General features: G+C 38.1%; 3 protein-coding genes across 7 annotated transcripts; 1 reads left to right on the top strand and 2 right to left on the bottom strand.

Moving 5' to 3' along the window:
• Positions 1 to 1,628: 1,628 nt before the first annotated feature.
• IQUB (IQ motif and ubiquitin domain containing) lies at positions 1,629 to 29,606 on the bottom strand. Of its 4 annotated transcripts, XM_075742977.1 has the most exons (12): positions 26,184 to 29,606; positions 24,479 to 24,948; positions 23,162 to 23,323; positions 22,881 to 23,056; positions 22,488 to 22,643; positions 20,352 to 20,562; positions 16,183 to 16,358; positions 12,165 to 12,335; positions 10,563 to 10,739; positions 8,719 to 8,967; positions 4,662 to 4,847; positions 1,629 to 2,439 (listed from the first exon to the last, which is right to left on the bottom strand). In XM_075742977.1, the coding sequence occupies exons 2-12, from the start codon at positions 24,912 to 24,914 to the stop codon at positions 2,272 to 2,274; spliced, it is 2,268 nt and encodes a 755-aa protein (XP_075599092.1). In that variant the 5' UTR covers positions 24,915 to 24,948; positions 26,184 to 29,606; the 3' UTR covers positions 1,629 to 2,271. The 4 variants fall into 4 exon arrangements, with proteins under 4 accessions (XP_075599092.1, XP_075599098.1, XP_075599108.1 ...); XM_075742983.1 differs by lacking the exon at positions 8,719 to 8,967; XM_075742993.1 differs by lacking the exons at positions 24,479 to 24,948; positions 26,184 to 29,606 and adding an exon at positions 23,420 to 23,854.
• A 141-nt stretch (positions 29,607 to 29,747) lies between these two features.
• On the bottom strand, positions 29,748 to 34,657 carry NDUFA5 (NADH:ubiquinone oxidoreductase subunit A5). Its single transcript, XM_075742994.1, has 5 exons — positions 34,519 to 34,657; positions 33,614 to 33,658; positions 31,336 to 31,452; positions 30,540 to 30,605; positions 29,748 to 29,958 (listed from the first exon to the last, which is right to left on the bottom strand). The coding sequence occupies exons 1-5, from the start codon at positions 34,609 to 34,611 to the stop codon at positions 29,857 to 29,859; spliced, it is 423 nt and encodes a 140-aa protein (XP_075599109.1). The 5' UTR covers positions 34,612 to 34,657; the 3' UTR covers positions 29,748 to 29,856.
• Positions 34,658 to 38,262: 3,605 nt separating this feature from the next.
• ASB15 (ankyrin repeat and SOCS box containing 15) lies at positions 38,263 to 53,354 on the top strand. Of its 2 annotated transcripts, XM_075742972.1 has the most exons (11): positions 38,287 to 38,402; positions 38,798 to 38,892; positions 43,932 to 44,060; positions 45,288 to 45,340; positions 45,439 to 45,570; positions 45,997 to 46,155; positions 48,574 to 48,819; positions 49,459 to 49,630; positions 50,031 to 50,601; positions 51,185 to 51,338; positions 52,835 to 53,352. In XM_075742972.1, exons 3-11 carry the CDS (start codon positions 43,945 to 43,947, stop codon positions 53,005 to 53,007), a joined length of 1,776 nt encoding a protein of 591 aa, XP_075599087.1. In that variant the 5' UTR covers positions 38,287 to 38,402; positions 38,798 to 38,892; positions 43,932 to 43,944; the 3' UTR covers positions 53,008 to 53,352. The 2 variants fall into 2 exon arrangements, with proteins under 2 accessions (XP_075599088.1, XP_075599087.1); XM_075742973.1 differs by lacking the exon at positions 38,798 to 38,892 and having other exon boundaries at positions 38,263 to 38,402; positions 52,835 to 53,354.
• Positions 53,355 to 55,649: the final 2,295 nt, after the last annotated feature.

The following is a 55,649-nucleotide window of genomic DNA, read 5'->3' as shown; positions in this document are numbered from 1 at the left end:
CTTAAAATTATTTTAGTTATTAAGAGAGGCTATAATGGTGACATAACTTGTATTTACATTCTAGTCCTACCCATTTGTCTGGATTTATACATAATTTCTTTCACAACTGTATGCAATCACATGTCCCACATATTTCCTATGCTGTCAAAGTTGAAATATGTGACTTATAAAAATAGTAGGGAGAAAAGACCAAGGTGATGGAGGCTTACTTTCTTTTGTTTATGAATCTTTTTAAGAAAAAAAAAAAAGAAAAAAAATCCTCTCAACTTCAGAATTCTACATTCCTGATATAAAAAATTTTGAATAAAAAGAAGTGCGAATGCCAGATTTGTGTAGGATGAAGGTAAATTTAGGACTGCAAGTCAGGCTAAAAGAGATGACTGTTGTAACAAGGACAATTTACAGTGCAAGATAAACCAAAAGAGCTATCTCTAGACAGGTGACAAAAATAAGTGCCATCAGTTTTGCATGCAAATGGGATTCTTGAGCGATAGGTTTGGGAGCTAACATGGTACTACAGCAGCATATTAAAGAACCTCTTCCTTCAGCTCAGATAATAGGCATATGCAAATTTAGGCTCTTTAAAAAAAAAAAAAAAATTAAAAGAATCCAAGATTTGGGTGATTATTTTTTTAAATCATAGTTACTGTTAGTATCATTTCCTATTGAAAAAATATTTTCCACATGCCAAACATTGGTCAGAACTACTTTGCTACCCTCACATATTTTATTTATAATCCTTTTTATCACTTTTTACAATCATTTTACAATTTAAGAAAGGAATTCATGTTTTGTTCATTGGGACATCTCTTTGGGACAAGTAGGTGGAAGGAGCGATTACTCTGAGTTCTTCCTTTGAGACACAAATAGGGAAAATTACATCCTGGAAAAAGCATGGACTTTGCTCTTGGGAATGGGGAAGTAAAACGTGTGGTGTTTGCCAAATTATCATGTTACCCACTTGTGCGTGTGGGAAGCAAGCTGGAACTTTTCCCTCTGGAAATGGATTGCCAGTGGTGTTGGAGGTGGGTAGAAGGCAAATTCTGCTTCATGCTTGGAGTCCTGCTCACAAAAGAGTGCTGTGAGGTAAGTTGCAGGGGAACGACTCAAAATTTGCTTCAAAAATCCTTTTATCCCAACCTTACCAGCCATTCCTATCTTAAGGCTCAGATCCTGGAAAGCACATAAATCAACCTGAATGCTCATGTGCTGCAATTCTATAAATAGTTCAGTACTGAACTAAAATCCAGGATCTGAATTTAATGGTAAAATCAATGGAAAGACTCCACTAATGTTAGGATGCACTGGACAGTCAGGTACTGGTTCTACAGTTCATGTTCTGTTGATGGAGTCAATCTGGTTTCCAGCTGTTTGCTGCCAAATATATGCTTATTTCTCTTTGTAAATGCTACTGCTTTTTCCTAGACAGTTGTCAGAGCAAAAGGCTTTGTCCTGAGTCACGTCTAGAATAGAGGTTTCAAGTACAATTTTGCAACTTTCATTAGGACTTCATTGAATCTACATCATATCATATTTTTCTCTGTAAATATAATCAAACATAAACTTATTTAGATATGTTTATGGAGAGAATTGACTTCTACCTTAAATAACACAAGCTCCTCAAAAAAATAAACGTTCCAATCAGTCTGGGTTGTGTATTTCAAAATATAAGTCTGATTTACAATAATTTCAAGATCTTGGATGCAATAATTACATGCTGGCAGTTCCACTATGACCATCAAGATGAGCTATAAAAAGTAAAGTTATTCTTTTGCACAAATGTTTTCAAGGCAAAGCAGCTGTACTTGCAAGGGCATGTCAATTCTGCTGTTCTGTAGAAATTTAGGGTTTGAGGGTTTTTCTGCCTTATACGCTTAAGATGAGAGAAATAATTTAATACAGTGTTTATAGTATTATTTTTCTAATTAAAAGGTGACAAGGAATTAGCTAAATTTCCCCAATGGGAATATTACACTACAGACAGAATGTTCCAAGCAACACAGGCATACACAGAAAGACAGTCATTGCTCTAAGAATTTAGTTTTCAAAGCTCATCAATAACACTTTACTTTTTAAATAATGAGGTTACAAAACATCAAATGCAGTTATATTGAACAGTCAAGATCAAATTATTTTATCCTCAGAAGTTTATTTTGATCTGTGTAATACAATTAAAGTATTGATGAAAAAGTACATTTCTTTAAAATCAAGCAATTGTATTAATCAATAATTCAGTTAACTTCTTTAACTTCAGTTAATTTCGCCCAAGAGTTATGTTTTTGTAGCAGTAGGAATAGACGTAGCTATTAAAAATTCATTTGCATTAGCCTGATTGTCACTCCTATTCAAAAATGATGTCATCAGTGGAATCTGAGCAAAGTAGTTTTTTGCCCGGATATGCTTATTTTTTATTCTCTGAATAAATGCTGCTTTATAAGCCTGAAAGGAAAAAAAATCCAAATCTCATTAAATACAATTAAAATATCCAACAATCTACATGTTCCTTCATACTTTAGACAGTATAAATAGTGACCCCTTAATAAACTAAGTCAAATAATTTATTCATATATGATACATAATGAAATATTTTGTAGTTCTATACTGCTACCTTATGGCCCAATAGAGAAAATTACTAACCACTCCTTGTGAAATATTAGTCATCTTTTAAAAACAGAAAAACTTCCAGCATTTTTTTTTATCTGTTCAAGATAAAACTTATTTATTTCTTTTCAGGTAAGAACATTTGCACTTATCTTTGCAAATTAAAAAAGGCAATGCTTAAGTATCAACATCTGCAAGGTGATGAGTATAGGAAAATTCCTTGATAAGAATCAGAGTGATTATTTACAAATAATCATGGCAGCAAGCATTTTGCAGCATTTCAGTCAGCCTTTGCATTCAGTGGTGACATTTTCCTAAATTTCTACTGATTAGTAATAGTTAATAGGATGTAAAAAATAACCAGAATATTTAGTTGAAAAACCACTTTGCTATCGCTATAGTCGTCGTTACGAATAACTGCTTTTAAAGAAAGTGCTTGAGAGGCCTTTTTTTGTTTCAGTGAATGAAAAACAGTGATCCAACTTACGGCATTCTAACTTTGCCTCATTTTCCTTATTTCACACTCATTTTGGTTTTGAAACAAAGCTTTGACCATTACCAGAGAAGAAAGGTGACTCCTCACTATGGCTGGTCCACAGCTAAGTGAAAATACCTTAGAATTTCTAGGCAAGCTTGCACACCTTACCTGTTGCTCTTCTGGCCTAAGTCCCACCTCCACTGAAGCTCTGGACCTAATCACGTTAATAGCATCTATTTGACCAAGACATCCAGACTTATGACATTAAACCAGATAAGTGCGTAATCAGAATCTTTGCCTGCCATAATGACAGTAACATAAATTTATGGATGCAGAGAAGCATCGCTAGATTCAGACTGCCTGAACAGCCTTGTTGACTGAAAGTGAGACAGAGGTGTCAATAAAGGAATTTCCAGTTTGAAACTGATTTTACCTTTTAAAGTTAATGCTCACATAAACATGTGCCTGCTTGAAGACACAAGTTGAGTGCACACACACACACAAATATCATGGATGGCAGAATTCCCTTTACCTTTAGAATTCTCTGACTGATATATTTCATCCCCAAAGCAAACCTTTCATTAAGAGAGCAATTAATTTTCTCTGTCAGTTCAGTTATCACATGCTCTCAAGACTCCCCAAAAGAAGCGCAATGCGTCACAGCTGAAGTTGCATTTGTGATGTACACATATTGTGCTAGAAATTGAATTAAGGACACCCCGAACGAAAGGACACTATACAGCAATGACCTCAATCACTACTTAAACAAATCAATAACCTAGAGGTGAAAGGCTTGATAATCCATTACTAATTGCAGGACAAACACAGCTCACAGGATTCTCCTGTGCCTTAGAAAGCTAAATACTCTACCATATGATGTCCAGTCGAGTGAGATATTTACCAGATTACCATGTTTAGATATGGAATTTGGGGGGAGTGGTGTAAAAATACACAATTACTTCTTTAAATTCTTAAGTTTTTTTTAAGTCAGAACAGCAATTATGTTTTTATTGCTTAATTGCAAACTATAAGATTACATTGTCGGGGTACTTAAATAACATGTACATAAAAGTAAATTGAGACAAATTTTATTATGACAAATGGGTAAGTTCTAGAAAAAGAGCCATTCTGTTATTTGATGAGAAATTTATAAGGCCAGAAACTAATGAGGTCAGTGACGTGCAAGAGCACAGGACCACAATTGTAACAGTATTTATGGTCAACCTTTAGCATGTTTTTCATCCAGGCCAGCTCTGGTCTGATCTCAGCTGAGGAAAGAGCGTAGGCACAACACTGTTCTCAGCTGGCAGCATGGATGAGGCCACTTAGCTTCTTCTGTTTTGGGAGGGAGAATCAGGGCAAGACAGAGTTCAGGTACATGGATGTGAGTTGTACATGCCAGCTACCCTCTGGACTAGTGCCTGTTTTCTTTAATAGTACAGACGCAATCATTTAAATGGTCACAATGGGCCAATTTAAACACGGATGAGTGTAAGAACTAAATTTGGCCAAATATCATTAGTCACATTATTCTATTAAAACATAAATATTGTAAAGAAAAATTAAGCCTATCAAATTTTACCTTCTGAAGGTTACACAGCTTAAGGTGTGCACCTGCCTCATCTTTAGTGAGGAGAATAGTGTTCCACGGAGACCACTCATGCTGCTTATCCCATCTGACCATAACCAAATCGTGGAGGTCACTGCAGGCACTGAGAGCTGACTGACAGCCCCATATGTTCTCAATCATGTACTGCAGATCTTGGTGCTGAAGTGGAAAACAGGGGTAAGAAGGAAGAAGTATGTTTCATTCAATGACAAAACTGTTGTAACCATATAAGAATCCAAATACAGCTTTGAGTAAAAAAATTTTCTATGGGTGTGTCATATAATCACTTGGTTAAAGAATGCCCAGACAGACACATCTTCCTTTAGCATGGTGGGGCAATTAGTAACTGCATTTTCCTTGTATCATCTCTAAACCAGTACATTCTCCGATTGTCTCTGCCAATGGCAATTCATATCTTCCGTTGACATCCTGGTTGTTTAACTGCTCTTATAAAGCTTCTTAAATCTCACGGGGTTTTTTTCCTCACACAGCATACTTAAGCCTGTTCAGACCTTTTTGGTTAATAACAATAATCCATGAGATGACTTCACCATTTCATTCTTGGATTCAGAATTAATGTTATTACACTACTAAATTACTTAAATTTTACTTATAATCAGAATAATCTGGCCTGGAAAATGCAGAAAATTAGGACAGGAAAAACTCCCACCTGTGACAGACCCCAAATCAATGCCTGCTTTGCTTTCTTCCCCTCACTCTGCTGTTGACATATGGAGAGTTTATTGTGCTCATGATACTGTTTTGATTTTACCAAACGAGATTGTAAAATCAAGTAGCTATGCTACAATATTAACAAAAATTAATAAAAGGTCTGTTTGTAAAGGTTCTCTAGTACAGAAAGACCTTTAAATGTACTTTTAACCTACGTCTAAGGCTAATTTACATCAATCTTAATTTGTTTAATTTATTACTAGCCATCTGAAATCACTATTAAATCTTGATAAAAACAGCCTCTTCAATGAAAAAAAAAAAAAAAGAAAGAAAGAAATTGGGATAGCAGTTACCACTTCAGTTTGGTAAGTTTTTCTGTCACCCTCCATTAATTCTTCTCCATATTAGTTATGGAAAATTATTAGAAGATTTTTATCTACAGGATTCTGTAAACAACAGACTTTTAAATACATTTTCCTCCAACCTAGCCATTTGAAGAATATTTATTCCTCTAAAAAGAAATCTTAATTAATTCCATAACACTATTTGCGTGTTACTTATTAAATTTCTGACAAAGGATGAAGGAAACTGTACCAATACCGTGCTTCACTGAAATGCAGCCTCATGTATTCTCATCCATCTTGCTTCCAAAATCCAGGAGCCCATGTAAACTCTTGCCGGGGAAAATGTATGATAAAAGCTGGGCTTAGAACTTCCACTGAATAATAAATCTGTGCCTACTGGTTCCAGGAATATAGGACTGCTCCTACATCTGGTCTTAAATCTGGTCCTACAGGGCCTCCTTTATTAGGTTGCGCTAATTGGCTTCTGTTTTCAATAATTCCTCCTTTTCACAAAATTTCAAATAACTTCTCTATCTTCTTAAAAGTCAGAAATTTGCAAGCAGACATATTAGCAACTACTATCAGCTTCTTGCTAAGCTACACATCTCAAAAGTTACCAAAACTTGCAAAAATCTATACTGAGTTATATAAGCCCACATAAAATGGATTCATAATTTGACTCTTCCTTTTTCCTGGATTACAATTTTTTTTTCTGCCAGAAAAATAGGCAAACACTTGTTCTATGTTAAAACTTCTCTGGTTATGGGGAAGAGTTTGAGTTAAGAGACTTCTGTACTTTCTAAAGGTAGGCATGCATTTTGCTGTGAAATTTTACATTTAATTAATTTCAAATGATGCTTTCCCTCTCCCTTCTTCCCCTCCCCCATTTTGTTCTGTGCTCACAGGAAACAGAAACGGCCTTCAAGCACTGTTGTCTAATGGGTTGAGAGCAAGTATCATCGCAGTTCAGCAGCTGAGACTGGGAAACAAGGGTAGGCAGCAAACCAGTAAAGGAGTTAAGTGAACTTCACGTGAATACGACATTCCCATTAGGGTGTTGCTCACCAAGAAAAAAAGTCAAAGCCATAGTATGTACCATTGATTCTAAGGAGCATGGCATAGGTAAGCCCTCTGAAAGAATAAAAGGCAGCCTCATGACTTGTCATATTTGCTGAACTAGTTTGTTTTGATACCAAAAAGGTCTTTAGATGCAGTAAGCAGAATTTAGTGGAATCACCATAATTCTCACCAACTGCTTTTTGCCTTTTAAACCTTAGCAGCACTCATATAGGTGGTCAACCCAGACATAGAATCAGTATACAAGAGGTTTGAAGAAAAATCTTTTATCTGAAAAGAAATCTTTTATCTTCTTTCAAAAGCCTTGTGTCTATCCACAGATAATACAGAGCCAGTAATGGTATCGCACTGCACAATGAATGAAGCTGTCATAGCTGCTGCAAAAGACTTTTAGTTGTGCCCAAGTAATTTCTAGATACCTCAGAGTTGTTTTCTGGATCTAAGTGGAGTAGGGGACAGATAGTTTTTTGAGAGGGGAAGAAAAAAAAAAAGTAGCTCATAAAAAAATAATATTTTAAAGAAATGACAGGAAAAAAACCCAACAAAATTAGTGATTTAAGATACAAACCTCTGATGTTTATATATTTGCAACTCTAAAGAGAAGAACTTGAAGTTAATTTGGATGAAAATGATGCAGTATGTTGCAGTGGTAGAACCACAAATGGAACTGCAAGTGAGGGCTTTCGGTGTCAGCAGTTAAGCAGTCATGTTTCAGTGCACCAGTGGCCATCAGCCATCACAAGTGATGTGATGTCAGAGAGGTACAAAAAATTTTGGAGGATATTTATATATTAAGATAAACTAAGGCATAGACAAAAAACTTTTCAGCTTAAGTGAAAAATCAATATGGATGAACGACATCTACAAAATCCAAGTTTTTTGATAATAGTTCTTAACACAGGCCTGATAATTAGAGAATTGCAAGCTTCCTTTTGGCAGCTGTTATTGGCAAAGTGCTAAACCACAGCATGGCTTGTTTTGGTAGCAGTGGGATATTGATGACTGACTTTTGTTTGCTTGGTTGTTGTTTCAGACATACTGAAAATACAGTTCAAAAACTGCTCTATGAATGTTGATGCTGTAGAGATTTTTTTATTACTAAATCTCAGAAGTTCAAATAAATCTCAGCTGTTCAATATTTTCAATAAGTAACACTTGCGATTACCTCAGATTTGAAACTTTCCTAGTGGATATTGGATATCAAATTCTTTTGCTGACAAAATAAGTAATAACAACTAAAAGAGAGAATTTGCTGAAGACAGGGGCAAGAAGTTTTTGAACTGAGTTGTTCCAGTAATGTTTCTTAATAATCATTAGCTACTTAGTAATATTGCAGAAGATTACAGATTATTACAGATGATGGTAAAAATTTTAGAAAATCAAAATATTTAGTGAATCTCTCTCCTAATAAATGCAAAACAGTAAAACTTCCAACTATAAGGATATTCTACTGACATAGAACAGGAATGTCGAAACCTCAGCATCGTTATTTCTTTCCTTCTGAGAACACGAAACAATTTAGTTGTATTACTAAAACAATCAAAATAACAGGGCTCAAAATGTTTTACTAGCATTATGTCTTGAAGGATATTGCAGTCGCAAAAACATTATTGTTGTTTTACAGATGATGCCAGTATCTTTAAGCAATAGGACGGCCACAGGAGAACCGGAAGAATTTGGATCATCTGATTCTTTGACCTGTCAGCTAGACTTCTACTTTCTTTTAATGTACAGCTTGTAACCACTTTTGAAAGTACAGCTATACTCCAAGAACTTAAGTCCTTCTTCTTTATGGTATGGAACATCCCATATCACAGGAAGAAGTTTTTGTAGCTTTTAGCCTATTTCTCCACCTGTCAAAAAATACACAAAATAAAGGAAAAATTATAGGCAAAGCCTCTGGTTCCCATTAGCAGTAATGCTCTTTCAGACAGTACCTGAATTAAGAAAACAATCTTAGCATCATCCTGATAATCAGCTTCAGACTTTCTGAGATTTTCTAGTATAAGTTTGTACTCCAAAAACGTTTCCCGACGCCGAGCCTCATTATCAAGCTTGCAACACAAGCGACATCTGCCAATGGTGCGGGAATTAGCAGGAACAGGAAATTCAGTAGATGGTAAGTAATTTTCGCAACTATGACAGAAGTTAACGTTTTTATAAAGCTTTAAGGGATCTGGTGGAACCTAAAAGATTTTAAAAAAGAAGTTAATTTACCATAAAGTATCTTTGTTTTACTTGTGTGTCACCCTAACTCTATTGGAACACATTTTACATATGCTTATCCATGTATTCTAATATGTAAAAGCCAGTAATATTTATTTTAAAATCTCCAATAGTTGGGGTTTTTTTTAATAGAAGACCAAAAGCCACTCTATTTTCTTACTGTATTTGTTAAAATCAGTTATACAAATCAGTCAATTTGTTTTTAAGCTATATGAAGATCCTAGACATTACGCTTCAGTGCTCTTGATGGCGCTTTTATGTATGCAGATTGTCAGCCATTCTGGAAAGATGACAACACAGATACAAGAGAAACTAATTCTTCTGCATTTAATTTTTCATATAGAATCTGCCCTTTGTGTCAAAGATAAAACCCTGAGATTATGGGCATATTAATAGTTTGGCATAAGAATATAAAATCATCAGAGCCACGTGTCCAAAAACAATATAGGGGAAGATAAACTAAACTTGCTAATAACCTCTTCACTCTCATATTACTTCAAGGGTTCTGGAAAGAATATAATGGGGTCTGTGCAGAGGGCCCAAGTCTGTAACTGGGTAGTTTGAGTAGTCTGATAATCCAGCTGCCTGTTGTGGTCATCTGTCATCTGAAAGTACCCTGAAGATTTGGTCACTTTGACTGTCTGTTGATGAACTGCCATCTTTTTTATGGTCTACAGAAGGTTACAAGATTCAAATACAAATACAGGTGCAATTTAGCCTTCAACTCGAGGTACAGTTAACCAACAGCTACAGAAGACAAAGATCTCCCATCTCCAGTCTCTGCTATAACATAAACCTGGTGTAAAGTAACTGTTAGTTGGTTCTAAATCCCACTAACATTTACTAACAGATTTTTTATTCCTGAGATACCATCAACCACTGTAAGAGGCATCCTCTTCTGATAGACGCAGAATACATGTTGCTGCTTAAAGCAGCAATATATGATAATGAATCATATTTTTAATTGTAATCTGTAGTCAGAAAATAAAAACAATCACACAATTTGAGAGGTGTCTACCACTATCTCCATTTCATACCTATAACTGCTTCTCATGAAGTAGCAACTGGTTGTAAAACAGTTTGTAACAGTTCTCGCTTAGATGCAAGCTTATTAGACATCACTATGACGATGTCAATGTTCTTCCTTTCTGGATGCATGGGATGCTGCCCCTTGTCCAGTGGAAAAAAAGATAATTGCTCTCTCTATTGGTTCCCCATTTGCTATTATATTTTACTGTTACCATCCCATAAGATCTACCATTTATAATTCTCAGATTTTTTTTTATTTCATACATAGAGCTCCTGCACGCTCTCAGTACTATCAGCCACTTGTCAGGTTCTTATACCCAAGTCTATGCCCCATTCTTCCTATCTGACTCTATAAGCTTCTTTGTGTGAAGCCTGTGTACCTGCTACATTTTAATTCTTGAGGAACTCCTCCAGCAATTCTACAGCAAAATGTAAAATAAAAAAAGCTTTCATTGTTTTCCATTCCCCTTCTCCAACATCCTTAGATTGATGGCCACTATGTCAGACTGCAAAACAGGAATAATACCTTAAGTATCCTAGCAACTTCAGGGTTAAACTTTGGAGTTTTAATATACTGAAGAAATAATGTACAAATTCTTTTCCTCAGTCCTTCTAAGTTGCATTCTTTCACCTCTCTCGACATAAGATCAACTTCCCTGTCAATTAATTCCACTATTTCCCACGTTAATTTACATTCATGTTCCTGAAAGAAAACACAAAGGAAAACAAACAATAACAAAGCAAACAAACAAAATAATTCTAACGCAGGTATGAAAGCAAACTATAGATTCTATGCCAATCATCATTTGTACCTCTGTATGTTCTTGTAAGAACATGTTCATATAAGAATCCCTTAGTGTCTCAGGAAAAAAACCTCCAAGGAAACTAACATAAAGAACTGAAAACTGAGAATGCATACAGGTTCTGATTTAAAGGGGCCTGTATATATACACCAAAGCTGTGAGGAACTGTAAACCTGGCGGCATTAAAAATGCTAAGCAGAGGCACAGAACACATGCAAAGTTTTCAGTCTCCAAAAGCCCCCAAAAATACATCCCTAAGCTTCCCTCGGCTATGCGATAGGAGATGTAATGTATGTACACAGTAGATGGTTAAAAAAAAAAAATCAAATCAAAACAAAAAACCACCACCAAAAAAACCCCCAAACACATAAAAGGCATGGGGGACTTTATGAGTATGCTTGGAAATTAGCCATTTCAATAGTTCAAATGCTTAGCAGGAGATTCTCCAAAGAGACATAAGAGGTGAATGAGTTCAATGTTTTCTCACTTAAAATACAGTGCTTAATTTACAGAAATTCTACAATTTGTTCACTACGGCAATGTTGACTTATATTAAGATGGGCAGGAGTTCATAAACCTGCAATGCTCCCAATGCTATATTGGCTTTAGATCAAATTCTGGTACTACCAATGCAAAGAGCAACATGTTTATTTGTTTTAATAAGACCGGGAAACAGCATTCTATTCTAGTTTGTCAACAGCATCATCCTGACAGTACCTTGACACTCATATTATTCTTTTTGTACATGAATTAAATAAAAAAAATAAATAAAAAAAAGAAGGACTCAAAGAAATGCAACCAGCTTCTAACTCCCTGGGAACACAGGCAGCAGCAGTAGGGGTGAGGAGGGAGGGGAAAACAAAACCAAAAAACTCAGTATTTGTCAGCCATAAAAGTGGTAACCCAAACCAACAGAGAGATAAGGTTCTAGACAGACATTTTGAAGAACTGAGACAAAAGAATAGTAATAGCCTCTTACATCTCTACCATGGTTTTCATCAAGCTGTTATAAACATTAAGCTAAACTTTGTACTAAAATTTTATTATGTATTAATATACGAAAAAATCTAAAAGCATGGGGTTAAGATTCTAACACAAGCTGAAGAAAAAATGTGCACAAAGTGAAATATGAATTTAGAGTATATCTGGAATGTAAATTACACTCTCATGCCAGGTGATACAGTAGGCTTTATCCTGCTGCCAGCTGATCATCCTGGCACCTGTTTGCCAGAAGAAGTATTGCAGATGTGTCAACGTAATTAAGTGACTGTATCTTTGGGAAGTAACAGCTTGAAGCTAAACATAAATAGAAAAATAAAACATACCTTCACTGTACGTCTGAGTGTTAACAGCACATCTATTCTCTCATCTTTTGGGATGTCATTCATGCTAATGCTTCGGTAGATTTCAAATAGTTCTCTGGCACGAAGTGTGTGCTGTGTATCCATTTCAGTGATTTTTCCATCATATGCTTTCCATCTCTTAGGCTGGGCACACTTCAGAAACAATTTGTATAATTCGGAGCTATTATAATCTGATCACCAGCTGAACAAGGCCATTATGTTACATCAAGTTTCACCAGAGCAAATAGGGACTTACCATTAATGCTTGACTAATACAAAAGGCTAATTCTTATACTGTATTTAGTATTTATACAGTACCTTTTCCACCAGAGCAAGTATCCAATGGCACACTTCGCTTAAAGTTGCAGGTCATGAAAATTTTGACCTACAGTATATTAAAAGTAAATAATAATCTCCTACAGAGATATGCTCTACTTCTTTAAAACAAATCTACTGACAGTAGTGTTAGAATACATTTGCTCTCTATTTCATCTTGCAGTCATAAATCCCTCTAAACTATCAGTAAAAATCAATGGGACTGTTGACTGTGTAAAGATTGCAAATTTAAGGCCTCAGAGTCTACTGCAGTACAAAATATCTCCAGGGAACTGTTCTATTTATGCTAGCTATACAGATGGATAGAAGGCATAGACTTTGTTAAAGCTGACTAAGGCAGAGTACGAGTTTACAGCTTATCGGATACTTCAGCTAGCTTCTTGTTTGCTAACTTAACCACATACCATATGCCTTCTACTTCAATTGTCTCTGCGTGTCTTTAACTTCCACAGACAGCGAGAAGTTACATGGTGTCAGCTGCACCACTCAGTTTGAAAAGTCCAGCATTCTCCTCTCTGTTTTTTTTGGTTTGGTTTTTTTTTTTTTGGTTGCAAACCAGACTGTTACACATGGGGCCAGTTCACTGTGGAGGTCAGTATCTAAATCCAATAGATACTATTCAAAACCTAACTCCATCATGACCTAACTCCACTCTCTTTCCTTAATTGGGACAGCTATTTGGAACCTCACTCTGTGTATTAATTACTCTGTTCACTGCATTTGGAACTTGAGTGTTCATAAATACTCGTGAACTTCACTGTGCAATCTCAGCGTGAGTTAACTACAGCAACAATTCGTGCAGCGTTCACATGCTGAGCAGTTTTCTGGATATGGCCCCAGTACTGACATAATCATTACTTTGACCAAATATACAGGCTTGCTATGGTGATAAGTCATAAAAATACCAAGGGTATTAGACAGTTAGAACAGATATGACTAGTTATCACCACAATTAAAATAATGCTTTCCTCACTTTTAAATAAATAAAGTTAGGTTAGCAAACAAAAGACAAAATAATTGAAAAAAGGACTTAACACTGAATAACTGACATTTAATTACATTATCAGTGGGGGTGAAACTCTAATTAAAGGAGGTATTGTTAATCAGAGATCACAATTCAGAGCCAAAACTGATTAAGAAATGCAATAGCAAAACCAGACATCAGAAAAAAATAAAACTCTTCATTCCTTAGTGAAATGTTTGAACTTCAGCAAAACTAGAAAAAGCTATTTTCTCTCTGTCATAAAAAGAGAGGATTCTACTGTAACTTCATGACTTTGTTTCACGATCTTTGTACAGTACCAGAAATTCTTAAAAAAAAAAAATAAAAAACCAAGCAAATAACAAAAAACCTCACCAAGTTAGAAGCTATATCATGCTGCACCTCTTCAATGTAATCACTTATAAGATAAAAAGGTCATTTGCTTATGCTAGGGTGAGTCCATGGGCAGAGTTTACCCTAGGAAATGGTTATTAAAACTAGGTTCTGCTGATAAATTTGCACAACCCATATATGAGCAGTCTTGGTATTCCACTCTGCAAATGACCCTTAACACAGACCAACTATATTATTATAACATTTAAATTATTCAAAGCAAGATGTGATATCTGTAATTTCTGTAATTTTTCTTACTACCTCATCATAACTGGGTATTAAATAAAATAATTTAAAAAGAAAGAAATTATGCAGCTTTTTACTGGGGGGGGGGGGGGGGGAAGAGGTCACATCAATATGAAGATTTCCAGTATTTCAGAAAGAATCACAAGTTCTCTGATTTCAAGTCTATTTTCATATATTCAAGATTGATGCAAGAAAACTAAAACTTCCAGATTTTTTGCCAGCATTTTCTTGCCTTTTAGTCTGCTGGCAGTGCTGCGGAATTCACAATAATCCTGTTATCTATATTACTTCAGAGAGCAAGACTACTGTAACTGCACTCTGCTACTAATGAATAAAAGCAGAAAGAAGCACCTGAGGAGAGAAACACACCACCACAGATACAGAGAGAAAAAGGTAAGAAAAGTAGAAAAAAAAAATAATTAAAAATAATCCATAGGATGGGTGCAGAAATAGCACAAAGCACGAAAGGTACGAACTGAGCAATAGTTAATAATTACACGAATTCCTTTGAGAAAACATGATTGCTATATAAAAGCTTAATCAAATAGTTCCTCTTCAAAATACAAATGCTGAAGAAGAAAGAGCTCAGCGCAAAAAAAGAACTACCTGGAATGTAGTGCGCACACAACCAGTAGCAACCACTGTAAAAGCACACATGCATGAGGAGGTATATGCTTAAAGTAACAAAGCAGGGCATAGAAGTCTCTTTTGGACAAAACTGTCATTTTTTTCTTTTGAGCAGTAAATAGTCAAAATTTAAAAAAAAAAAAAAAAAAAAAGACAGTGGAAAAACTATTTCTGTTGCAGTATTTGTTTTCACAATTGTTTCCACATACTATGAAAACAGCCAGAAAATAAACTATTTCTTTTTTTCTGAGGGGATGGATTGCTGCAACATCTACCTAAAAAGGATCTCTTTTTTGTATTTTACATTAAGTTGCCATTAAATCTACTGCTATTCTAAATAATTTTCATGTATGAATGAATTCTCATCTTAGTTTTATAGATGAAAGCCTGAAGAACACTTGCATTAAATTTCATCCCCAAGATTATACAAGAATAAAATCTCAAGTTAAAGTTCTAATGCAACTGAAACTAGTGAATTAATAACTGAGTTCAAGGTGATGTAAGATTCAGTCAAAGCTCTTCTGGGTTTCTATCCTGTACATGAAAACAGAATAAATGATTTATTTAAAGACAGATATATGGTGACCAGAGGCCTGTGTGCAATGGGGAAATAAATGACAAATCTAGTTCCTGAAGGATAACGTTTCTGAGTGAAGAAGGAAAAAAAATTTAAAAAAATCAATTAACCTATTCTGCAGAATTAAAGTTTAACTTTACGAATACTTGCTTAAACATTTGCATTTAATTTTAAATGCAATAGCAAACTTTTCACTATAGATAGCAATGAACAGAACATACCAGAGGGAAAATCACTTAGTCATTAGATTTGATTAGTGAAACTGAGTATTTTTGAAAGAGAAGCTAATAGGCAGATTTTTAAAGCTTCAAAAACAGATTAAGGAAGGGTATAGTTTCATGCATGAATTCCTACATCACTGTAAGGCACACAGTACAAAATACTGTATTTCGTATGCAATGTTGTGTTGCTTTATAACCTCAAATTAACCATTCTGAATTGTTAGAATTTGAGCCTTTAATGAAGGCTGTTAACAGTGCCATCAGAATCATGTTCTTTATGCAGAATACTTACATAATACAAAATTCATCTACTTGGTGCTATTTTTTTATATTATATACACACACCTGAGATTTACCATAGATACAGGTAGTTAATAGTTTTAATGATGCACTGTTAGTCCTTCATTAGTCAGAGCTAAGAAATTCTCAACTTGGAAAAGAAATTTACTGAATTGTATTGAAATCAACAACTAGATAATTTGGATGTTTATAACATTAGCATTCACGCAATTAACTGCTAAAGCTACAGAAGTTACTTTTGGCGGGTAGTTTGCAGATGTCTTTTTTGTTCCTGTACTTTGGTATTCTTTATGTTCAGCCCAAAATTACATCACTGACCTTATTCAGAAAGCGCAGTATTGCTTTTTGTTGATTCTCCTCATCTGCATTTAGTTTGTGTCTCCCAATTGAAGCAATCAGCTGTGCCTCTTGTTCCAGAAGTCCACAAAACGCTGCCTTTCTTTCAGCTCCAGTAAGAGTTCCATTAATGCGTTCCGTCTCCTCCTGCCTCCATACTACAGATATAAATATTTGGGGTATTTTTTACAATATGTTTTCCAGTGACATTACTACTTTCGTATTTAAGAAATAACATAATTAATTTTCAATATTCATTAAAAGCCAGTTTCCATGTTAGGGAATTGATTGTTATGCGTATTTTCAATACGCACAAAATGGCCCAGAAATAAATGTAAATTATACAGATGTTCTGTGAGAGTATGTGTGCGTACATCAATTCCAAACTGGCAACTCGTACTCCAAACTCAAAGGCGGGTTAGGAGGAAAAGGAGCTTTATGTGAGAAAAAGAATTTCGCTCCTGTGGAAATGTGTGATGAAATGATTTCTTCACGATTTTGCATCTAAAATAACTGAGTCTCAAACCGCTCCAAAAGGTATGAGCAATAGGAACTTTTTAAACAATTGCTCATCTTTTCATCTTTTCACAAGAAAAGATACCATGGAGATCATCTCAACAGATTAAGGACAGCATTTTACTGTGGCACCACTAGTACTCAGTGCTGAGAATATTACTGCTTCTCCCTGCATAAATGAGTAAAATCTAAAGAAGCTCAAAGTCCTCCAAAACTGAGATAAAACTTGACTGACAGTCACGTTTAGCATTCCAGGTCTCACACTGAATATCTGAGCGGTATCATCTTTTGCCATCTAAGGCAGATGGATGCGCATTAATAATTAGACAGTCATTGCTTTTTCCTCTTCTACAACAGAACCCTTCAAGAGGAGGGAGGTGGCATGCGAACCACAAGATAATGATGGTGGCAGCACGTGAATCGGCACATGCGGTATAAGAGTCTGATCTTCTGACCCTAATGGTCAAATCGCCAAATCACGGGAACCTGCTGCACTTGTAAGTTAGACTACTTAATGACAGATGTATCCATACGTGCCTATCACGGTTTATTTTGCAGTACCCATTTTCTTGACTATAAGCGCTGATACACAGCCTGTATACCCTTAAAGAAATCTGTTAGTAAAAATCAAATTGTGTTTACTGAATAGTGTTTTCCTTTGCATACACTGTAACAATTCTTTGCTTCTCTGAAGAGTCTGTTCCAATACCTCTGGAGTTTTGTAGGGAATTTTATAAGATCCAAAACTTCAACATTCCTGAATAATATCTCAAAGTGGTGTTATTGTTCCAGAACAGTTATGCAAAAGCAAAACCCAGTGTAAAAGAAAAAAATCCACTATGTGATGCACACTTACTGAAAAAGCCTGTAACATCCTGTATCAGGTAAGATTAGAGGCAGGAGGAGGAGGGAGAGGAGGAAGGTTTATTTTCTGCCTGTGGCTTCCTTATCTACAATACCTTATGTTTTCCATTTGAAAATATTTCATTTGATTTCCTTAAGGCTCTCCAAGCTTTGGTATTAATGACAGCTGTCTGACAAGTTCTGAGTACCCAAAGATACATTTTTAAATAAAGCCATTTCAGCAAACAAAAGCACTGTATAGAATTAATTTACACGAAGCTCTGTATGCCTGAAGGGGGCAGCAACTTCAAAGGTAGAGCTAATAAATACAGTAAGCAATTTTGTACTTACAGAAATTAAGCAGCTGTCAGTTATCATCAATATTGACCTCCTAATTCACCATATATACATGCAACCAAGTTAAAAACATTCCTCTTAGATTATCTGTTCTACAGGCAGCGATGTTACTCCTTACAATTTTTATTCCAGTTAATGTAAAACAAAGTCGTTCGTACTTTTCCAATAAGCAATGAATGTCTCTATATGCAGACACACAGAATATATAGATATGTCTCATTTGCACTACACAGTCAACAGGCAAGTTTTTGTACCAACAGGAACTGCTTGTACTGGCTGACCCTGTAATAGTATCCCCCTGTTGTGATCAGCAGCAATAACCTTCACCGATCTCTGGAGGACAATAGTCTTATTCTATTACTGTCACAATGATTTAGCTTGTGTAGACTGTTGACACTATAAGAATGTAAAAGTAGTTTCAGATGCAGGTAGAAAAAGAAACTTCCCAGAACCACTAAGCTCTACTAAAATAAAGAGCATGACTGCAAGTCTCCACGTAGACAAGCAACTAGTCAACACCAGTAAACAAAAACAAAACAAAAAGATTGATACCAGACCATTATTTTTAACAAAAATGTTAAAAAAACATTTCAAGTACTGGAGTTTGTTCTGTTTCAGTGGCACATGCTTTTTCAGGTTGCCTAGATATTAAATCCTGAACATGCACAGCTGAAAGTTTTATTATTTGTGAATCCAATGACATTAAATTAAGCACAAGAGACACTTATATGATCATGTATTAACTCTAAAAATATTGGGAATATCAGCAGTCATTCACAACTTTAACTCAGGTTGTTGGGTATTTTTCCTGTTGCAAATAAGACTCTTCACATTTAAAAAAAAAAAAGTGGATCATACATTTGATACCACATTAACTAGGAAGCAGTTTTTTAAAGAAAATATTGCAGGAATTCAGATACTAAATAGTAGTACTTGCCATAAGTGGAAAAGAAAATACTATTGAGTACTTTGGCTTTTGATTACCTAGTCAGACACACCTTTAGAAGGGCTTGATTCTTGTGAAGTGAAAAGCTAACTATCTATGAAGAAAAAGAGGGGTGGGGGAAACAACCCCTAACAAACCACAAATCTCATGAAGATATCATTTCCAAAATTCTAAAGTTTAAGACTGGTAACAATTTTTACATTTGTCACAAACAGTAATATTTATAAGTCATTTATACATTCAACGTGATTTGTTCAATGCCACACAAGGTATGACAGTATTAAAAGATTAGCGTATAACTTGGGAATTCCTGAATCATGATCCTAAGCTCTATGAATAACACACGCCACCAAAGTTATGCTCAGTTTACCACAGAAGAAATAGCTGAGATGGTTCAAGGTATGTCAGATGGCTTTGCAATGAAGCCGGTAGTCCATTAGGCCAGTTCTGCTATAGGGACAATGATGTCCAAACTGCCAAAGAGTTATACCATAAGCAAGCACTGTAGCCTGAATAACATGAGCTGTTACAAGTCACAATACAAGCATCTTGCTTAAAAGGAAACATTTTAAAAAGAACTCTTGCAGTTTCACTATATGCTGGTACAATTCCACCGCTTTCTATTGGTTTTCTTTTTCCAAAAGAACATACTTTAGGGTTTTTATTACATTTGCAACATTACTCTCCTGTAGTGTTCTATGTTAATTATCTGCAGTATTCAGCTCATTGTTCCAGGAAAGTTTAGAGGTGCTTGCCTGTATTAGACACCATTGACTCCAACAGGAAAAGTCTTTCAGGATGCCCTGTAGGACTCCTAACAGATTTTTAAAATTTTGACAACACAGTTTTGTGAAACATTGAATAAATTAAAAAGGAGAAAAAGCATCAATAAAAGATGACTAGGACAAAAGGAATAACCTCAGCCATATATTGTAAAATTCTGGGCAAAAATTTAATCCATTGTAAAAAATGTTTATATTAAATGATGAATGATGGATCAAATACTAACTTCTTTATGGCATTATTTGCAGTGTCTTAAATGTAGAGTAAAAAGATTAAACTGATCCAAAAATGAGTTCCTGTTCCTCTAGCTGACCTTAACATTAGAGATCAATAAAAAAAAGTAATAATAAAACTACCTAATAGCACTATTCTACACGCTGATTACTTCCCGAAAAGGTATACTGGTTTTGACTGGAATAAAGTAAATTTTCTTTATAGTAGCTTGTATGATCCTATGCTTTGGATGTTGATAACACAGGGATGTTTTAGTTATTGCTGAACAGCGCTTACACAGCGTCAAGGCCTTTTTTTCTGCTTCTGGTAATATATGAAAGTCAAAGAATTATTTAAATGAAAGAAATTCATTTTACATACTTTTAAAAAATAATCAAGGAAGTATCTATAGAAACACATCAAAAACATGTTTGTTTTAAACAAATTGCACTATTTTGCTGATATAAGAGTATCACTTTAAGAAAAAACTTACATTCTAAATCATGGTACAGTAGCTCAAAGTCTTCTTGTGTTTTAGCGTTGAGTCTGCGTTCGTGCTCCCTTCTCAGTCTGTCTTCTTTCTCTTTTTTTCTCCGCAACTCTTCTTGTGCCTCCCATGCCAGCCTTAACCTCTTTTCTTCCCTCAGGTTTTGTACTACATTTATAGCAAGCCAACGACGGAAGTATGTCTGTAATACTATTACCTATATGTGATACAATACCAAAGAACTGTGAATTTAAAACAAAACAGCATAATATTTTGTTCTTAACTGCTATTTTTTTCTAGCTACTTAACTATAGTTTCTAAGATTGGTGTTGTATTCAAACTAATTTAAATGTTACAAAACCAGTCATGTACCTATTAGTCTAAACACTAGCATGCTTACTCATTTAGGTAACTAATGAGTTAACCAGGAGTTTAACCAGTGAGTACAGTGGAGAAACTAGGTTCAAATAATCAAGTTAAAATATAAAATGCAATTATGAAATTCATTTTTCCTTTTAAAATCTCCCCTTAAAAAACATCTTTTGCCATGCATTGGTTTCATTCTTTTCTCTTCAGCTTTGTAGGCAGAGGTCCTCATCTTGCTATCAATTTACACAGTGCCTAGATTGGGAATTTAGACATGTATTTGCAAAGTTTCTTTTGAATTTCTAGATACAAAAATCCACACATACACACAAAATTAACTGCATTTTATTTGTAAACAAATAATGAAAGTGAAGTTACCAATGCTATTATGAAGGAACTTAGAAAAGAAAATTAAAAAATCCACCTTCCAAAGCTGTGACTATTAAAGACGAGGGCAATGTCCACAGTATGCTAAGGGAGCACAACACACAAGCCTGAGCTTCTGCCCGCAGAGTTAGCACTTGCACCACACACAGTTTAGCTAGGTCAATACCATGACCTAAGAATCATTGTTCAGCATTGAAAGTTATCAAGCACAAAACCACACTAATACAGTTACACTGTCTCTAGAGATATCTTAACATTTCTCTTGAACATGTCTTCAGCTGGTATTTCAATACGGAACTACACTACACTGTGTGAATCCATCAACTTGAACCAATACCAAGCTAATACCTCTCTACTGTGCATTATAGATTACCTATAGATACATTACAGATGTCAGTAAGTGGCACTAATAATCATAGTAAAACCGTCCCAAGGAAACTGTTACCTATTTGGGTTCCACTTCTATAAGATGCTTATTGCCATCAGCTGATGCTGACCAAATAAGAAGTTCTTACAGAAAACTTCTAGGTAGAAGATTTCAAAGCATCTTGCCAACCGTGTCAATACAATTATCCTACTTAGACACTTGGGGAATCAATTGTTTCTCCATTTAGTTAGATTCAGACTGTCTTTTTTAAGCAATCAAATTAATAACTAGAGCATTTACAAAGCAATGCCCTGCCAAACACGATGTTGGGTGTACTTAAGTGAGGTGTCACTGAATATGTGGTTTTCAAAAAGCAATTGGAATGCCTAAATGGCATCCTCTGCACAATGAATATTCAGAATCTGTCATTGGAACCACCTGCATGAAGCAACTCAGGGTGCCAGAAAACCCCACAGACCCATTGCATGTGTTTGAACAGGCAGGTTCTACCTTAATGCCAAAGCAGGTAGCTTGAACACAATCCAAAATGGATAGGTTTGCCAAAGGTAACCTACCAGGTCTGTTCAAACAAACAAACAAAAACCTCCAAAACCCACAAGACCCAAAAGTTGAATACAAGTCTCCTAAATCTTAACCCAATACTCCATCCATTTGAGGTCATACATCAAGCATGTAGCTTAGGTCCTTCCAAGGAGATCATGAGAATGCCATAGGGGCAAGCCTGTTTTAATCCCTAATGTTCTATATGGAAGTTTAACTGTCACTGTAAGATGGAAAACAGTAAACTCAGAATTCTTAATATTTAAGAAATTGCAAGGTCTCAAATGTCACTAAAAACACAAACACACATTTCCTCCATATCTGAAAGATTACAAAATGTGAAGCAGACATTTTAAAGTTCACTTTAAATTCACTCTTTGAACACTCTGAACACTCACTGAATATTCAGATAACATGTACTACTTTGCTTTACAGATAGTTTCAAACAGATAAGAACTTACTGCTTCAAGTCTACGTTTATGGTATTCTTCCGCTGTGAGATACTTTCCAGGACTTAGTAGTTTGTCAGACACATTTGACACATACAAGCCAATTTTAGTCATCTGTGTTGATGTTGTATTTTTTGTTTGTTGTGGCTTATTTTTTTCAAAAACAGTCTGGTGAAAAAAAAATGCATGTCAGTTTATAACAATTTTTTTTTCCTCATTACAATAAGTGGCAAAATGACCTATCTGTAACAAAAATCACAAGACTAATGACATTCATCCACCAAATACTTTCAATTGCACACTTATTTCTGATCCACTTCCTCATTCCTATTGGAAATAGTTGTGTCAACATTCTATTCCATTTGACAAAAACAACATTCTAAAAAGACACTACAAAGCCATTACCTGTGTTTCCCTACAAAATAACTGAATTCCTTTGTCAGGTCTTTTTTTGGGTATGGTCTGTGATCCTGCATTATGAAATTCCGCTCCTGTTATCCTGTTCTTAAATCCACCCAGAAATGGTTTATGATAGGAAGGTCTTTCAATTTTTACAACTACATCTTGGAATGAATCAGGATCTGTTAAAATGGAAGTTCCAAGATAGAAATAGTGTTTCTTTTAGTAACAGATTGAGATTATAGCATGATTATATATATTGATACATGCTTAAAAACAGCATTTACCTGTTTGTACTCTGACAGTTATGACATCAGGCATGTGGTAAACCTGTTGAACTGCTTTCCCAGGAGAATGTTCCTGATCAGGACAGAACTTCTCAGACTGGATAGTTTCATCAAATTTAGCCTTAGTCCTCCTAAGAGCTTCATCATCCTCAATCATGCTTCCTAAAAATAAAACCAAAATTAATTCCTGATATGCTTCTCAAAAAACAAAACAAAACCCAAAACCAAACCCCAAATAAAAAAATAAGTCAAGTTTACCCCAAGCTGCCTTTATTGAAACACTGCAACACAAAATTATCACAGATTTTTGTCTGGAAAGACAGTCTACTTGAAAGCTGAAACAGTATTATCACACACTTTTTAAGATATCCAATGTAATATTGTCATCACATAAAAAGTCATTCATATTACAATTTTTGAAAAGTTACTGTAAGTAAATGTATTTATTTGCAAATGCATAACTTTAAATCAAAGTTACCCATTTATACAGCAAACTTTTATTGAAAAATTTTCTGTAAACCTGCTCCAATTAAGACCGATCAGGTTGGCCGAATCACTGTTACCTTTCACACAATACTTGACATTGTGGTGTTTATTCAAAGAATATGTTCTGAACCAGATCTACTTAACTTGAAGCTCCAGAAATTACTTCTTTTTGATTTAGAGATAAGAGTCTATCTGGCTTTGGTACAGCACCCTAACTAGGACGCGATCGCCAGCTACTCAGACCGAGAGCACCTGAATGCAGCCCAGAGGGAGGGAGGCAGCAGCTCCACGCTGCGAGGGGCCGCTCACCACACTCACTTGCTACTTTCCGCTCTGAAGACCTAAGAAAACGGGGCACTGAATTGGGAATGGAAAGGAACAAGTGCAGGAAACGATGGAGTGTTTCAGGGACTGCAGGAGAAAGGCACGGATAAAGGAAGGGTGGCAGGTAAGTTATAGGAGAGACTAAGAGAGGTAAAATAGTAAGGTGATTGCTATGATCTAAACTGTTAGTAGCCCACGTGCTCATGTGAATTATACACTGCTGGTTTTCAAATGCATGTACCGGACACTATACCTCCTCACACACGTTTCTGGAAATGAAGATCATGCCATAAAATGCCGTATTAGTCTATAAATTGCTACTGCAACTTCAGATAAAGAATACATCCCTCACCTTTTCAAGCATGTTTTATATGAGAATATAAAAAGTCACTTCAAGACAAAAATCCAGCAAACATGAACAGAATGAGGCTGTGGGGGGTGCAAGAAGCCCCCCCCAAAAAAATCTCCTTAAAGCCCTAATGTCCAACATTCCAATAACTTCTTTACCTGTTACTGTCCCACTTCCTGAGTTCTCTGATAGTACTGAGGTTTGACATGTTTGTTCTTTCCTTTCTGAACTTCTTACTTCAGGTAAAGCAGAATAATTCTCATTGGTAACAGGAAATATACTCTCAGATGATCCTCTGAATGGGGCATCTGGCTCAGATACATCTTGCTCATTATTTCTGATCACTTCTCGACTGCCTAGTCCTTCGCTGGGTAATTCCCACTGTGCAGGACTTGACTGCTCCAGAGAAGATGGCCGCCTGCAGCCCTCCTCTGGCTGTACAGTGCCTGTAGCTTCTGGGAGCAGCGGCTTCTCTGCTGGGTCCTCGCTCTTGGCCTCTCCGACTGCTCTTCTCTCTGAGGATGCAGATGGCTGCTCTGCACCTGACCTTTCTGCGACAACAACTTCAAAGCAACTATCCCATGGGTCTTCCATTTCCTAAAGGATCGGTCACACGGTTTTAACCTTCCTACAAGAATAATCACAGTATCTATTTAAGATTGCATACTAGCACATTTCTCCTACCAAATGGATGGGTGACATAATATTCTGAAAAGCTTTTTCTGTATGTATTCCCAAAGAGCCTACTTGGAATAGCACGAGGTGCTTGCTTCCACCAAACGCAATAAACTTAACATCTTCTCACTGGTGTTTAACAAACGCAACACTCCATAGCACTGCCAGCAGGTAGTCAGCACAATTCTTTCTTCTTTATACAGTTATAACAAGAATTTCCAGAGTATTACCCGGAGACAGCACACCTTTAAGGTTTTCCATGCTGCCACCAAAATGACGTGGGCTGGAAGAATCCGAATCCCATCTTCATGAAAAACGTAAGCCAAAAACAAAGAGGAAGAAGCTCCCGGTAGGAGCCAGACAAAGGGGCATTCCCTACCGAGCACCCATGGCGGTGCGCGGCCACGACGCGACAGCCGCCCTTGGCCCGGGGCGCACGGGGGGCCGGAGGGTTGCAGCCGCCGCTGGGCGCACGGACGGACGGACGGACGGACGGACGGACGGACGGACGGACGGGCGGGCGGGCGGGGCGGGCCCGGCCCCCCCCCGCTCCGCACCCGTTACTTCCCCCACGGCTCCGCAGGGCCTCCCGCCCCGGACAGCTCTCGGCGGCGTGCCGCGGTAGCTATAGCAACCGGGACTGGGCGGTGCCTGGGGCCGCAGGGCGGGGAGGGCCGCGAGCATGCGCACTGGGGGAGGGATGGCCGGGGCGGCCCGGAGGCGCAGAGCCGCCCTGCGCTCATCGGCGCGCCCCAGGGACGAGGAAGGACAGAAAAAAGGGGGGGGGGGGGGAAGGAAAGGAAGCGGTGAGACAGGGCGGAGCCTGGGAGGCCTCCCTGGCTCCGTTTTACCCCACCGCCGTTAACGGAAGCATCGCAGCACCTGCAGCAGCTTGGGCTTGCTGCTGCCTGGCCTGGCCTCCGTGAGGCTGGTAACAACGGTCCTGACAAGTGCCTTGTCCTGTACTGTCATCCATGGCAGGGCGAGGGTCAACTCCTACCAGCTTACAATGACGTTAACGTAAGAAAACACCATTTTCCCTTTCAGTTTATATTGTAGATAGCAGCAGAAATTGTGCTAATACCCAAACCAGTTTCCTGGATTTAATGAAGAGCTGGTGTGTTCGGATGTTGATAACCCTCGCTGTAACCCTCGCATCATCACTTCCAGCTGCGTGTCAGCACTGACCTGTGTGATGCGTTCAGCCCAACAGTGGCTTTCTCCCCTGGAAGGTCTGCGGTTCTCGTGTCAGGACTGAGGCTGCAGAGTGGAAATTAAGACACTGATACCAGAATTAAAACCATATGAAACTGAATTTCCTGGTATCTGATGTGTGATTTCTGAGACAGCTCTTGCAAGTGTTTCAGCATGCTACAGGAAAACTGAGACTACGCTCACTCCACACAACCATTTTAGATGTGAAATATACAGTTCTGCATCACAACTCTGGAAGAATCCTGAAAAAAAAAAAAAATTGTATTTCAGCAGGCATTGAAATTATGCCCATATTCAGTAACAGTATGCCATAATAAATGCTGCCACATTCCACAGGCATTGTTTAGTGTTTGAATGTGGACCTGCTTGTCATCAAAAGGACAGAAACTGCCCATTACCACTGGTAATGCTCTTTTTTCCTAAAACCTGGATTGACCATGAACTACGGGTAGAATAGGACCTGCAGTAACTCCATAGATATTGTCAGTTTGTGTCACTTTGTCATTATGATATTGCCGACTTGATTAAACATTCAAACTCACTTTCGGTTTGTAAGATGATTTTTCCATTTTTTTCCCATGAAATAGCACATATGATGTAAATAAAAAAGCAGCTTTCACTCTTCTCCCTTTGAAAACAATCAGAAATTATGCCAAAGATGAAAATGGTGTCCTGTGCAGAACACAGCCACTCAAAATAGGTTATGCAGCACAGAGAGCATTTCAGGAATAAGGAAACCCTCAGTACTGCTGCTACACTGCAATCCCAAAGTTGTTTTTCTGGTTTAACAGGCTCTGCCTCTATTAGGTCCCATCCTTAAATATAGGGTGATTTTCACTTGCATAATGACTGCAATCAGACGATCTCAAAAGTGTTTTAAAGATCTAAAGTTTGTTAATTCTAAGGCTTGCAGTGATTTACCTTACCATATTACAGCAGATAATGATAAAATCTTTTGCATCATCACGTATTTCCAACAGTTAATGGAGAAAAATCAAGCAAACATCGTCACAGTCAGTCTCCAAATTATGCCTTGATAGCGTATTCATCTTAAAATAAATTATTTGCAACATAGTACTCCTAATATAGGCTCTTGCCTGTAAAATACGTGTGTACTGTTTTGTTGCTACAGTGTGGCTTTAAATGTCAGATATATAGTTACAGAGTTAATAGCAAGGTAAAAATTACTGTTTCTCTTCTTGGCAAAGATGTATTTTTAAATTAGCCAGGAACAAGGAGGATATGAACTAAAGGCATACACAGTTACATCTCAAAACTGTAATCCTTTTTCTTTCCTTCCTATGTTCTCAACACCTGCTATTTAAAGTTGATGCTACAACATAATACTAATTCATTTAGTAATCTTATGTAGCATAGATTCATTTATGCTAAGGTAATGAAACAAAATTTAACCAATGATAAAATAATGAAAATAAATCATAACACATTCTGAGAATTTGATAAAAAGCTCAGAAAGCTGAAAAATTCTTATTAATGATTCCTAGAGTTAGCTGGCTTCAGCAGAACCTTTTTAAGACTCAAGTTAATTGATTCCTCAGTTAAAGCATTTGTAAAGTCTACTCCAGTGTTTTGGATAGGAAGATTTAGAAAATGATCCTATTTTGAGTCATGTGAAAGAAATGCTTTAGACCAGAAAAATCACTGAGAATATAAACTAGGAAACATAGCTCTAAAAATAAATCCCCTCAAGGTAGTAAACAACTTATATTAGGGTCTGTACCAAGACATATCTGTGCATTTGTGAAAGGGAGAAGACATGAGTACGCTTTTGATCAGTGAAACTCAGTTCTAAAGGACAAGATATCAAATTTCAGCAGCAACGGGCCAAGAAAAAGAGACTCTCCTGCAACACAACTCATGAGCTTATGGGAGAGCTATTATACGTCACATGACAAATATGGCTTTAGAAGGGGAGAAAATAATGGAGCAAAAAGAGAGTTCAACTGATGTCTCAGTTATGAAAGAGTAGAAACAATTCCAATAGTTGTCACCATATTCTGGCAACTTTTCCCCCTCCCCTCAAGTATTACATGCCAATATCATTAGTACTAGACTTCAGGGGGGTTTATTTTTTATTTTTTATTTTCCTCTCACATCAGCTCAATGCTTACATCTTCATTTCTCATCTGACATCATTCACCCTCATTCAAGTTTGTAATCCTTTAATACTTCTCAGGTAAAAATTGTTTGTTAACTTTAGCCAAGTCCTCTTCTGGAATGCCATCTACTGGTTTTATCTCAGAAGAGACCAGCTTCTACCTTTTTCAAGACTGAAAAAGCCTTCAAAACCAACCAATGCAGGAAAATATATTCTACTTTTTCAATATCTAAAAATTTCTGCAATTATAGTAAAAATAGTTGAAAAAAACAATGCTAAAGAACGCAGTGAAAATAGTTGCTAGAGTCAATGCCCTCGGTATACTTACTGGTTTTCTACTGTCCTACTCTCCAAATAGCTTCATTGTATGAAATATTATACAAAGATGTAATTAATCATTAATAATAATGATACCACAAGTAAACTTCTAGGCCTAATGACTACGAAAAACAGCAATAACAAAGTTATGGAATGTAATGTAGTGCAGTGGCACTAACATAAACATCTAAGAAACTGAAGATTTTTGTCACACAGCTATATTCTTATCTTTCAACTTGCAAGAACTTTATCAGTGGTACTGAAAAAAATATGAGTAAAGGCAAACTTGCACACTATCCTTAGATCTAGTTCGGATATTTTAATTGGGGCTTATAGCTTAAATCTGTAAACAATTTTTTTCAGAAGAGGCAGACACTGTTTCCATTTAAATGTTTGAAAGAACTTAGCCAGATGTGTCAAGAAAGATGTTTTTCATATTACTAAGTAATATTCAAGGTCTGAATCATTAATAGACAAATAAATCTATAAAGTATACATTTTTATATACAAAGCCTTTATAAGGCCCCAATACTACAGTCTGTGCCATGTGTGTTATGCTAAGTATGGTAACCTACCTGCTAACCAAGAAACCTGCTGTCACCTTAAGGGGTGGTTGTCCTTCTCCCCCTCACCCCTCCAATCTTGGGTCTTCCCAGCACTTCCCCCGAGTGAGAATTAGTGTTTATGTGGCAGCCAAGTCAGACAATTCAAGACAGTAATTCAACTGAAACCTAAAAAACTGTTACTTTTGGTAAGCATAGTTTTCATTACATCAGACCCCTGATCTCAGTATCTGCATGGTTATAAGGACCCTGGCAGCGGCTGGCAAAAATACACAAGGTGGGAGCGAAGGGCGGGATCATACTTTGCTACAACTCTGATTTTGATTTCAAGTGGCCTGCAACATAAAATATAACATAAATTTAAAAAAAAAAAACTCAGAATGAGGCACAAATACCCTGTTAATAATAAATTACAAAAGGAAATAAACCAAAGGTTGTATGTACAACAGCTGAAAAGAATTTTCTTAAAACTATTTTTGCAAGAAGTTGGAAGCGGTCTTTAGATTGCTAAATGTAAGTGGACATTAGGACAAAACATGTTTTTATTAAGTTATTATCTTTAATTTAAAGACAACTGTCAGTAACAATAGATTAATAATTAACTTCTTTTTTTTATTATTTTCAAGAGGTTACACCATTTTGAAAATTAGACTGGCCATCTCCACTGGTCAGAAGGAGGTTCTTCAATTAGAGGCTCCCATGGTTTCCACTGTAGCATTTTTCTTGCCAGGGAAAGCTCATTTTCAGCCTGTTAATAAACACCATCCACAAATTCAGAAATTCTATACAATTGCCAAAGTATTAAATTACATCTATTTCAGTTCATTATCTCAGTGATGTCACTACCTATCATGGCTAGGGACTATCACAAATTTAATTTATAAATATCAAAAGGAACTGTGTGTTTTGGGGGTTTTGGTATTTGTTTTTAAAAAACATACTGAATCACCTCCAAATAGCCAAACAGATAGTCTGTTCATCCAGTCATTCCCAATGATGACTACATGGTATTTTCCAGTCTATTTGGATTAACCCCCAATATTATTAAATCACCTTCTGCCCTTTCCACTGATTTAGACTCTATAAGAAACAACGTAGGTATACGTGGTGTATATATATAAACATAATAAACACACGTTAACTGTGTTAGGTTTTAGCATGGTCATCCCAATCACTTCATTTTCAGATTTTTTTTTTACTGTTTGTTCGGTTTTTTTGCAGCAAAGGAGGAAATGGAAAACTGCCAATTTTCTGAACAGAAGCTCAGCCAAAGGAACACTGAAAACCACTGCTCCCTTTTGTACCCAACCTTAAATTTCCCCGCTTTACCTGTACAATGACTTCTTCTATGTGACCGCTATTCAGTTTGTCCTGTAGTTTTTGCACATCAGTCTCCTGTGTATTCAAATACACAGAAATCAACGTTTAGTTTTACTGAGAAGTAGAAAGCCCAGATAAAGCATAAAAACAATAATTTAACCAGATCACACTCTAGTCTTCCTCAAAACTACCATCAAATTAGCTGGTTTCTGTTATTTTACATTACCAAAGAAATCTCATACACTTTTCTTATTGGAAAACAAACATCAAATTCTCAATGATAAATACAAAAACAGAGTACTATTTAATGACATCCAAAGAAGCATTACCAGCTAAGGGCTTTAGTATGCATCTTGAAAGAAAATTTTCATCTTAGCTTTTTATAAAATGATATGCAACCTTCCAATTATCACCTTAAATAAACTATGCAATACTGGTATTGTGTAATGTACCAAAAAAGTGTTTTAAAATGTCGAAGGCAAGGATTGTGCCATATACTACATTGGTAAGATCACATGCATTTTTTGTGCAAGTGTGTGGAAATTACCACTGTTCTACAAATCTTCAAAAAACGTTTTCTTCTAATTTTCACAGAAAACATCAGTAAGAAATTAACAATTCTTTTTAATATAACATCAAAATATTCCAGTCAATAACAAAAATAAACCTCAAGACTTCAATTACTTCTGAATTGATACCTGAAAGCTACATATAATCCTGCAAAAAAGCCAGTCATTTTGAAAATCATTCTTCTCATCCTAAAATCTTTTCATGTGTAACATTTACGAAACAGCACTGTACTCACCGTTTGCACCAAATTAAACCGCTGATTTACAATCTGCTCAGTGTATTTCCTATATGCTGCATCTTTGGGAAAGTTTTGCAGGACACCAAGGATTTTTGTGTACAGTATTCGCAAGCGCTGAAGTGACCACAAGACATGGTTAGAATACACAACTAGAATACACACTTTTTGTCCTACTTAACCTACTAACTAACTATCTATACATAAAATATAGAGGTTATGGTATTCAATCCAGAAATGTGGGATTAAGAAAATAACTGAGTCTGAACCACAGAACTCTGTCTTGGGTAAGACTGGGATTTATCAGGACTGGGACCTTACCAGTGTCAGATTCCTCAAAGAGGAAAAAAAAAAAAAAAAGAAAGAAGAAAAGAAAGAAAAAAAAAAGAAAAAAGAAAGCTGCAATCTGAACTACATTTGATGTAAACCGGAAACAATAAAATCTGTGTTTCTAATACTGACCATACTTTTAAGAAATGAGGCACATTCATTTCTAAACTATCAGTTTCTGAAAAATTACATGGAAAGATATAAAGAAGCACATAAGCTACCAAAGCATAACTAGATTAATTTTTTTGGCGCCTCTCCTCATGCCAGCACAAAGTTCTGAGTGACAGGCAGATTAAAATTAAACTAAAACCTGAACATTTTTATTGCTGGATTTAAGGGCAGTGATAAAGGACAGGCTGGGGTGAAGAAATTGCAGCTTTCGGACCTTATGTTGGCTGGGTAACTGTATCTAACTGAACAGGAATGGATGTCCTATAGGAATGTCGTGGTTTAACCAGGCTGGCAGCTGAAACAACCACACGGCCATTTGCTCACTCCTCCCTGCCCCAGTGGGATGGGGGAGAGAATTGAAAAGAAAAAGGTAAAGCTCATGAGTTGAGATAAAGACTGTTTAATAGGACAGAAAAGGAAGATCAACTATAATAATATACAGAACAAGTGATGCACAGCACAATTGCTCACCACCTGGAGCTAATGCTCAGCTAGTTCCTGAGCCACACCCCTTTCCTGGCTAACTCCCCCAGTTATATACGGAGCATGACGTCATATAGTATGGAATATCCCTTTGGCCAGTTGGGGGCAGCTGTCCTGGCTGTGTCCCCTCCCAGCTTTTTGTGCACCCCCCACCTTCTCGTTGGCAGGGCAGTATGAGAAGCTGAAAAATCCTTGACTACTTGGCAACAACTAAAATATCAGTGTGTTATCAACATTATTCTCATCCTAAATCCAAAACACAGCACTATAGCAGCTGCTAGGAAGAAAATTTAACTCTATCCCTGCTGAAACCAGGACAAGCAACAATAAGAAATGGAAGCAGAAGACTGTAGTCAGAAATACAAAGAAGAAAAAAAAAAAAGGCAACAAAAAGGGGACTGGCACAGAATCTATAGTTCAGCTAAAACACTGTTGATTTCTTCACTCCTGGCTTTAAATCACTGAAAAAACCCAAAATTTATTAAGTTCACCCAGAATGTGTCTGACAAGGCTGTAGACTGAGATAGAATCATTTGTACAGAACAATAATGATTTTTTCCAATGGTTCTTTTTGACACTATTCCTAGTGGCAAAAGCATTTTTTAAATAGAATCATTGCATGGTGGGAAATTTCAAAGCACGGAGAAATAAAAGAATTTGATTTCAAAGCATTAAGAAATCAAAGAAGTCCTTTCAAAGCTCATGCTTCCTGAATAAGCAAGCAAGATGTGGCAAACATACTTTCACTACTGAGCCTGAGGACGTAAAAAGCACCCAATTGCTACAAGAACCACTGAAGTATTCCAATTTCAACAGCACTTGCCATCACAGGGCCTTGATGTGGCTTTGCACCACACGGTTGGTCTCTATCATGTATGACTAGCCTATCCCCTTAATATAGGTATAAGTTATTTCAGTACTTGTTGGAAACACAACATAGCAAGGCAGCAAAAATCTGTATATTTGTGAAGTAGAAATTACACTTATGAAGAACTGAATTCAAAAAGTTCTTTGCTTTTGCATTGGAGAGGAGAGACAGAAACCAAAAACACAAACAATGGTTTTGAAATCAGCGCATGCAACAAAAAGTATATGTGCAAAATAACTCCTAATGATACAAATTAAACCTTTAAGAACTAATTTTCTTCCTTAATCACTTTGGAACAGTCTTACACTTTCATTAAGTTGGCACCGCTTTAAGGTACATACTGTACCTACATATGCAAATATATAACAAAAAGCTTTGATCTCATCAACAATTTCTATTAAATACAGAACAAGACATGTGACATACCTCATGAGGGTTTTCAGCTACAGCCAATCCTACAAGCCCAGTGGTCTGCACAGAGAGCATAAACATATTTAATGTACCTAAGCATCTATTCCTGTGCTATCTGATTATTTTGTTTTAGCTCAAGATACACCTGACAGGGACCATTATAGAATCACAGAATGGTTTGGGTTGGAAGGGACCTCAAAGATCATCTAGTTCCAACCCCCCTGCCATGGGCAGGGACACCCTCCACGAGATCAGGTTGCTCAAAGCCCCATCCAACCTGGTCTTAAACACTTCCAGGGATGGGGCATCCACAACCTCTCTGGGCAACCTGTTCCAGTGCCTCACCACTCTCACAGTGAAGAATTTCTTCCTAATATCTAATCTAAATCTACCCTCCTTCATCTTAAGGCCATTACCCCTTGTCCTGTCACTACTTGCCCTTGTGTCCTTGTCATCATTCTGTGACATGAGCCTCTGCCTCCCACCACACACATTTGTCACCACCAGTTTGCAGTGTTTTGATCAGAGCACAGGAAGGGGAAGGAGAGCGCCAAGAGAGGGAGCAGCTCATATTACAAGGCAGGTGTTGGAAAGCATTCCTGGTGGGGTGAACTACGGCTTACCCGCCTCCTTCCTCCCCACACGACGAGCCCGCCCCCTCCTCTAACGCTCGTTGCTGCGCCGCGAGCACCTGGTGCCGGGCCCGCTGTCCCCCGTGGGCCGGGGAGAGAAACCGGGCCCTACGCTCCCCTCAGCCCATTCCTCGTAGTGCGCCCATTCTCTCTTCCCCCTCGCCGCTCCGGCACCCCCTACCCTCTCCCCAGAAACCCGCCAGGGCAGAGCATGGCGGGGAGGGAACCCCCCACGCAGGACGAGGACGCGGCAAGCCGCCCGCCTCAAGGACCCCCGCGGCGCCTCACCTTCCTCAGCGCCCCCGCCATGGCTGCGCTGCGCGCAAGGCCCCGCCCCCCAGCCACAGCGGGCACTGCCGGCCACGGGGTGGCGGGGCGCATGCGCGGAGCTGGGCGCCTGCAGCCTCCAGTTAGAGGACATGGCGAAGGACGCCGGGCTGCGCATGCGCCGCAGCCGCATCGGCTTCCGAACCCGGCGGGCAGAGAACGAAGCAAGTCGGCTGTCAACAAAGGCGCGTGCGCCAAGCCACGTGGTACCACCTCGCGCATGCGCTGTCTGAAGGCGGCGGGACGGTGCGCGTGCGCCGTCAGAGGGCTGTGGGGTGGCGCGCGTGCGCGTCGCTGCGGAGGGGCGTGGCGCGGCTGAGCTCTCTGGGCCCGGGCCGGGCCCGGGGCTGCGCTCCCTGCCGCGCTCCCTGCCGCGCTCCCTGCCGCGCTCCCTGCCGCGCTCCCTGCCGCTTCGTGCTCAGCGCCGGAACCCGGCCCGGCGGGGGCTCCCCCTGTGAAGAAAGGCTCCTGTCTGTGTGCTGTGGCGGTCCCTGTGGGGGCAGGCGGCTGGGTGCGGAGCCGCCCGTGTGGCGGCGGGCTACCCAACCTTGGTGAGGGGGTGACCTGGCCTCGCCCGGGCGGCTTGTCCCTGCCGGGGGGAGAGGCTGCTGGGACTGCTCGGAGATCCCTGGCCCTGAAACCACCATGGGCCGGTCCATCCGCAGTGTTTATTGAGGAGTGGTGTCCGACCTGCAGTCAGCCGAAATTTTGAAGCCCAGTCCTTTCATATGGGCTGGGTGTGCTATAGTTCATGCTTTGCTGCACTTACAGAGATTTGAATATCCCCTTTTAAATATAGCCATGTTTTCTATTAGTGGAGTTGTCTACCTGAAATTGCTACTGACAGCCTGTGATCAATTTGCAGAACTTGGCAGTTTCTAAATGAGGAATGCTTAGTTAAAATGCATCATGCAGAAGTCATAGGTGCTGTGTGCTGCATTTAGATTCCTCAGCATGTCTCTAGTAAAGATGCAATGTGTGTTTGGTGCGTGCGTCCCATATATCTGGTGGCAGTACTTCAACTGATTTTTGCCAAGTGATAGCTAGCCAACTGCCAGTAATGAGTTCTCAGAACTATTACAGGTTCATAGTTTTTGATTTATTTTCCAAAATGTTTTGCAGAATCTGAGCTTAGTCCGAGCTTCAGAGTTGATTTCAAAGCTCCTTTTCATGATTCAAACAACTGTGTCAAGCTGTAAAAGTATGCCAGAAGTATGTTTGGCAGCTGCTGAGAGCAGTTTTGTGTGATGTGTATTTGGAAATAAAGCGGTTTATGACCACTCAAGCTGAGGTTTTGGTGTAGTAGATTGATTTGAATACGTGTCAGCTTCTGTCATTCTTTCATTAAACACGTGTTTAGTGTTTGCAGAAGTTTCTAGTACATCAATTCTAGTTTTCTGCAACATACATGTAAAAAATAAATACGTTCTGATTGATAATTGATGCAGTATGTAACTAAACATTTTTGTGCCTGGGAATAGGGTCTAATTTAGAAATAATGCAGAAGCTTGTAAACAATTAGAATATTATATATTTTTAGCAAAATTATTAAAGAGTTGTATGTGCATATATTTATCAGTCAAGTCTTCCTGAGGTTGGTAATTTTCTACCTCAGAGAACAGTCACAATCTGGAATTTGTTTAATAAGCAGAAGCATGCACATATAATGAATTTTAGCTGCGAAATTAGTTTGACCAAGAAATGGTGTTAAAAGTAGCTAATTAACTGCAGAATCAAAAATAAGGATCACTGTAACAGAATATGGCAAATAGCTATGTTCTGAGTTAATGTGATCAGTTAATAAAGCAAAAAAAGCTGTAAAATACTGATGGAAAATAGAAAACCTAATTAAGGAACTTGAGATACAATAGGAGAAAAAAGCAATAATAAGATAGTTTAAATTATTGGTGGAGATAAACGTGATGTTCATTTGAAGATCCAGTTGTCTTTCTATTAAGTTTTATGGCCTAGCTGCTAATTTAAAAATTGAGTTTTGCATAGTAAGATTTGATAATAATTGTGTTGTAACTTTATATAATCTTTATTCTGAACAAACTTTTCTGTATAATTCCTTTGGCCTGCTCTTGAGCTCCTGTTTTCCATAACTGGTAAACAAACCCAACAAACTGAGTTTCAGAATATTGTAGAGTTCTCCCTGACAGCCAGTCTTTCAATAAGACACGCACTACTGCCATTCCGTAGGTAAAGCAAAGTGATTAATACAGTTTATATCAGAATTCAGTGTTTGTGCTTCTCCACTTCCGAGTGTTCTTTGAGATTGCATCAGAGAGACCTGGGATTTCTTTCCAAGGCATTGAGAATCTCTCTTTCCTATCGAAATAACATTCTTTAAAAATTTCTGCCTTTTTTAGTGGGTCATCCCTGCATTTTTCCCTTCTCTGTGGTGGTCCAACCAGGCAATCTGTCTCCTGATTGATTACACTAACTGACCACAGCACAAAATGTTCTGTGGCGATCTTTAGCCAAGTTAGCATCATGAGTTCAGTTAGCATCATTCAAACAGTAGTTCTAACCATCTGTTTAGACAACCTGAGCATGTAGGTGTCCTTGCCACATCAAAAATAGTAAGCCATGTTGATGAGGCTGTTCGTGACATCAATCCAGAAGTTATGCAGTAGGAAGTTCCCCAAATTGCCAATCTCTGTTTCTTTTCATAATTTATTTTGAAATACAACGGCTCCAAGATCTAAGAAACAATGTCAGAGTACATTCAATAATTACCTGGTTTTGCAAACAAAAAAAACTTACCCCAAAACTACCCACAAAGCTTTTCACAGTTTATTACCTGTTTAATACTGGGGACTCTGTTAGGAGTATTATCCTGTGTATTATCCTTACGCAGTGCGTAGGCATCCTAAGAAGGCCTTGCTGTAGCTGTGACTTCTCTTCCCTTTTTTGTCTCACCAATGAATTTATCTCACTGTGAAGTCTTGCAAATTGCCATATGATTTGGTATCTGGACGAGGGTCTTATTTATTCTGGCATTACATGCATGGAACATAATTGACTGATGGATTTATGCCTAGTAACTATGTAAGAGCAGAATCAGACACTGTTTGCATAGCAATGCAAAATATTATTAAAAATATCTGAAAAGCAAAACAATGCTGTGCTTTTAATGTGGATATGTACTAGTTCTGAGTGTCCCAGTTATGTAAAGGAAATCAACTCAAGGTAAGCAATTAAAACATTTATGTTCTTTATATATATTATAAATACATATTTTAGATATTTTTTATTATATAAGAATATATTTCTGTTCTTATCATCTTTTAGCCAACAGTAGAGCAGAGTCTCAGCACTGTTTCTATTGCTTCTGTTGCACTGGATTTTTTGGAGGCTCACCACACTTACTTAGGTCACACTGGGAAAAGAAATTGCAATGAACATTATTTATCATGATTAAATGGTTTTCTTGATCTTGTGACCAAAGATGAGATGCATGTAGTGCCTTAGTTAAGCTTACAGTTTTATGGTTCTATAAATGCAAATGAATCATGGGGCACGGAAGAGTTCACAGTGTACAATTTCATTTCATCAGAACAATTAAAGATAAGTTGGAAGTTTGTTGTTTCAGTTTGTTCCCTGATTGTCTGTTCATTTTGATAAAGATAGTAACTAATTGGTTAAAACCAAAACAAGACAGAGGTATTGCATCAGTGACGTGTATCCAGTTTCTTCCTCATCCCATGCCTGTGATTTAACTTGCAGAGTACTGTTATTCTTGATGTTACTCTTGGGTTATTCTGCTTTTGCATCACTGCTGTCTGTAGTGCCGTGCCTCCTGCTTCTTTGTCCAATTTCAAGTTATTAAATCTAGTCAAGTTAAGTACTATAACTGGCTGTCATTGGATCTATAAAGCTTTGCATCATATTGGCCTCAGAAAGAGAGATTAATGATTGGTGATGTAATATGGCAGGATCTACAATTAGTTAAAGGCTAAACCTTCTAGATTTGTTTTAGTATCTGTAAATATGTTACCAGATTTTGTTAATGTAGCCCTTGAGACTAAGTTGGCAAGTAATTTATTTTCTTAATGAGAGTTGTTGAACCAATGAGAACACAGACAATCTTATTATACTGTCCAGACCTCGTGTTACATTTGACGAGATTTTAGAGAAGTCATGTGTAATACTTTCCTGTGGGTCGAGTCTGCTTATGTTACAGTTGTACAAGGTCAGACCTTAATTTATCTAGCAACTGCATATTTAATTTTAGAAGTATCACAGGACAGACCAGCTTGCAGGGCACCATTCCTGGCTGTTCAAAATGCAGGCCCCAGAGTAACAGTGGCAAGATAATGGGTTGAAAAGGTGAGAATACATGGTATGGTCACTATTAATTATTTTACTACTATGAATAACCTCTTTGCATGCCTAAGGTGAGAATATATGGTATGCTCGCTATTAATTATTTTATTGCTATGAATAGCCTCTTTGCATGCCTAAGGGCCTTCTATTTATAGAGAGCAAAGCTAGGATTGTCTAGTTTATTTTAAGGATAAGAAATTAGAATAACATTAACACTCACATAACTGTATACCTATGTGTTTAAAAGTGATGAATGCTTGATACACTTCTTTCCAAGGATGATTAGAAGGTAGTTCAGATTTTTTCAATGAAAAAACAGTAATTTAATTTAAGAGAGCAAAACTTGTTTCTTTTTTAAGGAAAACAGCAAGAAGTAATATCTAGTTTTTCAGGCATAAATGGAAAAAATATCAGAAAAATATCAGATTATTCAAAATGTTGTTTGGGGAAAATATTCTTGGTAATACAAAAAGTAAAACTTGTTTAGAGTAAGCATATGCAATTGTTTCTAGTGATCTGTTGCCTGGGTGTGGTAATTGCGGAATTCCATAGGTGAATGGAAGAAGATTTTGCAGCCAAAATTTTTAGCCTTTCCATTGCCACATCACGTAACGTAGCCAGGATGTCTGTGCTGCTGCTCAGTGTACCAGCCATGCTGTTATATTCCACTGTGATCCTAGTGGAACATCCACGCTTCAGTCAGACCTTGTCACCTCAGCACAGTGTATTACCAGCAGTGATATAGCAAATCAGGCTCTCGAAGCACGTATAGACCCCTGGCAACGTGTCCAGCACTTGTGCTGTGATGAGCTGTTTGCTTTATACTTACTCTACCATATCACAGTTACTTGCTACCTTACTAACTTTCTCATTTTATAATAGATTATTCATTTTTGTGGGATAAGATAATTTGAAAACAGTACAGACCACAATTCTGAAAAACTGAGACCTTTCTGGTTAAGTCTGCGTTCAAGCAGAGCACTATGTTGCCTGTGGCGTAATCAGTCTGGGGAATACAGCAAAGCAGGAGACAGCTGACCAAATGGGTATGGAAGTTATATGACCGGAGGAAAGAAAACAAGTTCCTATGATGACCTGTAAACTTGTTTCTTCCTCTAATCTTTTGGAGGTAAAGGCAATACATTTTTCTGAAAATAAAGGATTTTCATATTGAATGACTGTCCTGCGAGATGCTCTGTGCTCTTAACTCTTCTTGGAATCAGTGACGTTGGAGGGTACTGATCACCTCACAGAATTAAACCATATGTGAACATCTTCATAAAGGTACTGTAATATACCAAACCAGCCTTCTTTCAGAGAGTTTGCAATGTGACAGTCTAATCTAAGGCCTATATAAGTCTTTTGGAGTCTTTTTGGTTCAGCCTCTAGGATAAGTATAATATGATGGGCTGTAATATAATAATTTTCAGTCTTAATTCTTCTAAGGACAGCAGCTTCAGTTGTTTGCAGGGCATGAAGGTCCATCCATGCAGATCTGTTAGGATGAGGATGATTCAGAAAAAAGGTGCTTCAAAAACTTCAGCAATGGCGTGAAGTCTCCAAATGGACAGTTTTCGAAACATAGGAAAGGTGGGAAGAAAGGGAGAGTAGCTTTTGTTTGACTTTAAGCTGCTGTGAGGGACACAAGATTATGAATGTTACGCATTTTTCCGTAATAAATTATCATATGTAAATTAACTGTTTAGTCTTATTAGGAGCACCTCCCATCTGCCAGTGAAGTGTTAATTTATTCTAAGATGTACTTTCCTTTTAGTTGATGGCAGGAACAGATTGTAGATGTTTTTATTGAGATACACTTCTAAAACTGCTAGTCTAAGAGAGGTTTTATCTCTGCGAAGAGATTTGTCAGGCTTCAGAACAGTGTGTATTGTGGGTTAAGTGACGGAAGCTTTAAGGTGCCATCAAAATTAGAAAAGTGTGTATGAAAATGGAAAGACAAATGCACCTTGACTTAGAATTCCTCTGCCTGTCAACCAGGTGCCAAGAAGAGATGAGGAAGAGAAGCTCAGTTTCATGGCCTTATTGCTGATGAGGAAAATTTTACATTCTGTTTAATAAGAAACTTGCGGCAGCATTTAGGAAAAAATATGGTCAGCTGCTTTGTTTTGTTTAGTTTTTTGAAGTTCCTATGGTTTGTATTACACCTTGGAAATTTGATGTGGGATACTTTCCTTTCTCCATAAAGCAAACTATATTTGAAAACAACCACACTTTTTTGTTTTTTCTGCAGCAAACTTGATAGGCTTTCGTGAGCTTGTTTTGATCATAAAAGTTTCAGAACATCGTTACCATTGGTTTTTAGAATTACAGAGAAGTTTATATTGTCCATCCTGTCCACCAGGATGTCAGTCAGTCAACATTCTCGGTCATTTCAGAAATACTTTGTTGCATGAGAAGTTCTACCTAAACTACAGTAAACCAAAACATAACTTACAGAACTTGTGAGAACTTAATATGATGTGCAGCAGGTTTAACATTAGGTAGTATCTGAAAGATTTTGGTGCGCGTGTCTGCATTGTGCTGACCAGTTCATCAGTTTGGCTTGTGTGTGAAATCTGATTTTGGACTGTTACGCTGAAGCCTTGATTAGAGACACAAAAGGAAGGAACAGAGGACCCTTGAGAAAAGCAGTCTGTTATGAATAGCGTAAAGGTCAATTCTTCTAAGCCAAAAAAGAAAATGTGTCCATGAGATTTGGGATTTTTTTAATTCTTTGTGGAAGGTTTTTTTCAGTCAGAGGGGGCAGTCAAGACCAAAGTTGTATATTTTTTTCTTCAAAGAAAATGGGACTGAAAGTAGGGATGTTTTCCACTTTCCTTCAGATTGTCCATCCTTGCAGATAAAAACCTGGGCCATGGTTTCAGTACATGTTGAAAGAGGTGGGAATCTGAATCCAAGAGACCGTTAGCTTCTGAGTCAATCTGACTCTGAACCTTTATTAATTTAATTTTGTTTTGCAAGCTTTATCATAATATACTAAGTAGTAAAGTGTTTGTGGATGGGATTATAATATTGGCTATCGTACTTTGATTGACTTGTTATTTACTGGAACAATGCAGAAATTAGTCTAAAAAGAAATCTGGTTAGCAGTTTCCTTTGAAGATCATTTTCAGAAAATGGCCTCCAAATAATTTCTACAATGTTCCTTCTCTATTTGCAAAATAACTAGGACAGCCCACAATGGTTGTTCTGTGAGAAACATCCAACAGATGCTTGGTATAATTATTTAATGTTTGTGCAACACTTTGACAATGACAGGTGGTCTGTGTGGTAAATACAGTAAATTACTGCATAAACTATGGGAACAGCAATTTTATTGTTTAAAAAAATACTTCAACACCTGGTGTCCACAGTCTGATTAAAGGCCAAACATGTTAGGCTACTAAGATTGAATCAAACAGAGTAATTCTAGCAAAATGCAAAGCTCACCTGTAAAAAGTTAGGTAGGTACAGTTATCTATATATTAACTTTTTATTCCTTATGTGACTTTTATGATAGATAAATGCCCCATTACACACTTCAAGAACCTGCAGGAAGATGGTGTAAAAAGCAACATTCCTGACCTTCCAATTATAATTTACTAGCAAAGCATTTGGTTGATGTGATATCACCAGCAAAAAGCATAGTGAACATAAGCCACAGTTCAAGTTGGTGATATGAGCAGACTCAATTTAAGTTGGTGACTATAGTTAAAAGGTTTGACATACTCTACAACTGATCCACTGAGCCTTCCAACTACTCTCACACCTTGAAAACAGTAACTGGCACAGCCTGACCATTACCTGGGCTTGTGTACGGAGCTCCTGTGAATGTCCATTAAACTTCATGACTGCAGAAGTAGCACAGGGTCAAAGTCTTTAGTCTGCTTTGATAGACCATGCCTTGGCAGTGTAAAAGTAAAGCAAGATTTGCAAGTGTTTGGGTTTTGGGTTTTGCGAGTATTTTGTTGTTTTGTTTGTTTGTTTTTTTAAATATATTAATGATGACTAAAAGTGATAATTAATGACGCAGGACCATTGTAATGTTTTGTTGTACAACTACCTGTCTGTGAAGTCCAAAATCTTATACATTATTATATGAACATAAAATAGGTTTTGCACTTGGTATCATCTCTCTCAAATCCCTCATTTATCCCACCCATCCATGCTGAGTTCAGCTCCAGGAGATGAGAGGTGAATACAGGTTACAGCTGAAAACTTCTCTAGTAAAGTTCTTTTTTAATTCCGAACTGAATGACATGTCACTACCTAAACTGTAGTGACATACTGTGGTGTTTCCCCACACTGAAATCCTGTGTCCAAATGGCACTGGTTGGATCCATCCCATATCTGTTCCCAGTGCCATACTGGGTGAAGGAAGAGGGGCACAAATGTTCTTTTCCCATGCAAAGGAGTCAAGTTAGTTCATAGCTTCTCTGAAATAATGTGATGTTTGTTTAAATCCTGAATAAATATGATGTGTGATCACCCTTAGAACTGGTCATGTGTTTCATTCTGAACTGCAGATCCTGTCTGTAAATAATTCTGAAACAATTCGCTTTTCTTTTTTGTGTCTATAATTTTAAATGTATATGTGTTTACTTTCATGAATTCCTTGTGAATGCCTGTGTTTGATTAGGAAGCATTCATAAGGCGGTAACTTTGTTTACTGTTCATTATTTATGCTTGCATGGAAATCATATATTCACTGACTTGATGACCACAGCTTTCTAAAGAGGAAAAGTCTCTTTTCATGGTTCACAAATTGTCCAGTATTTGTCTGTAGATGACAAATGTAGTGTGTGAACAATAAAAAGAACTTTTCCTAAACAGCATGTCTAGTACTAAATGTTTCCAAGGTTGTTTTCTATTACCATTTTTAAACAGAAATTTTATCATTTTTAAATAGGAATGATCTCACCAAAACATTATTAAAAGAAATTGATGGAAACACCTGATTTTATTATTAAAAACACCTTAAGCAGGATATGATCCTTCGCAGTATATTTTTGTGTGTATTTCAAAATAGCTCATCATTATAGCTCACCACAAAAAATGATGGATGAAAGAGAAGATTTGGTTGAAGATCTGCTCACTGAGTATGCCATACAGCTTAGCATTCAAGAATCAAATGGGGCCAAACCACCAGCGTCTTCCAGCTATAATGACAGGTACTGACAATTCAATATGTGTTAGAGATTACGCCATATTTTAACAGTGTTTTGGGACATTGATATTTCGTGCCTTGTGTCATGCTTAAAACAGGTCTTAGTTTGGCTAATTCACCTCTTCCTCAGTAAAGCACTGCCGAAGCAATGATTGAAAAGAGTAAACAAAATAGAAATGTTGATTTTTTCTCAAATATTTCTAAAACCTCAAACTTTAAAGGCAATAAATTTGGATTTGTTAGTAATCTGTCCACTCTGTAATTGTAACAGCATCCCAGTCTCTCCCTGTGCATTCAGATACATATTTGTACAAGAAAAATCCAAACCAGAACAACAGAAAGCCCACAGAAGTGTTCCAGCGAGGGTTCATGCGTGACGTTAATGTTAAGAGTGGTTCCTGTGATTAGGAAATGTGGGGCTCAGCTGGGCTACGTGGGGTGATGACTGCTTAGGGAGATGAGATTCACTTGGCTAAACTAATACTTCCCTTAGCTTTTCAGGCCATTTACCTTCTTATGAAAAGTGTATGTCTGAAACAAAGCTAAACTTTGTCTTAATAGAAGTTATTTGGCAATAATCCCATAGGTTTGGGTCTTCATGGGGCTCCTGTTGTAGTACTGGAATCTCCCTTTTCACTGAAGGCTCTAGCAGAGCCACTGGGTACTCTTGTTATTTGGCTGGTTTTGTTTTAATTAAATCTGATGTATTTTTTAATAAGCTTTTATCGCCAAAATATCTCTAGGAACTAGAAAGCACCAGCATTTAACTTCCATGTCAAGGAGGTTTAAATGATATTGTCAAAAACATTACAACTCTTTTTCGGGGTAAATGGTACCATTGATATCATCAAACTCTCCTTCATTAGTGAATATTGACATTTTGACACCATCACATTCTCATTCACTGTCTAAGGTTTCTGAATCTGAAGGGCTCATTTCTGTAGTGTGGGACAAATACAGCTTTTTAGTCCATATCAGAATCCTTTACTAAATTAGGAGATTTATCAGGTCAGCCTGCAGCAGAAATTGCAGCTAATACGAGAACTTTGGATACTCTGAAGATCCACGGTACAGGCATTAACTTAGGAGGTCACAAGGCTCATCAAGATTGTAGTTGATGGATTCAAAGGAAATTTGGCTCAGATGAGAAGCTAATGGAAAATATTGAATAAATAATATAATACATCTACTTTTTGTTTCTATTTACCATTTTCTGCTCTTTTTTGGATAGTTTTGTACCACCTAGTGAGGAAAATAGGAAAATTGTTACATCCATAAAGCAAGGTAAAGACCCTAAAATAAAACAGTCCCTTTGCAAAATTGGGCTTCCCTTATATTATTTTTTCAACTGCATCTTATTTATCTGTTGGATGTTTTTTAAGGGGAAGTATTTGGGCTCCAAGAACTTGTGAAACAGAAATATGCTTTGGATGAAGCTGATGAAAGGGGATGGTTTCCACTGCATGAGGCTGCAGCTCAGCCAATTCGGCAAATACTTGAAATCATTTTAGATGGTGAGTAAGGTACAAATATCCTACAACACAAGGGGAGCAGCAAAGAAACATAGAACAATAAACAGCCATCCACAACAACAGGTTAGACCTGTTTACTAAAAAAAAGTATGATCAAATCCTCCATGGAGCATCTTGCTTATGTTGTATTAGGCAAATATTCAGGCAAATTTTCTTTTTTGGGAAAGTTGCATTAATTTACACCCACAAAGAACTTGGGACCGTTTTTTAACATTTTGTTCAGAAATCTGCAGGCAGAGTAAAAATTACTGTTCAGTATTCAGTGTGCTTTACAGTACTAGTTAGGTTAAGTTAAACATAATTACAAGTATTTTCATAAAGACTTAGCATTTAAGGATTTCTGGTGTATGTGTATGTGTTAACAGCCTTGTGTTTTAATTTTATTTTTTCTTACTTCCTTACCTCCAGCATCTTATAAAGCAATGTGGGAATACAAAACATGTGATGGAGAAACACCATTAACTTTGGCAGCAAAAGCTGGCTTTGTGGAAAATGTACGAACGTTACTGGAAAAGGGTGTTTGGCCCAATACCACGAATGACAAAGGAGAAACTCCACTCCTTATTGGTAATTGCCTCCTCTCCGTGCGTTTAAGCAAAGTGAATGGCAGCGCTTCCCCTTTGCTAAGTACTCACCCCAGTACTTCTGTTGGCTTGTGCCATTTAGATGCTGGTCATCTTTTAATAGAATTATAGAATCATACAATGGTTTGGGTTGGAAGGGACCTCAAAGATCATCTAGTTCCAACCCCCCCTGCCATGGGCAGGGACATCCTCCACTAGATCAGGTTGCTCAAAGCCCCATCCAACCTGGTCTTAAACACTTCCAGGGATGGGGCCTCCACAACCTCTCTGGGCAACCTGGTCCAGTGCCTCACCACCCTCACAGTAAAGAATTTCTTTCTAACATCTAATCTAAATCGACCCTCTTTCAGTTTAAAGCCATTACCCCTTGTCCTATTACTACAGGCCTTGGTAAATAGTTTCTCTCCATCTTTCTTCTAAGCCCCTTTTATATACTGAAAGGCTGCAATTAGATCTCCCCGGAGCCGCCTTTTCTCCAGGCTGAACAAGCCCAACTCTCTCAGCCTGTCCTCACAGGAGAGGTGCTCCAGCCCTTTAGATGAAACTAAATGCCCATTACTTGGTGAAATGTACCCAATGTTCAGTTCAGCACTCATTATGCTTTAGGTGATTGCTGAGCTGCTCCTAAAAAAAATGGAACGTATTTTTTTGTTCAAGGTACTTTCTTGGTACCTTGTAGTGGGTTGACCCTGGCTGGGGGCCAGATGCCCACCAGTGCCACTCTGTCACTGCCCCTCCTTCACTAGACAGGGGAGAAAAAGTATAACGAAAGGCTCGTGGGTCAAGATAAGGACAGGGAGATATCACTCACTAATTATTGTCACGAGCAAAACAGACTGAACTTAGAGAGAAAATGCATCTAATTTATTATCAAGGAAAACAGAATAGAGGAATGAGAAATAAAACCAAATCTTAAAACACCTCCCCCCACTCCTCCCATCTTCCCGGGCTCAACTTCACTCCCGGCTTCAACCTCCGCCCCCCTCAGCGGCACAGGGGGACGGGGAATGGGGGTTACGGTCAGTTCATCACACGGTGTTTCTGCCCCTTCTTCATCCTCAGGGGGAGGACTCCTCTCATCGTTCCCCTGCTCCAGCATGGGGTCCCTCTCATGGGAGACAGTCCTTCACGAACTGCTCCAGTGTGGTCTCTCCCACGGGGTGCAGACCTTCAGGAGCAAACTGCTCCAGCGTGGGTCCCCCACAGGGTCACAAGTCCTGCCAGCAAACCTGCTCTGGCGTGGGCTCCTCTCTCCACGGATCCACAGGTCCTGCCAAGAACTTGCTCCAGCCTGGGCTTCCCACGGGGTCACAGCCTCCTTCAGGTGCCTCCACCTGCTCCGGCGTGGGGTCCTCCACGGGCTGCAGGTGGAATCTCTACACCCCCTCATCCTCCCTCCATGGGCTGCAGGGGGACAGCCTGCTTCACCGTGGTCCTCACCACGGGCTGCAGGGGGATCTCTGCTCTGGTGCCTGGAGCACCTCCTGCCCCTCCTTCTGCGCTGACCTTGGTGTCTGCAGAGTTTCTCACATCTTCTCACTCCTCTCTCTGGCTGCAAAAGCGCTCTCTAACTGTTTCTTTCCCTTCTTAAATATGTTATCCCAGAGGCGCTGATGGGCTTGGCCTTGGCCAGCGGCAGGTCCGTCTTGGAGCCGGCTGGCATTGGCTCTATCAGACACAGGGGAAGCTTCTAGCAGCTCCTCGCAGAAGCCACCCCGTAGCCCCCCACTAGCAAAACTTTGCCATACAAACCCAACACATACCTTCAGGTGCTGTAAGACCTTTAGCAACCTGGTCCTATTTAACCATCTTAAGGTAAAAGTGTGGTACAAGAATAAGCTGTTGTTTTAACTTGAATGTACCTTTTCTGGCCGTCTAGAGGTTATTGGGGATTTTTAGTTTTATCAGATGATTTCTTCAGGAGTAAGCAGGCATCTTCAATTTCAAAATCTCTCATCTCATTTCCTTCCCCTCTTGCACTGAAAATAAACTTCAACTGCATTTCTAAGTAATACCTCACTCTAAAGAAAGATGATTCCTTTGGAAGATTTTATGCTATTGGTAGACTTAAATGAGCTTTACTATACATGAGTAATTTACCTATATCACCTGCTTCTGCTTTCTCAGAATCGAAGTGGTGGTGCTTTTGCCCTCTATGCTCCAAACTGACATATTTTCCAGCTTGTGTTGGTTTACCTTGATTTCCCGACCAGCTGACATTACCATTTATTTACCAGTAAATCCGATTCCCAGATTTCTAGGTCTGGAAATTTTTTTCATTTCCTTATATCAATATACAAGGGAAAGCTTTTCTAAACTTATTAGATGTCTTTAACTTTCAAGACAACATACCTGGAATTGTAATTGTATTGTTTTCTTCCTTTTTTAAATATCTTCCAAGCTGTAAGACGGGGCTCTTTTGAAATGGTATCCATTCTGATTAAACACAACTGTAGCATCCACCAGCCATGCATAAAACGTTGGTCAGCAATGCATGAAGCTGCAAAACAGGGACGCAAAGACATAGTTGCTCTTCTTCTGAAGAATGGTGGAAATGTGAACCTTAAGGATGGATATGGAGTAACACCATTAGGTGTTGCTGCTGAATATGGTCACTGTGAGGTGCTGGAGCATCTTATTCATAAAGGTATGTAGTCAGGTAAAAGGGAAATACTCTGCACTGGCATATGTCTTGTCTGGTTGCTGAGGTGTTTTAGGGTGGTCAGGGAAAAGGAAAGAAAGAGTAGTGATGAATGAAAAGATTTGGTTTCCTGGAAGGAAGGAAGCATATGTGAGTGTTCCTGCTAGAGTGGAGTGACGCTTACACATTTCCGTCACACGTGTGAGAGGACTGGCAGAGTTGATACCAATCTGTTTCAATCAAGGAAGGACTTACTGCTATACATGCCCTTCTTGCCCTTCTTTATTTCTCTTTACTACTCTTCCCCTCCTTCCCCTCCCTCCCCTCACTTCCCTCCCTCGTACAGAATGATATTGGTATTAATTAATGAAATGAAGTATTTTTTAAATATGTCAAAATTTTGAAAATCCTCTTATAATACTTACGGTCAAAGCAGACCTCACTCAGGTGAGCAATTCAACCTGTATCTGTACAACTTCTGGTTTGCCTTTGAGTTTTAAATTTGCCACAAGAAATATTTCTTGGTTTAGTAAAGTTTTAACTTAAATACATCTGAAAATGAAGAGGAAAGTACTCTGGGCTTGTTTTTATGATGATCTGCAAATCACTTTGGATATAATTATAGATTCTGTATTCTCCTTCAAGGTGGAGATGTCCAGGCCTTAGCAGATGATGGTGCATCGATACTGTTTGAAGCAGCCGGAGGAGGTAATCCAGACTGCATAGCCCTTCTTTTGGAGTATGGAGGAAGTGGTAACGTGCCTAATAAGGCAGGACTGCTTCCCATACACAAAGCGGCTTATGAGGGGCATTACCTGTGAGTATGAGCTTGGACTTTGTATTTTCTTTAACATACAGTGTGGCACAAGGTCACATTGAAGATTACTGTGCTAAACTTGCAAATGTATAGATCATTTGCAAATGTATAGATCATTTATATTTCAGAAGTGCCTGTGTTATGTTAGTTTGAATTAACTTTTAAGTATTTTTTAGCATAAACAAAGCAAAATGCAAAACTTACTCCTTAGAACTAAGTGAAAACCACAGAAACAATTTAAAACACAAGCTCCTATTTGACAGTGCTCAAACCTGGTGTTTCTGTGTTTGGATCTTCTTGTTTAAAGTGTTTAGCTGGTAGTTTAGCATATAGCTGGATGAGGGTCATTTTCTTCATGCAGGGAAGCAATGGCTGACTAGTTTTATTCACTGTTTTTTAGGGCACTGAAGTATCTCATTCCGGTCACATCCCAAACTGCGATCCAAAAAAGTGGGCTGAGCCCTGTTCACTCAGCAGCAGATGGCCAGAACTCACAGTGCCTAGAGCTCCTCATTGAAAATGGTTTTGATGTCAATACTCTCTTGGCTGAACACATTTCAGATAGTTACGATGATGAAAGGAAAACAGCACTTTATTTTGCTGTTTCGAACAATGACATTCTTTGCACTGAAATATTGCTCAAAGCAGGGGCAAACCCAAACAAGGATCCTTTAAACTGTCTTCTTGTGGCAGTGAGAGCTGGCAACCATGAAATTGTAAGGCTGCTCCTATCTTATGGAGCAAACGTCAATTGCTACTTTATGCTGGTTAACGATACCCATTTCCCCAGCGCCATTCAGTATGCTTTGAATGATGAGGTGATGCTGAGGCTGTTGCTCAATCACGGATATAATGTGGAGATGTGTTTTGACTGTATGCATCAAGATATCTTTGGAAATTCTTTTGTGTGGTCAACTCCAGAGGAAGAAATTCTCCCCGGGTGGACTTCTTCTGTAATAAAGGATAATCCAGTAAATACACACCTTCCTTCCTTCTCTTCACTTTCCTCTTTTCATTAGCCAGCTTTAAACATGCCAAGATTACTGTGCAGAATTAAGATTAACGTGCTGGCAAAATCCTTTTTTGAAACACCCTAAAAATAAACCAGCCATTTTTCATTTTCTACTCTGAGATAGATAGAGAAAATTATGTACATAGAGTGGTTTTAGATTGGGGTTCATGTAGTAGAGAATTAGGAAGGAAGTTTTAAGAAATCACGAGGTAGGATTCTGGAATTTCTGTTTCTGTCCTAACCAACACAGTAGATGTGTTTCCAAAGAGATATCACTGTTGAACAAAACAGTACTGCAAATTGTAGCAGGGCTATAATAATTATTGGCCTTCAGGACTCTCCAGACAAATTAAGGGGTTACAAAGGTTAAGCGTGGAAGAAAATGGCTTTAAAGTAACCTACCTAAGCATCAATTTATGACTGTTAAAGGTCATTGCTAATATTTTGTTCATATTATCTTGTGTAATTGCTTTAAAATGTGTTATTTTGGCATTCCTCTGCACAGATTTTGAAGTTATGATTTGATGTGTTTTCCTTTTCAGTTCTGTGACTTTATTGCTGTTCCTTGGTTGAAACATTTAGCAGGAAAAGTGGTTCGTGTTTTTATAGATTACATGGATTATGTTCCTCTATGCACAAAAATTAAGTTTGTTTTAGAAACACAGAAAGAATGGACAGAGATACGTCAGATATTGGGTAAATATCTAACTTCCAGTTAATGATGTTATGATTTCTTGTAGGAGACTTTAATGGCTTATGTCACATCACATTCATCCAAAGTGTTTTAGCAGTCCAAATGCGTACTAGCTAAGAACCAGGTTGTGCCTGTCATCCAGTCCTCAGATTGAGGCAGATCTCTGCCTATTGTCACTGGTCATAAATTAGTTAATCGGACTGGAATATGGCAAACGTGCAGCTGGTGAGAATTAATCTCATAAGGAATGTCCCTGTTGTGTGGGAAGCCCTTTTAGTTAAGCAAGACCACTGAGATGATACTTCTCAAACTCCTTATTAACTCAAGTGACACTAGTCATTACACAGCTATGGGGCACAACTTTTTTATTGAGGCATATTGCTCACACTTCCAGCCCTCTTTTTACTGCCTTGATCTCTGAAGTCTATTAATTATTCAAGGATTATCGTAAGAGCATATTTTAGATCCCATTGTGTGCAAGGTGGTAGGTGGTGACGAGTGTACCATCACAATCTGTGTGCCATCATTTCCTAACTCTGATTTATATTACGCACATGTAGAGTTGCAATTACTAGTACTGTAATTGACTAATATTTCATATGTATGCTTTATTTTTTAAGTTCTAGACATTAGGCTGGACCTTCTACCATTGGTGGCACAAGCAATAGGTTTCACCTACTTTAACTTAAAAAAATCCATTGGGGAATGTATTAAATGTTCTCTTTGTATGAATTAATTTTATTTGACCTTTTATTTTTTAATTTTAAGTAGAATTTGATTTAACATCAGTTGTTAAAAACCAAAATGTTTAGGTTTAAAACTGGTACCCTGTATTTAATTTTGCTTTGATATTTTACACTGGAATGTAGAGGAAATCCTTTTTGTTAGTGTCACAGGAACATTCAAATAATTCGGTAGTCTTAACTACTGATATTTCAAGTATGTTGAAAGTTTTTGTTATCTTCAGGAAGGCTAAATTAAACTGAGGTCTTTGAGTGATGTAAATTCCGATAAGAGGTGTTTGTTTAGAAGACTCAGCAGACTCAAGCATAATAAGGTCTGGTCTTGGTGCCTTTTTGATACAGCAGAAACAGATGGTGCCACGGCTCACCTCAACATGCAGTTTTTAAAAGGTGCACGTAGGGAAAGGAGAGATCATTCATTGGTTACCATTGATTATGCTAAATAAAGTCCTGGTTTAGGTGTTCAGATGGGTGCTTTGGAGACAGAGTACAGTGTGCGTATTTCCAAAAGTGAGACAATGATGTTAGGCAGATATCTAGAAGAAGTTTGATTAAAATCAGCATTGTGTATATCACTGCCATTCTGAAATAGAAAGAATGGCATTTTATTCAGAAGTGGCAAAATAGTAATGCCCCAGGGTAATAGATTTTGATACTAATTTTATTAAGGCATGTTTTGGGATTGTGAACAGGCTTAAAATCATTATGAATGGCATTGATTTTTTCCACCATTTCTCTCTCACTAATATTTTTAGATAATCCTCGCCCATTGAAACATCTGTGTCGTCTGAAAATACGTAAACTCTTGGGATTAAGGAGACTCCAGAAACTGTCATCCATGAAGAAGTTTCCACTTCCACCAGTTCTCAAGAACTATATCCTATATAAAGAATATGATCTCTATGGAAAAGGGATACATTTAGAATAGTTTTTTTAAATAACTCCATACAGTCTGTAATTTGACCCATTTCTCTACTATTTTTACTAGCTAAAGAGCTTCTTGGTGTTTTATATTCATTCACAACATTCTGATACTTGTTGTTAATAATTCTTTTATGGGAACAAATTTTTCTTCAGAACTAGTATAGTAAAGCTAATGTTTTAACACAACATTGTGCTATCCAAATATAGGCTAAAATCAGAATAATGACACTATAATAATTATGTAGAATGGTACGCTTTAAATGGGAATTCAGATGCATAAAGGATAAAAGAAGAATTTTCCTGACGAGCTTCCCAATTAAGATGATAATTACTGTTGCTGCTGTTTGTGGCATTAGTTTATCTGTAAAAGAAAATCTCTAATTTAGCTTGGCAAAGAAAATTAAACCACTAAATGAATGTCTTTGTCATGTAATTGGCCTGAAATTTAGCACATTTTGTACTCTGAAGATCACAGTCCTATTACAAAATTCTCCAAACACTTCCAAGATTCTTTTTAGCTATTTTTGCAAAGTGTTTCCTCCTAAGTATGACTGTGGTGCATGACAGTACTGCATATTCTAATGTTTGGCAAAGGGACTTTATGTAGGCTCTTTTAAAGAAAGAATTGATTTTGATGGACAAACCAACCCAGGAAATTAGCAGCACATCCCCTTAGTTGAGAAATGTTGCCATGTCATAATTTTAAGTGTGGTTCCTACAGAGATTTGACAAATCACTTCTCAGTCAGACTAAACACCCTTAGTCATGCTGTGATGCCCTTGGCAGTATACTTCTGCATATGTCTACAGGAAAACACACCTGATAAAATGTTCTTTAAATTACTCTGAATTACTCTATTAAAAGTGGATTGCGCTTACTCCCTTTACTGTTCTACCATCCCTTCCATCTTGGGGAAAAAAAAGACAAAAAAGGGTCCAAAGCCTCCAAATTCAGAAAAGATTTCAGTTAGTGGATGTCAGGATTACATAGTGCATAGTCATAGTGTGGTGAAGCATGTAATTTAAGAGATGCGCCAGTTATTGCACACAGACACACACACAGACACACCAAAGCATCCTTCTGCCCTGCTTCCTACGCTTCTTATTTGCTGTGTGTCATTGTCATATATAACTTATGAACACCTCAGTCAGAGATGTAAATTCCACTTCCAAAGGCAGCTATTTCAGTCATAGAATTATAGAATCATGGAATGGTTTGGGTTGGAAGGGACCTCAAAGGTCATCTAGTTCCAACCCCCCTGCCATGGGCAGGGACACCCTCCACTGGACCAGGTTGCCCAAAGCCCCATCCAACCTGGCCTTGAACACTTCCAGGGATGTGGCTGCCGCAACTTCTCTGGGCAACCTGTTCCAGTGCCTCACCACCCTCACAGTAAAGAATTTCTTCCTAACATCTAATCTAAATGGACCCTCCTTCAGCTTAAACCCATTACCCCTTGTCCTATCACTCCATGCCCTTGTAAACAGTCCCTCACCATCCTTCCTGTAGGCTCCTTTAGCTACTGGAAGGCTTCAATAAGGTCTCCCCGGAGCCTTCTCTTCTCCAGGCTGAACAAGCCCAACTCTCTCAGCCTGTCTTCATAGGAGAGGTGCTCCAGCCCTCTGATCAGCTTCATGGCCCTCCTCTGGACTCTCTCCAACAGCTCCATGTCTTTCTTGTACTGGGGCCCCCAGAGCTGGATGCAGTACTCCAGGTGGGGTCTCACAAGAGCAGAGCAGAGGGGCAGAATCACCTCCCTTCACATGCTGGCCATGCTGGTTTTGATGTAGCCCAGGACACGGTTGGCTTTCTGGGCTGCAAGTGTGCATTGCCAGCTCATGTTGAGATTTTCATCAATCAACACTCCAAAGTCCTTTGTAGGTCTGTCCTTCCTCACGACAAATTTACAGGAGCAAAGAGAAGGAGTGAAAGTTGCTGATCTGGGACATGTAGAGGGTTGGACTGAAGGCTTAATTGTTGCTTCTGCTCTCACTAGGGCTACAATTAATCTGGGTTTCCAAGAGCTGTCCTCCATTTGTTTGCCAGAAGTCTTGACCAGGATGAAAAAGAAGAATTTGGCAATTTGTGCAAAATTTTTAGGTATCTGGCATCTGCACCAGCACCCTGACAGGAGTGACTGTCCCGGATGACTGATGACTCCAGATATGGCCTGAGTGCAGAGTCCCCAGTACACCCAACACAGCTGTCCACAGTCAAGGCTCCACTGACCAAAACATCCTGGACCTACCAGGATAAATGCATGTATGCTGCATAACCTATAAACTGGTATTCCTACGTGAGAATTCCTAAACAGAAATACAGGCTTAATAATAATAAGTCTTAAATAGTGGCAATTTTAATGAATACAGTGTCCACAACACAAGAATCTGGGTAGTCACATATCTGATACAGTATACTGCAACCAGCAAAGGAAACATGATCAAATAGGGCTTTAGACAGGAGATTTTAAACCCTTTCTGTGGCTAGAGCCAAATTCCATTAGTAATTTTAGTTCATGGGCCAAGGTTTATATTTAGGACTTTATACACGCCTCAGGGAATAGTTACATTGCCTGTGGCATCAAAGCATTCAGCTCTAGGACGGAGTATTGCCCCAAGTGTTTAAAGTATCATGGACTAGTCCTTA

Source organism: Balearica regulorum, chromosome 1, assembly GCF_011004875.1.
Source record: "Balearica regulorum gibbericeps isolate bBalReg1 chromosome 1, bBalReg1.pri, whole genome shotgun sequence".
NCBI classification, from domain to species: domain Eukaryota; kingdom Metazoa; phylum Chordata; class Aves; order Gruiformes; family Gruidae; genus Balearica; species Balearica regulorum.
This window is presented reverse-complemented; position numbering and strand designations above follow the sequence as displayed.

Bases quoted from the DNA above. Each gene is read 5' to 3' on its own strand.
- IQUB (XM_075742977.1), bottom strand. From the start codon at position 24,914: ATGGAAGACCCATGGGATAGTTGCTTTGAAGTTGTTGTCGCAGAAAGG. The intron at 12,336-16,182 runs GTCAGTGATGTA...TTGTTTCTGAAG, and splicing joins TACTGCGCTTTCTGAATAAG to TGTGCCCAGCCTAAGAGATG. The intron at 10,740-12,164 runs GTATGTTTTATT...GTTTTCTTTCAG, and splicing joins CACTCAGACGTACAGTGAAG to GAACATGAATGTAAATTAAC.
- ASB15 (XM_075742973.1), top strand. From the start codon at position 43,945: ATGATGGATGAAAGAGAAGATTTGGTTGAAGATCTGCTCACTGAGTAT. The intron at 44,061-45,287 runs GTACTGACAATT...TTTTTTGGATAG, and splicing joins TCTTCCAGCTATAATGACAG to TTTTGTACCACCTAGTGAGG. The intron at 50,602-51,184 runs GTAAATACACAC...TTTCCTTTTCAG, and splicing joins CTGTAATAAAGGATAATCCA to TTCTGTGACTTTATTGCTGT.
- NDUFA5 (XM_075742994.1), bottom strand. From the start codon at position 34,611: ATGCGCCCCGCCACCCCGTGGCCGGCAGTGCCCGCTGTGGCTGGGGGG. The intron at 33,659-34,518 runs GTGAGGCGCCGC...CTCTCTGTGCAG, and splicing joins TGGCGGGGGCGCTGAGGAAG to ACCACTGGGCTTGTAGGATT. The intron at 29,959-30,539 runs GTAAAGCGGGGA...GTTTATTAACAG, and splicing joins TAGAAGAAGTCATTGTACAG to GCTGAAAATGAGCTTTCCCT.